The following is a 72,089-nucleotide window of genomic DNA, read 5'->3' on the forward strand; positions in this document are numbered from 1 at the left end:
AACCGTAAAGATCCAAATTTATTCTTAGCATGCACCGAGTGAGTGAGTATTTGTTTATAGTCTACATGTATAAGAATATCTAGAACTTGCCCGGTGTGATTACAAAGTGAAATAAAGGGTGTTGGGTATAGGAAGTGATTTAGCCATTTCCTTGTTACTCAAATTGCAAAGACTTTATTTACCTGCCCTTATGCATATCCCTAGATAGTCCCATTGAGCCAATAGCCTGATTTTTTAGTAGCCTCATATGCAGCATAAATCCTTTCTTTGATAGACCATGATTCGATCCATAATTCCTAAGCGCTTTAGTATAGATGATTTAATGGGTAGGGAGAGAGAAATTAAAGTAGGAGAAAGGTGAAAGTAAAGCCTAAAAATAAATAGTTATTTGTTTAATTGTGATGGTAAGGAGAGATAGAAAATTTGAAAGAAAATTCAGTTTTTATAGCCTAGTTTTTGTTACAATAAACCTATTTTGGCTCTGGTCTGCCTCGGAAATTGTGCACCTCACCAAGGAAAATAGCGTAGGTAGAGAGTGGGTATGATAGGGATGCGCAATAGTAAATGGGTATGAACAAGAGATGAAAAGTGAATTGTGATGAAAAAGAAGTGTATACTCCTACCATAGTTTGTGGAATGGCTTAATGAGATTAGGGATGAAATGATTGATGTTTGGTGGTAATAAAGTGGAAGTTGGGTTGAGATAGTGTGATTTTTATTGTCGGTTGACATGTATTAAAGTGCTTAGGGAGATTAGTCACTATTTCCTAAATAGTTCCTACCTCTCCCTTAGCCCGCATTACAACCATAAAAGACCTAATTGATCCTACATCACAACATTCGACTATTAGTGGAGTATTACACTAAGGGCAAGCTTATGGTTTGTTATCTATTATGTATGAATTCTTTGTTGAGAGCAAGTGATTGAATTTTGATATTACCCTCATGATAAATATTGAAAAATAATGAGTGATAAGGGAAAAACTTTCTTGTTGTAAGGGTGCATGCAGATGAAAGTCCGAATTACTATTATGTTGCTTGATTGCATGCTTTGATTAAGTTTTCCAATGAATTGAATGTCACTGCAGGGATAATGTAGTGTGAAATAAAGCGTTCATGTACCCAATGCTAACATGACTCTTAGGTTATGATTAGAAGGTTTGGTGATTGTGCTGCTTGAAGTTGTTTGAGGACGAACAAGGTTTTAAGTGTGGGGTGGTGATCTTGCGTGTATTTATATGTCCAATCACCAATACTCACCCATATTATAACTTGTTCTGAGAGTTAAATTATACTATTTTGATATTATTTAAGCTTTAATTGCATTTCATAACTAATGGATATGATAAGTGTGTGCAGGATTGAATTTTGATGAAATCGACTGTGATTGGACACATTAAGGAGGTATGACGACGAGAGGCGCAATAAAGGCATTGGAACATAGATTGGGAAGAAAGTAAGGAAGAGAAAATCTCCAGGATTACATTTTAGGAAGCCATCACGTCGCGATGACATGATAATTACCAATGTTTGTGTTTTGAATCCTATCATATTGCGGTAAAAGTATAATCAGGAAATGTCACTATCCAGTATCTCACCACAATACTACCACATCACGATGAGGGTGAAATCCATATGTGTCACAAAATAGTGACCCATCATGATTGCTACGCGTCAGGATGAAAATAGCAATGAGGATGATGTTACGACGAGGTGGTAGAAAAAAGTGGGTTTTCCAGCCCAGCTATAAAAGGAAAAATTCACTACAATTAGGGACACTTTTTGGTAAGTATAGTAGCGGCGGAAAAGCACAAAGTTCTCTCTTTTAGGGTTCTTAGACATTATTTTCAACTTCTTTACTTCAAGATTCATTCTTGGTATGATTAATTGCTTATTTTGGATATTGAATTCAAACATGAGTGGCCAAATACCCTTGTTCTGGGATTGAGGTTAGAACATGATTACTCTTTGATATTCCTTATAGAAGTTTCTTTTTGGATTATCACCTGGGTTGTTCTTAATATCTTGAGCTTACTATTCTAATGCTTGACCGCCATTAGAATAAATTTATATTTCTATGTGAATTTAGGAGAAGAATCGTAGATTAGAATAAGGAAATTAAGGAGTAAGATTCTTATCCTTTTATAAAATAAGGGGTTTGAATTAGCATCTAGGATAGGGATATACCTAAAAGTCTTGTTTGGTTCAATTGCAAGAAGATTACTTAAGGAATCTAGAAGAAATATTGCATCTCCACGGGAGTTGTAGCTACAATATTCAGTAGATAAAAGGTTTTAGATTGGGATATCAAGATCGTTTCCTAAACCTTGCTAACCATCAACCCGATAACCAATTAGACTACTATAAGAAAAGAGATTTGTATGATTGTTCAAGAAACCTCAACCCTGGAATTCTTAAAATAACTGTTTACAACCGTTGCCTGCTTTGCTCTAGTCATAAAATTTTATTGCTTGTTTATTAATTTACATTTGTATTCTCAATTTTAAAATCATCTTGATACTATACAACACCTAATACTCATTGTTTGAAACTAAAAGTTGGTTAAATTTCTAGTTATTTAGTCCTAGTGGGAACGATATCTGATTGTCTAAATCACTATATTACTTGAACGATCACGTGCACTTGTATGTGCATTTGAGTTACAGCAGTCATTAATGAAGACTATGATGAACATGTCCAAGTACTACTTGAACACGCGGTTCATCAAGTCCTTGAAGGCTACTGGAGCATTGGTAATACCAAATGATATGACTTGAAATTCAAAGTGGCCATACGGAGTTCTGAAAGCTGTTTTTGGAATGTCACTTTTTCTAACTGTAAGTCGATGCTAGCCTGATCTGAGGTCTATCTATCTTAGAGAAGTAACTGGTACCCTAAAGTTGGTCAAACAATTCATCTATTCTGACGTTAGTCTACACATATCCTAAGAGAACCGTTTTTCTTGCGCATGAATAGAAATTGTGCCCCCCTTAGGAAAATACCGGGTTTGATGAATCCCTTATCTAGTAGATCATTTAACTGTTCTTTTAACTCTTTTAGTTCTGAAGGTGCCATTATGTATGGAGGAATAAATATAGGCTGAGTATATTGAAAAAGGTTTATTCCAAAGTCAATTTCCTGCTCAGGAGGGACTCTAGAAAGATCTTCGAGAAACACATCTGGGAATTCATATGCTTCTGATACTGACTTAAGATTAGGGGTTTCAGAACTAGAGTTTTGGAATCGAATGAGATGATAGATACACCCCTTAAATATCATTTTTATTGCCCTAAGGTAAGAAACAAGCTCACCCCTAAGTGCTGAAGTACTACCCTTCCACTCAAGGACAGGTTCATTAAAAAATTGAAAATGGACAATTCTATTTCTGCAGTCAGCTGACTCATAAGTCAATAGCTATATAAGGAGTTATAAAGTACTAAGAAGCTCTTGGATCTATCAAAGCATAAACGTGCAAATGATAAACTTGTAATGTATCAGTGACCACATCAGGAGAACTTTTCTGATCCTATCGGGACTGAAGTGCATAAAGCCTATTCGGGTACTGCCCACTGGTAGCACTAGAAACTATACCTTTCTGATTCGGACGACCGGACTAAGATGTAGGACCATTAGGCTGACTCTCCGAACTTAACTAAGGACACTCTGTGACCTTGTGGCATGGCTTGCCATATCTGAATCATACAATATTGCCAGCCCTGCAGATACCCTGGTGGTTCTGCCATACTTTTGGCAAAGGGGATTCGTTCGAGCATTTCTAACACTACTCTTGGGTTAGGGCCTGGTGTCCTATCTTTATTGCCGTGTGTGAATTTCAACACTAAGGCATTGGCTGAGGACGGAGCTGGATCAAAAGATTTTGCGCAGAACTGAGAATGATTTCCACCCCCTGACTTTGGTTGAGCAAACTTGAAGCTACCTATTCTAGCTCTCTTATTCTCCCTCTACTTCTCCCTATGTTTAGCCTCCTCTATCCATTAAGCATGGAATATGAGATTGGATATATCCATATACTTAATCAGTATTGTGGTCCTACACTCCTTGACCACACTGTTAGACATACCAGACACAAACTTACTCATCTTAGATTTGCTATGCTACCACGTGAGGGGCATATCTGGCTAATTGAGTAAACTTGAGAGAATACTCTCTCACTGTCATATTGCTGTACTTCAGATTAATAAACTCCAATACCTTTGCTTCTCTCAACTCTAGTGGGAAGAACCTATCCAAAAAAGCAGTGGAAAACTCCTCCCATTCTACGGGCCCTGCATCAATGGCCCTCTTTTCCTTCCACTGCTTGAACCATGAGTGAGCCACATCCTGCAACAGATATGGGCCAACTCAACACTCTCACTAGCTGTCACCCCTATAATATCTGTGACTTTCTTCACCTAATCAAGGAATTTCTGTGGGTCCTCATATGACTTAGACTCGGTAAAAGTTGGAGGGTTCATTTGGGTAAAGTATCAAATTCTGGCTGTAGTAGTATTAGCCACTGGGTTGGCCTAAACAGTAGCTAGACGTTCATTTTAAGCTGTAATGGAATTGGCTAGGGTAGTGAAAGCGGCTATGAATTTAGCATAGGAGACATGCTAATTCAGGGGATTTGCCTGAATGGGCTGAGGTGCTGGCTGATTTCCTATTCTTCTTCCATTGTTCTTTTTAGGAGGAATATCCTATAAATGGAAGCAAGAAAAGGATTATACTGAGACTGTAACTTGATTTCATGCTCACTTGCACTATATAAACACTGAAAGAAGGGAAACGTTTCCTAAAATACCTCGTAGCCTCTTATCCATAAGTGTGGCGCACTACACACCCATGTACAAGAATCTACTAGATGCAACTTTTAGACTTCCTAGGAATCTGTTGAACCTTAGGCTCTAATACCAACTTTGTAATGCCCCGAGTCTGTACCGCAGACGCTACACGGTGCTCATAATCCTGAAGAACCATAAGCTAACCCATGATTGGTACCTACTACAATCACTGAATAATAATATTGCATAATGCAAAAATTAGGTGTAAATTTCCATAAGGTTCAAATCTGAATCATAAAATGATACGTAAATATTGAATACTAAACATCTGACAATCATATATGAAACTTGAATAACTGTCTGAAATAATCTAGTCTACAAACGCTCTAACTGAAACGTCTCAAAATATAGTTGTTGGGACAAGTCCCTAACTAACTCTAACTACTGATAATATACTGAACATGCTGAAATAACTGCTCTGTCCTCGAACTATAAGGACTCACCACTAAATCTGTTTTTGATAATCAAGGCTGCTATGTACAGTCATGAGCTTGTACATCTGAACCTATTATATAAGACATCATAGTGCAAAAGAAAGATATGCATTAGTTCTTTGAATGTACTGTTATGCTAAGTGAGATAGGCTGGTATGTATGGGTTCATATGCATGAACAATGACTGACTGAGTATATCTGACACTACTATAAATATTAAATATGCAATGATATTCTCATAACTATGTATACTAAAACTGAAATTTATGTTAACATTGGGTACTGAATTCTGATAACTGAATGAAAGGTATTTGAGTTTACTGATACTAAATTTTTGTAATACTGAGTGATTATTTCTATCAGTCCTAATTTTGTAAAACTGAATTGAGTTCTATACTGAGTTGGGTGACTACATCTGACAATCCTAATTCTGAAACTGAACTAAGGTTTATACTAAGTTTGAAATTGAAACTGTGGGAGTGTTTATCTAACTGATATACCTCGAGTATAATTGAGTTGGGGTCCAACCTGTGACCTCAATTGGAAGGGTGTTAGCACCTTGCCAAGGGATACTAACAATGGTTATAAAATAACAGAAAGCTCTATCGTCAACCCTTACTGGCAGGAAAACTTGTACGAGATGTATCAACCCTAGACTAGCAAGAAGATATCTTAACCTACGCTGGCTACGTAGTTATGTAACAGAGGGATTGGTACTAAGGTTCAAACCCTTTACTGATAAAAAATGCCCCCATCCTTGGGTTCACTCGGTGCTAACTCCTACTCCCAACTGAATAGACACTGAACTAATTTCTAGTTTATACTAAGCTTGACTGAATTGTTACTGATCGTGTTATCTATCTAAACTAAACTGAGTTCACTAAATTCTATTAACTGACTGAGTACGCTGAGTTTTGTTAACTGACTGAATACACTGAGTTCTGTAACTATCTGAGTACTACTGGATGTGACATTATTGATACTATTCTGAAACTACTATAGAGACATTTTATCAAACACTTGTAAGATGTAAGCTTGTACATATGCTAGCATGTCATAATTTCCCTATTTAATCCATAAGAACAATTTATCAAACACTTGGGGAACATAATTTATGCACATAAAGCTAAACAATATGTAGGCATCATAATTTCAAATTCCAATTCTAAAATCAAGGGCTTTTAATATGAATTCACATGATACTACACACATGATAAATAATTTCACATAAAACTTGAAATAAACCATGGATCAGAACCCCGTTAACATCATAATCAAGAATATACTCAAATGCCACATGGAATTCATGAAATCAATTAACTTATAGTTTAAAAGAATTTCTTGAACTCCAAGGGTGGAAGAAAACCCTTAGATGAACACTTCACATACCTTGATGCTTGAATTCGTGAAGACTGATGATATGTTCTTGAAGATTTGCTCTTGAAATTAAAAGCCCTAGGGTTTTTTCTTGAGTTAATTTGAGAGAATTTGAAAGAAAGTTAGCAATTTAGCCTCTAGGGTCATTTGATTTATGTTTTAAGGCTGAAAATGGATTGAATAATGATCCAAATACCCCTCTAGATGTTGGCTTTTAATGACTAAAAACATGCCCAGTGATGTGCAGACCGACATGCCACATCGATGGCATAAATGTGATGACCAAAGCATCACATAGAGTTCGTCTTGGTTCACTGGAATTGGACTAAAAGCTTGGGAAATTATCTATCAACGCTATGGGTGATGCAATTCATTGAACCATTATTTTGGTCTCCTGAACATGGTTCAAATGAGGTTCAAAAAATCCAAAACTTACCTGAAGTGACCTACTGACATTCCTGATCATGAAGAGATCTAAAAATTGATACTTTAAGGTCATCAGGGTTGTGAAATATGATCGCCAACTTACAAAAGCTAAAATGCTTCTAAGTATAAAAACTTAGCTGAAATTTCTAAGTCTTGAACCTCTTTTCAAGCTTTAACGGACTGAGTTAATCTTAGAATTTTGTGGGGTCTTACACATATACATAACATTATTCTCTAATTACCGTGGCTACACACGTTGGGGCTTGACTAGGGGTGAGATTTGGGGCCCATATAGCCTTAGGGTACTATGTTAAGACAGTTGAGCTACACAATCTAGGCTAAATTTTTAAGATTTTAAACCTTGTTCCCTATCCCGGCATGTGAAGTACATATGTATATACGTTTGATTATGTGCATTAGTTTTGAATACTTTTAAATTAATGACCATTACATTATTTTATCTTTATCCCTAGGTTACATTGTCATACCCCATAAGATTCTAAGCTCGATTCAACTTCTGGTTGCATGTTTAAGGGGTCCAAGGCTTGAAATTTTCACTAAGTGTTAAGGACTTAGTCATTTTCAAGACCCCAAGATTTTATGGATTTTACTTTTGGCCTTCTCAATCTCGAGACGTTAGTTTTTGAGTTGAAACATGTTTAGGTATGTTATTGGTATGTCTCGAAAGAGTTTTGAAATTTTCTGATGGGATACGAGGCATGTTTAAACCATGGAGGCAGTGATCCTCATGATAGGGATGCGTCACAAAGGTTATTCCACGATGATAGGGTCTGCCTATCAAAGGCTATACCTTTGCTATAGGGTCCGCGTCACATAGCTTATTACCCACAATTAGGTCTACGATATGGAGGTGTTGTATTTCCACCTGCATGATAAAGGGGCCAAAGCATAATTTGATCCTTTGTCATCAACCCAAGTCATCCAAAACATGACTTATAATAGTCAAAAGGGCATTATTTCCCCATTTTATCAAAACCACTCATGTAGAAACCCTCCTTCTTCCCAAGAATGAGTAATTCAAGCCTCCCTCCCCAAGAATCCAAGAGTTCACATTTTCAAGGTCAAGCATTCTTTAAGAATCTAACCATTGAGGTATGTGGGGTTTTCATCAATGGGTTCCTTTTACCCATTGAGTCCCAAAAATCCTCTTTTTGGTTTGAGTATGAATTTTGTATATTTACTATGATTTAATTCAGTGAAATTCATGAAATTATCCATGTTTCCTAATTAATTTTACATTCAAATAATGCTATTAACTTTTTCGAGTGAATTATGATTCTATATGATTAAGTATCCTAGGGTGTGTATGAAGCCGTGTCTAGTAGAGCCTTGCAGAATGGTACAGAGACATCTGTACTTTTCATTGAGAGGCTATCGGGCATTTAAGAAATATTTCCCTTGTTTCATGTCTCAGATCGTGCAGTAAAAGTATTCTTTAAGGAACTTATGTAAATTCTTACGTGAATCCATTCATTCTAACCCTTCCTTATTCTTCAGGCAAAATAAATAGCAAAATTTAAATCCTTATAGATAGAGTTTTCTTAGACAGTTCCTACAGACTGTTACAAGACTCCACACAGGCTCAAACGTATCCCATCAGTGCTTTTAAGTTTTGACATTTAAAATATTTCATTTATGTTTATGAAAATCATACACTAAGCCAAAGCCATATGTGCTCTCAGATCCCTTCTCAGAATCCTATGACAGCATACGATCTAAAGTTAGAAGCATGAACCCAGAAGTTTTAACAACAGTAAATTAGGGATAGTGTTTATCTGGATTTAGTAGATTATGTATTCATAGGGCTAGTTGTATGACAAGTGGACCAGTAGGGTTGAAGCAATGTATGCAAGAATTTACATTGATTGATTCAAAATTAAGTATGATGGTTTGGGTATGATCTAGAGGTGTTCATAAGGTGATATGGGATTGTATTATTTCTATGATTTTAATATGTGTGCTTAGATAGTATCTTTGAGTTTCTAAGTACGAATAAGGCTTGTAATGTAGTACATTTTGTTCTTACCAACTAAGTTATGGGCTATAGAAAGCTAAGAGTTCTATCTCAAAAGGAAGTATTAGCTGTGGGTTTTACATTTTAAGGTGTAGTCCTTTTGGGTGAGTTTATCATTGATGTGTATTATTATATACCGGACTCTATAGTAAAATGGTTGCTTTTCAGTTTAGAGTTTATTATGGAGGTCCACCGACTTATAATAATGGTTTAAAGCTAAGGGGGAGATGATAGAACAAGGAACCTAGTCAGGCTCTCAAATTTTAGTAGTGATGCCAGTGTGTTGTAGAACATCAGTTGGGGAGGAAGATACTCGGCACATTCTTATCTTAGTGAAAAATTTTGTACTTCAGTCATTATGCCATCTACTCATGCCTTAGACATCATCTCCATGATCATAGTTCGTGTTCATGCATATCATAGAGAATCATGTGTGCTTTCTATTTCTAGTATAAAGAGTTCCAGCTCACTCAACAGAATGAATCATACTCCATGAATTTATGAACTCCAAACTCTGATCATGTAACTCATGAATCATGTACTCATGCTTTACAGAATGTTCAGTTCTAGGTACTCATGGTACGCCTTTAATAATAGTGAAATATAGATTATGTCATGTATGTCTTTAGATTAGACCTCTTTGATGAATCCATGATATTGATATTCAATTCCTCAAGCCTTTGTTAAGTGTCAAAGTTATACATAATATTCTTGTATGCTTTAGGATCTCATGTTCTAACCTTTCAATAATCTCTCCTTATGAAATAATAGCGGTGATGAGTAATCACTGAGATGGGAGAGAGTAAATATTCCTTGTTAAATAAAATACTATAGTATGATTGTTTTATCTAAGATTATAAGTGTGAAGGAAGATTCGGACAAAGCTTTTGGTATATGTTATGGTTAGTTAAGAATTCTGGTTGTGTCTTCTTAAGAATAGTGAAAGAAATTTGTTATTGATAGAGGTTTAGAGAATATGACAAAAATACTTTTATGAGTGATTGCCTAAAAGTTCATATGTGGTTATAAAGATAGGATTGAATGTCATGTTAGTATATAATTGAATAGGTACACTATGTGCTAGTGAATTCCTACTAAGAGGTTAAATTTAGTTATTGAAGTGGTAAAAAGAATTGCTCTTGAGATGAGAAGTATTGAAAATGCATGGGATATTGAATTCATGGTTCAGACTAACATTATGGTGTTATGTGCAGTACCTTGTGATTTTTAGTTAGGCTTGAACATCGTGGGAGTATGTATCTCAACTCACTCTTTGGATGGAGTAGTTATATGTACCCATGCGAGTATTTAAGGAGCGAGGCTAAGTTTGAATTGGGTAGTTGCATTGCCTAAGACCTAGTAATTTTATCCCAGCTTATGTTTCATAGGCCTATGTTCTATGTTACAGAGTTATAGCTATATTGAGATTCCTTACTTAGATATCTTATTCAGATCATGCCCAATATTCTTTGCTAACTAATGTTATAAGAACGTGTTGCAAAGAGTGTTGAAGAAACACTTCAGTTGAGTATAAGCTTTTAGTATATTTCAGTCCATATAGGTAGGAATCTAGATTAGCAATCAGACAGATAAGCTCCTATGATTTTCCATCTTTCCATCTAGTTTTACTATTTGAAGTTTCAAGAATATGGCTATTCCATGAGGTAATTTGTTCGCATAAAAGTAAGTTACGAATTCAATTCAGTCCAAGCATCATGTTTTAGATTCAGCTATTTAGTCATGACTCAGTACATAAGTGTTCAGTGTATGATCTCAATTTTCCAAATATTCTAGCTCAGACATTATGATACCCGTTGTATGACCTTGGTCTCATTATCATATGATTCGTGCTTACGTAATGTACTTGGCGATACCATGTAGTCTTTTTCTTTTGATTCCAATACGTGTTTTGTTGAGAAATAATTCCTAATGAGTTGTTACGTACTTTATTCCCTCCTTAGTAATTTTTGGAATTTTATTGCATCAATTATCATTTCCTAGTTCTATATGTATGATTGTATCATGAACATTTTGAGTAAGTTCAAAACTCTCAAAATGAACAACTCATTACAGTAAATAGAGTCAATTCAGCTCAGAAATCCGCTTCATGATGGATATTTTAATGTTTCAGCTTATCAATATTCAGTATAGACTCTCAGTATCCTTAGTATCTTTGCTTAACTAGTTTCATTCGAGGACGTATAGTCCCAAAGGGGAGATATTGTAATGCCCATAAGATTCTAAGCTTGATTCAGCTCTTGGTTGCATGTTTAAGGGATCCTAGGCTTGACATTTTCACTAAGTGTTGAGGACTTAGTAATTTTCAAGACCCCAAGATTTTACAAATTTTAGTTTTGGCCTTCCTGAACCCGAGATGTTGGTTTTTAAGTTAAAACATGTTTTGGGATGTTAAAGGTATGTTTAAAAAAAGTTTTGGAGTTTTCAAATGAGATTTGGGGCATGTTTGGACCACGAACACGGACGCTATTCCCTGACAATAGGGTCTGCATTGTAGAAGCTATTCACCCGTAATAGGGTCCGTGCTGCATATCTTATTACCCATGATTAGGTCTATGATGTGGAGGCATTGTATTTCTAGCTTTATGATTAATGGGGCCAAGTGTTAATTTAATCCTTTCCCCTCAACCTCAATCATCCAAAACATGACTTATAACACTGAAAAGGGCATTATTTGCCCATTATAATCAAAACCACTCACGAAGAAACCCTCTTAATTCCCAAGAACAAGCAATTAAAGCCTCCCCCCAAGAATCCAAGAGTTCAAGTTTTCAAGTACAAGAATTTTTCAAGAATCTAACCATTGAGTTATGTGGGGTAATCATCAATGGGTTCCTTCTTCCCATTGAGTCCCAAAAATCCTCTGTTTTGTTTGAGCATAAATTTTTATTCTTTACTATAATTTAATTAAGTGAAATTCATGAAATTATGCGTGTATCCTCATTAATTTTACTTTCAAATCATGCTATTACATTTTTCATGTGAATTATGATTCTATATGATTCAAACTCAAAACTTACGTGTCATGTTTGGTCAATACCAAGTCAAGTTATCAAATTCATGTAATTAGTCATGTAAACATGATCTCCTCTCAAGTTTAACTTATTTCCATGTTAAAATTCATGAGGTTAGTAGTTATTCAAGCGTATTATGTTCTAGGTTCCCCAAATTATGATTTATTACCAATGTTTTAGATGATGTTATTATATTTTAAACTATCATCTAGTGCTGGTGGGTTATGGACACCCGATACCTATGTGTTTACTCATGTTTCAGACCTTTCAATTAATAAGTCAGTTAAACCATGAGTCTTATCATTATACTCAGTCGTTGAGCACTATCAGTTGTTATGTTTAGATAAACTTAAGTCAACACCAGTGTCAGTTTAGTTAGGAGTAGGAATTAGCACTGAGAAAATCTAGGGATGGGGGCTCACCTGATAGTAAAGGGTGTGACCCTTAGTAGCAATCCCTAAGTTCTAGGTTTGAAAGTTTTCCTACTAGTTATGGGATGATATATTCTTATAGGAGCACCTGACCATAGAGGGTGACTTCCTAGTCCTTCGAAACATCAGATCAGCCTTGTGATCCATATCGTTTGATAGTGTTAGTACCCATGGCAAGGTACTGACACTCTTTCAACTGGGATTACAGGTTGGGCCCCGATTAACTCAGATCGCTCACAGTTTTAGTCTAGTTATTCAGACTAAGTATAATTAAGTTTTACATGATTAGTACTCAAATATTAGTTAATCAGTATACAAATATAAGATAATTAGTATACAGATACCAGTTAATCAGTATTCAGTTATCAGTTATTTAATACACATATATCAGTTAATCAATATTCAGATGTTATCTATTCAGTATTTAGTTATCAGTTACTCAGTACTCATATATCAGTTAGTTTGTATTTAGATATTAGCTACTCAGTATACATACATTAGTTATCCATTTATGTAGATTTTAGTCATTCAGTCACACAGGCATCAGTCATTCAGTTATTCAGACCAGCTCAGTACTTTTTATGTTTGGTTTTGTATGTCTATTCATTCATCCTTAGTATATTTGTATATTTAGATCCTCGAGTTATGTCGATTTACATTTTAGTTCATATATGCATAATTTTATGTTAGTTTCCATCACACAGTTTTAGACCCAGTATCTGTACATGATCTTAAATATAGTTTTACAGCATGTTCAACTTTTCATGAGAAATTCATATAGTATTTATGTTTCTATCACTTCCCAACTTACAAAATTATTTTGATCTCATGATTTATAAATCTCATTATGAGTTACAGTTTTCATGTATAGCTAGGTTCTAAATGCATGTTTCAATAAATAACTTATGTCCTTAGTTTTGAAGCATGTTTTAGGCATTTTCAAGCTTTAGTACATGTCTCTATATATTTAGTACATTCCAAAGTACTAACCAAATATACGCATTTGTGGCTATATTCCTTCATAATATAGGTAGTAGATGTAGTCTATATACTAGGGTTAGACATTTCTCCACTTTAAACCGGTAGGTGATAAGCCCTCTTGTTTTGGGGACTCCAGTCAATTGCAGTTAATGTGTTGTATTTTAATTAACCATATGTATTGATTAGTGTTGGTTGGAGGCATGTACTAACTATCTATAGTCAGTATAATAAAGGCTTCATAGATAGTCAGTCAGAGTCATGTTATGTAATTCTAGTTTTCTATTCAATTTTATCTTGTTGTAAACTTGGCCAGTAAAATAATTAATCAGATTTTCTCATGATTATGTTACCACTCAGCAAATTTAGCTCGTATATACTTTATAAATTAGTTGCTCAAAAAATATGCCAGTACATGGGTAAGCTTGGGATCACTTGTGGTTCTAAGAACCATGTTAAGACTAAGGGGTAGCCTCAGACCGTGACATACATTCTAGCATTAACCCCGCTAACCATCTTTGGATTTTGTATCCCCACGCAATGCATGGTTTTACCGTACTTCCATATATCTTGCTCTTTGACTTAGATTCAGGATCAGCTTGCGAGTCAAATTGAAGTTGTGAGCTTTCATAGTTTGGAAGACCCCATTCATGATTATGGTTTCCTTTATATTTTAACTATTCCTTTAGATTTTGTGTTTTGGCTATTGTGGGAGGCATATTCGAACGCTTTATTAATATTCAAATTTGGTTCTAGTTAGAAGGCTTTGCTTGGACTACTATTATTATTGGGCGGTGTTGGTTAGTCAATCATTTGGCCGATCAAGATGGCTGGTCATGAACCTGAAATAAAATTTTCTTAAGATATTGCACGTTATCTAGTTATATGTTTGGAATTTATCCAACTTTGGGGTGTGTTATTTTTGGGTTAGTTAGGTACTGGGAGTGATCTCCGGTCCTTGTGGGACTTGAGATACCCGTCACAGCCAGGCCCTAGTTTAGGTTATGAAAAAAATGGTATCAAAGAGTAGGTTTAGTGTCCTTGGTTGTCCAACAAATTTGTGTCAAGTAAAGTCTTTAATATTTGTGTATAGTGTGCCACATATATAAGGGAGGGACTATTAGGTATTTAGGAATGTTTCTCTTTATCGTTGTTCTATTTCGAGTTATAGAGTGTGAAGTCTTGATCTCACTAATTCCCATTTGTTTATCTTTCAGATCATGCCTCCAAAAAGATTTGATGTCCATGGGAAAACTTCGGTCCAATTAGAGGACAATGTAGATGAAGCTCGTCCTACTCCAGAAGTTTAGACCTGGTCTAGGGTCGCTGCTTTTGATTGCCCTGATGGAGCTCTACTGATTTCCCCTGTTCCTCTTTAGGCACCTCAAGATGATGTGTCTAATTTTATATTTTGTCAATCGATTCACTTACATACCCAGTTGGTGGCCTCTAGAATTGAGTGAGTTGCTTCTGTTACTTCATCTTTCGAGGCCGCTAGAGTTGGACAATTTATGAGATTGAGTCCTCTTGTTTTTACTGGTTCTAAATTTAAAGATGATCCTTAATATTTTATTGATGATTTGGAAAAGATCTTTTGTGTGATGCATGCCACTAGAGTGGAGGTTGTGGAGTTTGCTGCCTATTAGTTAAAAGATATGGTGTATCAATGGTATGGAGAATGGGACCAGTCTAGGGGCGATAATACTGAATCCAATTTATGGGATGATTTTTCTAATGCTTTTCTGGACCATTTCTTTTCTTAAGAATTGAGGAAGGTAAAGACGGAAGAATTTTTAACCTAAAGTAAGGCAAGATGTCAGTCAAAGAGTATGCCTTGAAGTTTCATCAATTATCTCAGTATGCTCTAGAGTTGGTATTTAGCATGAGGACTAGAATAAGACAGGTCACTTCTGGGTTGTCCCGAGATTTGATTTTGGAAAGCAATGCTGCCTTGTTAAACAAGGATATGAATATTTCTCGATTTATGGTCTATCTACAACAAGTTGAAGAAGAGAAAAAGAAGCAGACTGAGTTTAGGGAAAGGTAAAGTAAGAAGTTTTGCTATCCGAATCAGGGTAGAAGTCAGCAGCAGAGTGGTAAAGATGGGGGAAAATGGTCAAAAAAGAAATGGGGTAATTCTGGTTCCAACTCTATGGCTAGTGCTTTCTTCCCAAAGCGGTCAGGTGATCGACATATATAGAGTGGTGATATTTTTAGGGCATAGATTCAAGTATCAGGCTAGTAGGGCTCAGTCAGCTCCATTATACCTTTCTTGTGGATTTTCTGGTTAGATGCACCATGGGTTTTTTTAAGAAGAGAGGAACAAGTCCATTAAATATGGTTAGATTGGTCACCTACAAAGAGATTATCTTTCTAAGGTTGATTCTGGGAAAAACAAGATTCTTATTGATGCTTCGTCATCTCCTGCACCAAAGGGTGCTAAGTCTACTTCTGGATTCAACACTAGTTGCAACTGTCCCAATGCTCTCGTTACCGGTCAGGAGTTTGAGGCATCTCTGATTTCATTACTAGTATGTTGAAACTCTTTTCTCATGATATGTACTTTTTGCTTGATCTTGGGTCTAGTCTCTCTTATGTGACCCCATTTATGGCTGTATATTTTGTTTTTGGTCTCAAGTGTATTCTTTATCCCTTTTTTATTTCGACCTCGGTGGGAAACTTTGTGGTTACTAGGAGAGTCTATAGGGGAAGTGTGCTGTCTATTAGTGATAACAAATTTTGTTAGACCTTATAGAGTTCGACATGGTTGATTTTGATGTTATATTGGGGATGGATTGGTTGCATTCACGTTATGTTTTTTTAGATTATCGGACCCATAAAGGTCCTCTTTAACTTCCTAAATGAACCAGTTATTGAGTGAGAGGGTAGTTCCCTAGTACCTAAGGAAAGGTTTATTTCTTATCTTAGAGCCTAAAAATTAGTTTCTGAAGGGTTCCTCTATCACTTAGAGCATGTTAAGGATTCTAGATCAGAAGGTCCTTATTTCCAAACTATCCCTTTGGTTTGTAAATTTTCTAAGGTGTTCCCTAATGATCTTACTGGTATTCCTCCTAATAGGGAGATTGATTTTAGGATTGATCTTGTTTTGGACACTTGTCCTATCTCTATCCATCCGTATAGGATGGCTCCAATTGAGTGGAAGGAACTCAAGGAGCAGTTGAAAGATTTTCTAAACAAGGGTTTCATTCATCCTAGCGTGTCCCCGTGGGGTGAACCTATTTTGTTTGTGCCTAAGAAGGATGGTTCCCTTTGTATGTGTATTGATTACCAACAATTGAATAAAGTAACCATACAGAATAAGTACCCTTTTTCAAGGATTGATGACCTCTTCGATCAGCTTCAGGGTGTTAAATTCTTCTCTAAGATTGATATTCGGTATGGGTACCATCAGTTGAAAATTTGGGAGATGGATATCCCTAAGAATGCATTTCGAACCTCGTATGAACATTTTGAGTTTCTGGTGATGTCTTTTGGTTTGACCAATACCTCGACCTCATTTATGAATCTTATGAATAAAGTTTTCTATTAGTTATTGGATTTTTTATGATTGTCTTTATCTATGATATTATGGTGTACTTGAAGAGTGAGGTAAATCATGTTGATCACTTCCGTCTTATGTAGCAGACCCTAAAGGATCAATGTTTGTATGGTAAGTTCTCCATGTATGAGTTCAGGTTGAATGTTGTGACTTATCTAGGTCATGTTGATTCTAGTGAAGGGATCATGGTGGATTCGCAAAAAGTTGTAGTGGTTAGACAGTGGCCTAGGCCCATCACTCTAACCAATATTTAGAGATTCTTGGGTTTATCCAGTTATTATAAAAGGTTTCTAAAAAGCTTCTCATCGATTGCTGCCCCTTGACCAAGCTGACTTAAAGGATGATAAAGTTCTTGTGGTTTGATGCTTGTGAGGATAGTTTTGAGAAGTTGAACGATTAGTTGACTTCGGCTCTTATTTTTATCCAGCCCGAGGGTACTGATGGTTTTGTTATCTATTGTGATATATCCCGAGTGGGACTAGGTTGTGTATTAATATTGCATGGCAAGGTAGTTGCATTTGCTTCGAGATAGTTGAAAGTTCATGAGAAGAACTAACCTACTCATGATTTGGAATTGTTAGTTGTGATGTTTAAATTGAAGATATTGCAGTATTATTTGTATGGAGTTCATGTTGATATTTATTCTTATCATAAAAACTTGCAATATGTGTTCACTCAGAAAGAACTAAATCTTAGGTAAAGGAGGTGGCTTGATCTGCTGAAGGATTATGACATGAATCTTCACTACCATCCAGGTAAAGCTAATGTGGTTGCTAATGCTCTTAGCAGGTTGTCTATGGGAATCTTATCTCATGTGGATGAAAAAAATAGGATTTTGAGAAACATATTCACCATTTGGATAATCTCAGAGTTTTTCTCTTGGATTTCTAGAATAGTGGCATGTTTGTGCAAAAGGTTGGACACCATCTCTTGGTACTAAAATAAAGGAGAAGTAGGTATTGGATCTTGTCTTAATAAAGATTAAGGGATATATGGGACAACAAAAGGTTTTAGCTTTTGAGATTGGTGGTGATGGCAACTTGAGGTACCAAGTCAGAATATGTGTTGTCGATGTAGATGGGTTGTGAGAAAGGATCTTTTGAGATTGGTGGTGATGGCAACTTGAGGTACCAAGTCAGAATATGTGTTCTCGATGTAGATGGGTTATGAGAAAGGATCTTGGATGAGGCTCATGTGTCGCATTATTCCATTCATATTGGTTCAACAAAAATATATCGTGATCTTAATAAGGTTTATTGGTGGAATAATATGAAGCAAGATATGACCTATTTTGTGGCTAAATGCCTGGTGTGCCAACAATTGAAGGTTTAACACTTACGGCTCGGAGGGTTGTATCAAGAAATTGAGTTTCCTATGTGGAAGTGGAAAGTGATTAATATGGATTTCATTATCATTCTTCCTCGGTCTAGGAATCAATTGGATTTCATTTGGGTTATCATGGATAGGATGATTAAGTTTGCTCACTTCTTGCCAGTGAGGACTAATTATTTGGCAGAGGATTTGTAACACCTTTCCATTTTAATCTAGAAATTGAACCATCGTTCCTACCTATGTAAACTCTATTGCCATTATTTATATATGAATACATGTGTCATGATCATTAGCCTAGTATGCAGATTGCTTATGATGTGGAAAAATATTCATAGGAATCATTAGATCAAAGTTGAGCTAAGACCCTTTGATTCGGCCAAATTTTGGCATTTGATTCTACAAGGGTCATATTTGAATGTGTATAACATTTTACACATCAGGAATTTTGCATCTCAAGACCCACCAAGTTGTATATAATTGAATTAGATTTCCAACGATACAAATTTCGCCTTAATCTGATACTTGAATGAAAAGTTATGACCATGCTAAGGTTGTGCATTGGATGGCAATTGTAAATAGCCACTAAATGAGGTGTGCTATAGCAGTGCACCACACAACCTCAGGTTTGCTATTGGCGTGCGCCACATAACCGAAGCAATATGCCAAAAGTTGTTCTGTTTTGACTTATATTAAGGGTGTTGAAGTCTTTTCACAACCCTAAACCATCCCTAATCATTCTTAAACACATTAAGGGGTTTTAAAACACATTATTTACACTCTCTTAACCCTAATGGTCCAATATACGACTCAAAACCCTTCCCCTCTTCCCAAGAACAAAATTCAAGTTTTATCTCTTAAGAACTCAAAAATCTAAGTTCCAATTTCAAGCTTTCTTTAAGAAGTCATCTAATTGAGGTATGTGGGGTATTCATCAATGGGTTCCTTCTACCCATTGAGCCCAAAAATCCTCTTTTGGTTTAAAAAGTATGAATTTTATTTTATTTTATGAAATTATCCATGCAAGTTATGAATTAAAACCTATGTATTTCTTAGTCATTCGAGTTCAAGCCATGTTTACTATTTTCCCATGTAAATTTGGTTATTTCATGTTTTAAATTTCAATTAACCAAGTTATGTTCAATTTATTTTATGCTAAATCATCAAGTTATGAATTAAACCATGTAAATATGTTGTCCTCTCAAGTTTAATACATTCCCATGTTCAATTCATGATTCTCACTAATTTATTAAAATGTCTTATTTCTTGGGTCTTTCTGCCATGATTTAATACCAATGTTTTAAGTGTTGTTTATGTATTTTGTGATCATTTTGTGTTGGAGGGTTATGAACATCCGATACCTATCTAGTTATTCATGCCTTTGTCTTTAAGTTACAAGTCAGACAGATCATGATTTTTATTACTTTATTACTATAATCAGACTACCATGTTCATGTTGAAGACTCATCAGTACAGTACCATGTTATGTTAGACCAATAATAATACAAGTGTCATTCAGTTGGGAGTAGGATTTAGCACTAAGAAAACCTAGGGATGAGGGATCACCCTCCAGTTAGGACTAAGTCCTTAGTTGCAGTCCTTAAGTTCCAAAACTATGTAGCTAGCATAGGATTATGAGATGTCACCCATCAGTTTATGACTGACACTCTCTTAGGGGTCACCCTCTAGTTTAGGATTGACTCCCTAGTCCCTCGAGACATCAGCCTGGTGGATCTACATCATCATTCATGTGTTAGTACCCGTGGCAAGGTAGTGACACCTTTTCAACTAGGGTTATGAGTTTGACTCTGATTTGCTCAAATTGGGGCATGTTGGTTACGTGATAGCTCCTCTATCTCAGTTCAGTATTTAGAGTATGTCAGTTCTGGTTTGCATGACTAAGTATACAAATATCAGTTATTCAATTATACAGATTTCATTTATCCAGTCATGTAGATAACAACGATTCAGTCATTCAAATTCAAGATTATATCAGGACATGTTTATGCTTGGTCTTGCATTTTTAATTTTACATGTTCATGTTTTCATGCTCAGTATCCATACATGATCCATAGTTCAGTTTTACAGCATATTCATCTTTACATAAGATTTTCATTCATTATTCATGTTTCTACCGCTTCCCAATTTACAGAATTGTTTTCATTTATTGACTTATAAATTTGACTATGAATTACAATTTTCATGTAAATCCATGTTTTAAATGCATGTTTCAGCAAATAACTTATATCCTCACTTTTAAAGCATGTCTTAAATATTTTCATAATTTAGTGTATGTCTCTCCATATACTTAGTACATTCCAATGTACTGACCATATATATGAATTTATGGCAACATCCTTCATAATGTAGGTATTAGATGTAGCTCATACACCATGGTCAGACAGTTCTCAGTTTTCAGCCAACAGGTGATGAGTTCTTCTATTTCGAGAACTCTTGTCAGTTGTAGTTCATGTACTGTGTTGTATTTTGATTATTCATATGTAGTAATTAGTGGTAGTTATTAGCATGTCCCATCTATATACAGTCAATATAGTAGAGTCTTCATAGATAGCTAGTCAAAGTCATGATATGTAATTCAAGTTCTTTCTTCAGTTTTATCATGTTTTAAACTTTATCAATACTATATTTATTCAGAATGTCTCATGATGACATTTTCGCTCAGCATATTTAGCTTGTATTTATATTCTAAATTAGTTGCTCAAGTATCATGCCAGTACATGGGTTATCTTGGGATAACTTATGGTTCTAAGCACCGTGTTACCACCAGGAGGTAGTCTCGGGTCATGACAAGATTATGCGAAGTTCTTCCTTCAAGTGATTGTGAAGTTGCATAGAGAGCCTATTTCTATCATATTAGATTGTAGTACTCAATATTTATCACATTTTTTGAGTTAATTCTAGAAAGTTTGGGATCTAGGTAGGCCTTAGTACCACTGTCCAACCACAGTCGGATGGGAAAGCAAAAAGAACTATTCATATATTAGAAGATATTCTTCGAGCTTGCGTGATTGACTATGGTGGTAGTTAGGTTAATCCATTTTCCTATAGAGTTTGCGTATAATAATAGGAACCACTCTATTATTGGGATGTCCCCATTTAAGGCATTGTATGGTTGAAGGTATAGACTTCCTATTGGGTGGTTCGAGGTTGGTGAGGCGGAAATGTTTGGTCTTTATTTGGTTCACCAAGCCATGGAGAAGGTGAAGGTGATTTAGGATAAACTTAAGACCACCCAAATTTTCTAAGAATCCTATGCAGATGTGAGCCATAGGGAGTAAGAGTTTAGGGTTACGATTGGGTGTTCCTGAAGGTGTCTAAATGAAGGGAGTAATGTGGTTTGGGAATAAGAAGAAGTTAAGTCCACGGTATGTCCTTCCGTACTTGGTCTTGAAGAGGGTCGGTAGTATTGCATATGACTTAGTGTTGCCTCCTTGTTTGAGATCCATTTATTCGATGTTTAATGTTTTAATGTTGAGGAAGCGAGTGGTGACCCTTCGATGGTTGTTCTTTTGGAGGAGGTGGGCATTTTGGATTTCTGATCTTATGAGGAAGTCTTGGTTAAAAGTTTAGATCGGCAAGTTCGTTTTCTATGAACAAAGGACGTAGCTTAGGTAAAAGTACTATGGAGGAATTGTAAGTTTGAAGACAACAATAATAATAGAGTAAAAATCTGGCTTCATATCTGCATTAGATGCCTACAGTTTTTACCCAGCATTAGAGGTTCTCCAAAACAGACTTGCGACTTCACTGACTGTCATTGAGATTACAAGTTTGTGACCCTACCTTTTTCCAATTATGTCACGTAGCATGTTGATGAGCACACCCAACCGTCGTTTGATCAACTTCACACCCGATGTTTTAATTCTTATATTTTTTTTTATGAATGTAATGAGTCTATCTTCTCTTCTTTGTTCATATTCCAAAAAGATATCGAAACTAATGTAAGACCAAAATATTCAGAGGACTCTTCTGACAAAATAAAAAATATGTAGGCTACTTGAGAATCCAAAGAGGACATGAAGTCCGAGTACCCGCTCTTGTTTCCCAGTCTGAAAAATCACATTTAAGGTATATGTATTCCCTTACCTCTTTTTTCTCTCTCTTTGTTAAATGAAATTGTAATTTCTTTGGTATCTTTATTTTTTTGTCTTTGTTAAAGGTAACATTAGAGGTATACGAAGTCAATTCGTACTAATAAATGCCTTATCCCATTATTCGAGTATGAATGATCCAAGTGGGGGAGAATTGAAGCACCCCAAATTTTTGGCCCTTGGAAATTTCTTGAGCCTTGAGCTTACTGCGTTGGTTACAACTGGACCCCCAAAGTCGTAAAGTCTTAATGACTCATTAGGATGAGTCATAACTAAATCAGTAAGTTGGTGGCACAAGTATTCTCTGAGTACGAGTGTCTCACTAAGAGCTTTAAGGATATGTTATGAGTCTTTAGGTGAAATCATAAGGTGTCCAGTGTAAGTCCTAATTTGGGTTCTATGTCAACTATGACTGGACCCTACGAGCGGTAGAGTCCCATTACGGGTGGTGTCATCGAGTCGTAAGGATAATAGTGTAGGGTACCTTGGTGGTACTGCCTTGGTTACGACTCATAGTGACAAGTCGCAAGGAGAGGCTACGAGTCAAGGGTTGACTCGTAGTCGAAGGCGAACCTTTTTAGCTTTTAAGTTAAAGACATTCTAGATATTTTCCCGCTTACCTAAATTAAAACCTATGTCTTATAACCTCTTTAGGGTATCCTTAGCACTCAGAAACCCGTCAAAGTAACTCCTCAAATACTCTTAAATCCCCAAGGTCAAGAACACTTAGGGGTGGTTTGGTAGAGTGTATAAGAATAATGCTTCATAAGGTGTATTGGTAATACTTGCATTAGTAATGCAAGTATTAGTAATGTTGGTATTAGTTATGCAGACATTATTTCATTCACAGTGTTTGGTTTGATGTATTAAAAGTAATATATATTAATATAATTTTTATATAAAAATATTTATTTACCAAAATACCTCTTAGATTGAGAATTGTGATTGCTGGTACTGAAACCATCGAAAGAAGAAGCAACAGTTGTGGAAGTTCTTAAGTTTAATGATTTGTTAGAAATTTTTGCAGAGTAAAGGTGAAGAGAAAAGAGTAAGGGAGAAATATATAGGTGTTTGAAAGGTCTAACAGTAAGAGAAGAGTTGGAGAGGGAGAAGGAGGAGAAGGCTGCCGCCATTGACAACCACTAAAGCTCTTTCTTCGTACCCTTTCTTTCAATCTTAGTAGCAGCTACTACTGTTGAAAAATCCAAGCTTGGACAATTCTTCTTGGCTACCAATCTTCTAGCTCTCCATTTTGGGCAGAACCATAGCAGAAAAAAGGCTTAAAGGAGGGGTAAAATTGTTATTTAACAAGTTAATGCATGTATTAGTCTTTGTATTACTAATACATGGAAAATGGTGTGTATTATTAATACACACCTCAATACACAATACAATATATAATTAGTACAAGTATTATTTATGCCTAGTAAAAATATGGTACCAAACAAGGTATTACTAATGCTCATTAACTAATGCATGCATTAGTTTTACCAATATAATCTACCAAATGACTCCTTAGGGTTTACAAGAGGTTGATAAATTAGGGCTTTCAAGGGTGATTTTTCTCCGTACATCTTACTACTTTAGGCATGTTAATCTTTCATCATTGTTAATTTTGTAAAATGATCTATTTTAAAGTATTAAGCATGAGATGTTCAAGTTGGTTTTGAAATAAAGGTTGAGGTTTTTTAATGCTTATTGTTAAATAATATTTTCTAATGTTTTCATATGATTATTCATGCTTTAATTATGGTTTTGAACATGATTATTCATTCTTTAATTATGATTTTGAACTTGTAGGTGCTTGGGTATGGTGAATTTCCTAAACTTGTTATATTTGAAGTGGTTATGACCCCAACCCCATAATACAAAATTTTTTTTAATTATGAGAAAAGTGGAAATGTGTGAAATTGAACTACTCTTGGACCATTCCATGATATAAAGAGGAATTTGAAACACAATGGTCCAATTTAGTAAAAAAAAAGAGTCGGTGTTCCCCCACCTTATATTAATGAACAATGAGAGTTGTTCTCCCTAAGTTAATGAAAACTATTTTGGCATGTATTTATTACCTTGCAAGTGTAGTTGGTATGACGATACCAATAATGTATGCCTTAATGTGGAATATGGTTCAATGAGTAGGAAAGTATGATACTTGTTAATTGGGCTCTAATAAGGGTTGTGTAGTTGAGTCGTGAAATTGGAGGTCCAAGAGACCGATACTAGAAAACACATTCGCCGACGCGGGGGTCAAAGTGATTAGGGAGGTTCAAGTGCCTCTTATTATTATTTCATGATTAGGGAGGTTCGAGTCCCCTGTAAATCATTACATGATCGGGTACTTAAGTCACCTTAGTATATGTTGGGAGGTTTGAGTCCCCCATGTCCATATATATGAGATTTTTATCCAATTCCTATGTCTACACAAACTAAAGCTCAACTAGGGGGTGAGAGCTGGGGCCCATACAACCCGTGGGTACTATATTTAGACGGTTGAGCTACACAATCCAGGTTAAAGTTTTAAGTGCATATTAAGCCTTGTTCCCTATCCCTTCCTGTGAAGTATATATGTATATGCGTTTGATTATGTGCATTGGTTTTGAATACTTTTAAATTGTTGATCATGACATTATGCTATCCTTATTCCTGAGTTACATGCTCGCGCTCACCCTGCTAACCGTCTTCGGACTCTGTATCCCTACACTATGTAGGGTTTGACTATACTTACACATCTTTTGCTCAGTGACTTGGATTCAGGATCAGCTAGCGAGTCAGATTAAAGTGGTGATCTTCCATATTTTGAAAGACCCCATTTCATGATTATGGTTTTCTTTATATTTTGATTATTTCTTTGGATTTGTTTTTTTGACTATTGTCGGGGGAATGTCCCGATACTTTATTGATATTTAGATTTGGTTCTGGTTATAAAACTTTGTTGGGACCACTATGGTTATTGGGCGATGTCGGTCGGTCGATCGTTTGGCCAGTCGACGGTGCTTGGTTATGAACCTGCAATAAAATTATCTCAATCTTTACACTATTATGTTATATGTTCGGAATTCATCTGACTTTGGGGTGCATTGTGTTTGGGTTGGTTAGGTGCAGGGAGTTATCTTCGGTCCACGTGGGACTTGAGATACCCGTCACAGTTAGGCCCTGATTTGGGGCGTGACACATTGTTATGAGGTAGGAGTTTAAAAAAGGTAATAAAGATATAATGTACGTGCAATTTTTGTTGATTCGTGATAAAGAATGTGACATCATACCATCTTCAAATATAGATTATTGAAAATTTTAATCTTTACATTGATAGTTAAAGAAATGCAAATATATATGTGATAAATTGTAATATAACAATTTGTTAGCCATATATAATTGAGATTGTGAAAAGGGGCGGGGATAGAACTGGTGGGCGCTGAGATAAAACGACATAGAATGGGATGAGTTAAAGTTAACTGGGATAACAAGGTGGGTCGAGTCGAACCAAGCCGGGTTATCTAGGGTAGTCCAACAATCCCGTCCCATCCCATGGGGTAAGTGGGATAAATGGGATGAATAATAATTTTTTTTTAAATAATTTAAAAGTGTAAGTTCTGATTTTAAATTACTTTAAAATTTAAATGCTTTAAAATTAGACTTAAAAGTTTTGTAATTTAAAAGTTAGTATGTAGTAATTAAAAAATGAAATAAATAAAAAGACTTGTATTTAAAAATTAAAAATTAAAAGTTTGAATTTCAAACTTGAAATTTAAATTCAATTAAACTCTAAATAATATTAAACTTCAAATGTCAAGTAAAAGTTTGAAATTTCAAACATAAAGTATAAAATAAAATAATTTGAAGTTCTTTATTAACATTTTTGAATTTATAGGTTTGTTACAATTTTTCAAAATTAAATTTAATATTAAGTTTGTAAGTTGTAAACTTGTAATTAAAAATAATTAAAAACAAACAAACAAAAATATACTAGCATTAACGAAATTTAGCTTTATTCAAATAAAATTTAATGATACAAATTTGTACTACAAATATTAGTAGAGCGCCTAATCCACGCAACACCTTCTGGGAAAGGTTTTGTTTCATCAAAACGTCAAATCTAGTACTAATAGTTGTATAGTACTATGAAGTTTCTTGGAAAGGTTTTGTTTCATCAAAACGTCAAATCTAGTACTAATAGTTGTATAGTACTATGAAGTTTCTTCTAACTATTCTAATGTTGAGGCGCTGTTCTTCGAAATTGGTAAAACATACTTGACGCTCTTGAACTTTCATGCCATCATCACTATTACACCCAATTATTGAATCTATATAAGCTTCACGTTGGGAACTTAACTTTTGGTAGCCCATGATTTCTCATCTTGATGTTGATCCAATCTCTAAACAACAACGATATCTTCAAGCTGTCTTCTGCTAATAAATATCTGTGGTCTCCGACTTAAAATTTTGCCACGTTGAACCTACTGATGATGCTTGAATAGTTATAATTTCTCGAACCATCCTGCTAAGTCTTGAACATGCTTTGCCACATACAGACCCTCCACTAATTCAACAACTATGGATTACCTTCATAATCCGTAAAATTTTACAATCACTGAGTAAGTTATTCATCAAATCACATCTATTAGAAGAATTAAGACCAAGTTTTTCTTTTATCATGATGCTATGGGGACCATTTCGAGGCTTACAAGATTGTGGAGCTTAAACATTATTTTTAAGCAGCCACACTTGTCATACATTAATCTATCATGCACTTTAATGCTACTTTGCCAAGTTTCCAAACTTGGAACTTCATCTTCCTCAATTTCAAAATTTTTATAAATGCATTGAACCAAAGCTTTGGCACCATGTTCTTTATATTCATAGTTAAAAAGAATTGAAGTTAAATAGATTTGGAGAATAGAAAATTTAATTTTTCAATCATATCTTCAATAGCAGGTGTAAAATTTTCAATTTTTTATATTTAATAAACTAGGATGAAATAGCACATAAATGTAACAGCACATCACCAACAGAAAGAACAAAATATTCCAGGATTTTTTTTAATGTCATACAATAATTTAAAAAAATTGATAAGTTCATTCGCTTGCTACCAGTCCCCACCACAACTTTTACAAGCTGGGTCAGCATTACAATACATTGATATAGACTTCTACCATATCATATAAAGAATCCAATCTAGTTTAACCTTGTTTTGGAACTTATCTAAATGAAAGATCACATATTCTACAAATTATATGAAGAATCCAAAACAAGCATCTTCAACTTTTGAACTACCAGGATCAAATAATGCCACGCCACACCATCATTTAAAACCAAATTAAGGGTCTGTTTGCAAAGCCACAATGGAAATTGAATTGGTGTAATTTGGCGTAATTACGCTATTTTACAACTTGGTTGGCCAGGTAATTACTTATTCAACAGGTAACTGAGTGTAATTGGTTACATTCTTCAATTCTCAGGGGTTAATTGTGAATTGCTATTAATTACATGGTGTAATTACAAGTTGGTTACTTTTTTCCCTTTTCTTTCTATTTTAATATTTTTGCGTTAATTTATTTTTATTTTTATTATTTTAATTTTTTTCCAAATAATATTAATATATATATATATATATATTCTTATTTTTATTATTTATATTTCATTTCCTTCTTATTTCCAACCTTTACTTCATGTGGTTCCATGCGATTGTTCATACTATCTATCTGTTTTTATTTTGTGTTCATCTTTTTTTCATTTAACATAATTTTGTTAATATTCTAATTTTTAAATTAAAGTAGAATTCATTGTTAAATAAGGTCATAAATGAGCTTCGAAACTAGGATTCACTAAAGAGCTAATTCCTTGTCTATATAGGGTATTTTATAATAATTTTTTTGACAAACTGATGCGCAAGGATCCCAAAACAAAATTATTTTATGGACAAGAACTCCTGGATACTATCAGAAAAACAATTCTCATAAATGGGCTTCGGAACTAGGATTCACTTGTTTCAGTATTCCGCTAGTAATACGCGCGGCCATCCAAACCTATAAGTAAATATCGAAAAACCAACCGAAATATATAGGAATTTCATATAGCCTATTGACTATATGGAATATTGAATCTTTTTACCCAGGCAAAAAGACTGTCAGAATTTAATACCTACTTGAGTTGAGCCCATGTGCCTAGCGATTCTAACCGTGAAGAGAGATGCTCTTTTTTTTCATCTTTTAATGGGCTTAAGAGTCACGGCTTGCTAGACGTAGTCACTAAGACTAAGCCAACAAATACAGTACTAACTTCGATTGTACCACCATCTCGGAACCAAGTCAACAAATTATAGAGAAATTACTTTATATTTTGATATAGTCTAGATCTTTCATGCCTACTATACAAGAGAAGTTAGATCTTTAGCACATATATGAAATTACTTAGCAGGACAGAGTCCCGGCCAGAGAGGGAGAAAAAGTAATATATATACTTACATTAAAAGAACTAGTAAATACCTTTAGTGCCCGGATGCAAGGCCGGAGTAATATTAAACAACAAGCTTTTATTAAAACTTGGACAAAAATTTACAAGAGAGAAGGGAGGGTACTTCAAGATAAAGAGAGAAATGAAAAAGGAAAATTGAAAACTTCTACCTTTCCTAACAAATAAAGGCACCTATTTATAGGAAGAAAAGAAATCTACAACTAGTACTAAGAGCCCCACATTCGGGTCCTATGTACAGTGGATCTACTGTGTATAAATATTAATAAGGATCCCACATCCGAGTCCCTTGCACAATAAATATACTTTGTGTATTATACTATACTGTATTTTTTCCTTTTAATTGTCTAAGGAATTTTTCAGTTCTTGCTATGGCGTCATTAGATAGTGGTTTATCCATGGCGATAGGCTGAGAATCCTAAAATTCTTCGTCGACAATATCATCACTCGTTATGGTCTTCATGGAAGTATCTGACTTATCATGGCTATCAACTATTTTCATCAGATTTCAAAAAACTTCTTCCAAATATTTTTCAATCATTTCGATCCTATCTCCATCATGGAAAGAGATCCTTCTAGAAATATATTTTAATGATTTATCCTTGATAATATCCTTTCGAGGGGCTATAGAATAATCTTGAATTATTTTTCTTATAGTATTTAGGAGTTCTTATCCGTACAATATTTTTGATTTGGGATCCTTGCACATCAGTTTGTCCAAAAAATTATTATAAAATACCTTATATAGACAAGGGATTTGCTCTTTAGTGAATCCTAGTTCCGAAGCCTATTTATGAATTCAGAAAATAGAAAATTCAATAAAGAAGTACATTTGGTAATTTTTTTTTCAAATTACAGATATGATCTGCATGATATAATTCTTTCAAATGTGGGGATACTTTGGTTCATTCTTTGTATAACTTGAGAAATAGATCAGGCAATATCTGGACGGTCGGACCATGATAAGCCCACCAATTTATGAACCAGTTAGGAATAGGTTCTATAAATATTTTTGCGCATACATTTATAAACCAAGTATGCTTTTGAGCAAAATCTATTTTTCTGTCATTATGGTCATCCCCCAATCTTCGATAGATATAATCTTTTTAATAATAATTTTTAAGAATTTATAAACATTCTCTTCTAAGTTATATCCAAAAAAGTGCTCGAATTCTGCACTACCGATGGAAATAAGAAGTCTCATACTAAAAATAGATTTTGTATGACTCACTCAAAAAATTTAGATTGTCAATCAAATATTTGTGGAGTATCTTCCATGGTTTATTTTGCCTCTGAATCTCAGAATTTTCGACAAGAAATATAATTTCTTTGTTTTCAATTTGTTCATAGGACTTGATATCATCATTGTCTTTTTCGTTTGCAATCAAAGCAAATGTATCACCCTTTTGAGCTGCCAGATAGGCTTGTAATTGCTCGTTTAATGGACTATCTTCAATAATATCGTCCAGATAAATCAACTGAGTTGATGATGAAGATTCTCCTTTCTACAGCACCTTAGAGTTTATCAAACTCCTATGTCCCATTTGTATAATTGGGGAATTAGAGGAGGATCCTTATAATGATCCTGAATATGATCTAATTATTGGGGTTGATCTTCCCCTTATGCTAGAGGTTGATATTCCTACTGATCTACCCTATCATTTTCTTCTGGCTATCTACCATGGTGGGTCAGTAGCTGTAATACCTCGCGATTTTCCTAGCTTAAACTCATCCAAAAAAATGTTAAGGATTAGATTTTAGAATAAATAAAGTTTAATTTAAGTGGAATTCTTTAGATTTGAACTTTCCATGATGTAAGAAATTGAATAAGCTTTCCAACGATATAAGATTTGCCTAAATCCGATAACCGAATAAGAAGTTATGGCTACTTTAAGTCTCAGTTATAAAACACCATCATTTGGACCCTACCGCATCTCTGAGCAGTGTTAATACCTAATTGTCATTTTCCATTAGCCCTCCGCAATATTGGCGCATCGTAGAGGGGGCTAATTTCCTATTGGTCAATTTCTAGAGGTCCAGCGCAATAACGGCGCATCGCATCATGTGCCAAAATAGCATTCCAAAGGGGCACTGCGATGACCCCACATCAAGGAGTCTGCCCAATTCCCAATTGGCATTTTCTAGTGGTTTGGCGTGATTGTTGTGCGTCACACCAAGGACAAAAATTAGGGCCCCAGTTTATTTTTCCAATTTTATTTAGGAGTTAAAGGGGGTATTTTGGACTTTTCCCAAACCCCCAATCCATCCAAACATGAGATTAAAGACTTTTTAGAAGCATTATATGATAAGTTTCAACAAAATTACTCTCATCCAAATCCCTAGGCTTCAACATTCATTTCCAAGAAACTCAAGATTCCACCATTCTTTCTCCAAATTGATTCAAGATTTAAGATCCCTAGACCAAAAGCTTCAAGAATCTTCACTCAAGAGTGTTAATAGAGTATCAAAAAGCAAGCTTGTGCATCTATTTCATCATCTAAGGTATGTGGGGTTTCAACAAGGACAATCCTTTCGTTCTTGTACCGAAAACTGGTTTTAAATTATCAATTTCTGCATTTTAAGTGATCTCTTATGAAAATGAAGTTAGGGTTTATACCCAATTTATATTGTTTGAAGATTATGAGATTTCAATTGATTGAATGTTGAATTACATGTCTAATTTCATATATTTATGCATGTAATACGAATTTACAGATTTTTCCCAATTGAGTTTATGCATGATATTGAGATTCTTGATTTTACTATCTTGATATTTTTGATGATATTCAAGAAACATATTAAGCATGATGATTTACTATGAATTTAAATGAGTTTGAAGCATGAGTTATTAGGCCCGAATCTGAGTATTGATATTTCAAGAACTTGTGCTTTTAAGCACCCTAAGATTAGCATGTTTTTAGTTATATAAATAGTATTTGATCTTCGGATCCTCAGTTTAGCTATGGAATCCACTTTTTTAGAATTTACTACAGTTTACAGAAATAGATTATTGATTTAAGTACAGTTTATATTAGACAAATGCATAATTGGTTTTAGATAAACCCTTATGCTAGCTTTTAAAAGTGGATTTCCAACAAAGTGAGCATATATATTATAATGGAGTAGTATTTATCACCGAACGGGAAGTGTGGGTTTAGCGCATCATAGTATTCTAGAACTACGTAGCAAATATAGGTTTAGATTCAGATTTATTCCCATCAGATATGGTGACAAATTTAGCTCGTGATCGATCACATAGGTAGATTATACTCCCTGGCAAGAGTATGTCACCTCTCCCTAATGTGAGTTTTCTTCCTTTGAAGGAAGAGACGTTGGACTTCATGATAGTTCACATGATTTATGTCTCTTAAGAGAACCTCCCTTAAGATGGAATATTTTCCCCAAAAGCTTTGAAAGATTTCCCTTACAAAATAGTTTTGGAAAGAATTTCCCTTCAGATAAAACGACAGAGTATTTTCTGTATAGACTTGTAGATTTTACTTAGCCTATATGATTTGAGACTGAGAACAAAATACAGATTTCAGAACTAAGTGTAATGACTCACATAATTTAGACTATATGCCTTGTAATTCATGATATTGATTTTCACACTTCAGATTTACTCAAGCTTATGTGAGTCATTTACACTTAGCATGTATGATTTTATAAACTATGATGATATTGTTTATTTACTGCATGCACCCCCATATACTCAGTGCATCCTCAAGGTACTGGTCCACATATATGTCTATATACTACATTATCTCATATTGTAGGTACAGGTGCTCAGTCTCAGCAGTATGATTGATTTTCGAGCATCTTATCTACATACCCTAGTTGATGAGTCCTTATAGTTTTGTGTGCTTAGTTATTCAGATTTCCAAGTTACTAGTAGATATGTATTTACTCATTTCATAAAGTTGAGTTAGCTGGGGCCTGTCCCAATGTCTCTCTTGATTCAGATTGTAGAGGCTTGTCGAACTTTTAGATTCAGATTTAGACCTTTAAGTTAGTATTCAGGTTTTCAACATTTGTTTTACCAAATTGATGAGATTAGTACTTTCAGATATATTTAGATAGTTTTATGCTTTTCATCATGATTTATACTTATATTTCCCTATGTTATAATTCAGATATGTTAGAAGGCAGCTAGGGTTAGCTCACGACTACTTATAGTTCGGAGCATCATTTGGCATCCCGGGAACTAGATTTCAAGGCGTTACATAATTGGTATAAAATCCTAAGGTTTAGAGAGTCCTAGGGAGTTAGACAAGCCACATTACATAGAGTGTTGATCATCGGTGTGAAGCGTGCCACATCTATAAGCAAGAGGCTATGGAGCGTTTTAGGAAAATCCTTTTTTTCTTTCACAATCCATCGTGCTTGCAGCTATCTCTATCTTCTATTAGCTCGTGCTCTTTTATGACAGAATATGCCTCCTCGTAGAGCTAATTCCTATAGAAATGATAACCAACCACCTCAGCCCGCAGATCCTCTGAATGAGAATGTGTCATAGGCAGAGTTTCGGGCAGTATTTCAGGTGCTAGCCCAAGCTGTGAAGGCTAATGTTCAAGGTAATCTTCAGGCTGCAGTCCTGCCTCAGCAAGATGGGGGTTTAGATGCAGCCAGGATTTGAGATTTCATGAGAATAAACCCGCCAGAATTCTTTGGGTCAAAATCCAGTGAGGACCCACTGATATATCTTGATGAGGTGAAGAGGAGAGTGTATAATTGGCATCCTATAGGCTGAAGGATGTTGCTTATGATTGGGTGGTGATATGGAAGAAAATTAGAGGGGATAATGCAGCTCCTATGACTTGGCAGATGCTTAAGGATACATTTCTAGATAAATTCTTCCCACTTAAGATACGGAAAGCTAAGATAGAAGAGTTCATCAACCTGAGGCAGGGCTCCATGACAGTGAAGGAGTATTGCCTCAAGTTGAACCTGTTGTCTAAGTATGCCCCTGATTAAATGGCGGACCCTAGGTCAAGCATGAGTAAGTTTGTGACCGGTGTGTCCGAGTTGGTGGTTAAGGAGTGTAGAACTGCTATGCTTAACAGAGACATGGACCTTTCTAGATTGATGATGTATGCTCAGCAGATTGAGGCAGAACCATGATCTGGAATTAGCTGTTGTGGTATTTTCTTTGAAAATATGGAGACATTATCTATATGGTGTGCATGTAGATGTGTTCACAGACCACAAAAGCTTGCAATATGTATTTACTCAGAGGGAGTTGAATCTCCATCAGAGAAGGTGGTTAGAGTTGTTGAAGGACTATGACATAAGTGTGTTGTACAATCTAGGCAAGGCCAATATAGTGGCAGACGCCCTTAGTAGATTGTCTATAGGCAGTATTACTCATGTGAAGAATGATAAGACATAATTAACTCAAGAAGTTCATCATTTTGCTAGGTTGGGTGTTAGGTTGGTTGATTCAGCTGAAGGTAATGTTTAGGTTCAGAGTGGTTTCGAATCTTTCTTAGTTTCGAAAGTAAAGGAAAAGCAATATATGGATTCTAGTTTGGGCAAACTGAAGGAGTTAGTTAAAAACCCAAAGCTAGAGGTTTTCTCCCAAAGGGTAGATGGTGTGTTGAGATACCAAAGTAGATTATGTGTGCCTTGTGTTAATAATTTGAGGCACATAATTATGGCATAAACATATGGTGCACGTTATTCTATTCATCCAGGTACTACCAAGATGTACTGCACTTGTGAGAGATCTATTGGTGGAATAGTATGAATAGAGATGTAGCAGAGTTCGTTGCTAAATATGCAAATTGTCAACAGGTTAAGGTAGAACACCAAAGACCTGGTGGTATGTTGCAAGAGTTTGGTATCCCCACTTAGAAGTGGAAAAAGGTGAATATCGACTGGTTTACCCCAATCGCATCATCATCGTGATTTGATTTGGGTTATTGTAGACAGATTGACTAAGTCAGCACATTTCTTGCCAGTTCATATGTTCTATACAATAGAAGATTACGCTAAGTTGTATATCCGAGAGTTAGTCATATTTCATGGAGTTCCCTTGTCTATCATTTGAGATAGGGGTACTGAGTTTACTTCTAGTTTTGGAGAGCTTTTTAGAAGGTTCTGGGAACCTAAGTCCATCTTAGTTCATCTTTTCACCCTCAGATAGATGGTCAGGCAGAGAGGACTATTCAGACTTTAGAAGATATATTGAGGGCATGCGCTCTTGATTTCAAGGATAGTTGGGATGAGCATTTGCAACCAATTGAGTTTGCTTAGAACAATAGTTATCATTCTAATATTCAGATGTCTCCATTTGAAGCTCTTTATGGGAGGAGATGTAGATCACCCATAGGTTGGTTTGAAGTGGTTGAGGCCACTTTGCTTGGGCCTGATTCAGTGTTTGAAGCTATGGAGAAAGTTAAGATGATTAGAGAGAGATTAAAAATATCCCAGAGTCGTCAAAAATCCTTTACAGATGTGAGATGAAGGGACCTCGAGTTTGAAGTTGGTGATTTGGTGAATCTAAAGATATTACCCATGAAAGGGGTAAAGAGATTTGGCAAGGAGGGGAAGCTTAATCCCCGATATGTTGTCCCTTATATAATTCTGAGTCTTGTTGGGAAAGTAGCTTATGAGATTGAGTTGCCCACAAACTTTTCAGTAGTTCATCCTGTATTCCATGTCTCTATGCTTAAGAAGAGTATCGATGACTCAATCCTTGTAGCTCCCTTAGAAAGCTTAGATATTTAGAACATTCTTTCTTACGAAGAGATTTTAGTTGAGATTTTAGATCATCAGATCCGTAGACTAAGGAACAAAGAAGTTCCCTTGGTCAAAGTTCTTTGGCAGAATCAGTCCATGGAGGGTGCCACTTGGGAAGCAGAAGCAGAAATGCCAACCAAGTACCCTCACTTCTTCTCCGCAACCTCAGATTTATCCAAAGGTAATATTCTTCATTAATTCAGTCCTTTTCTGATCGCTGATTCAGCTATATAGGTGTCCTCATGTAAGTTCATGCACTCTCAGATTTCTCAGAAAATCAGAATGATTTAGATTTAGATATTCAGTTCATTTCAGTTGTGCATTCTATCTTATGCTCTCAAATTCCTCAAGAATTTTAGCTTAGCTAGCCACATTCTACGAAAAATGTTCCTAGGGGGAGATATTGTAATACCCTACGATTTCCCTAGCATAAACTCATCTAAAAAAATATCAAGGATTATCTTTCAGAATAAATGATGTTTAATTTAAGTGGAATTCTTTATATTTGAACTTTCTATGGCGTAAGAAATTGAATAAGCTTTCCAACGATATAAGATTCGCCTAAATCCGATAAACAGGTAAGAAATTATGGCTATTTTAAGTCCCAGTCGTCAAACACCATCGTTTGGACCCTTAGCGTGTCGCGGAGCAGTGTTAATTCCTAATTGTCATTTTAAGTGGCCCTTCGCGATATTGGAGCAACGCGGAGAGGGCCAATTTCCCATTGGTCAATTTCCAGAGGTCCAAAGTGATAACAGCGCATCGCGCTATGTGCCTAAATCATATTCCAAAGGGGCACCACGATGACCCCGCATCGTGGAGTCTTCCCAGTTCCCAGTTCCCAGTTGGAATTTTCTAGTGGCTTGGTGTGATTTTGGTACATCGCGCCAAGGCCAAAAATCGGGGCCTCGGTTCATTTTTCCAATTTCGTTCAGGAGTTAAAGGGGGTATTTTGGACTTTTTCCAAACCCCCAGTCTGTCCAAACATGAGATTAAAGCCTTTTTAGAAGAATTATATGCTAAGTTTCATCAAAATTACTCTCATCCAAAACCCTAGGCTTCAACATTCATCTCCAAGAAACTCAAGATTCCACCATCCTTTCTCCAAATTGATTCAAGATTTAAGATTCCTAGACCAAAATCTTCAAAAATCTTCATTCAAGAGTGTGAATAGAGTCTTAAAAAGCAAGCTTGTGCATCTTGTTCATCATCTAAGGTATGTGGGGTTTCAACAAGGACAATCCTTTCATCCTTGTGCCCAAAACTTATTTTAAATTATAAATTTCTGAATTTTAAGTGATCTCTCAAGAAATTGAAGTTAGGGCTTACACCCAATTTATATTGTTTAAAGATTATGAGATTTCACGTGATTGAATGTTGAATTACATGACTAATTTCATATATTTATGCATGTAATGCAAATTTTCATATTTTTCCAATTGAGTTTAAGCATGATATTGAGATTATTGATTTTACTATCTTGATATTTTTGATGATTTTCAAGAAGCATATTAAGCATGATGATTTACTATCAATTTACATGAGTTTAAAGCATGGGTTATTAGGCCCGAATTTGAGTATTGATATTTCAAGAGCTTGTGCTTTTAAGCACCCTGAGATTATCATATTTTCAGTTATATAAATAGTATTTGATCTTTGAATCCTTAGTTTAGCTATGAAATTCACATTTCAGAATTTACTATAGTTTACAGAAACAAATTACATATTTGAGTATTGTTTATATCAGATAAATGCATAGTTGGTTTTAGATGAACCCTTATGCTAGATTTTAAAAGTGGATTACCAACAAAGTGAGCATATATATAATAAGCGAGCAGTATTTAGTACCGAGAGGGAAGTGTGAGTTTAGCGCATCCTGCTTTTCTAGAATTACGTAGCCAATGTAGGTACAGATTCAGATTTATTCCCATTAGATATGGATGACATATTTATCTTGTGATCGATCACATGGGTATGTTATACTCCCTGGAAAGAGTATGACACCTCTCCCCAATGTGAGTTTGTTCCTTAGAAGGATGAGACGTTGGATTCCATGATAGCTTACATGATTTATGTCGGTTAAGAGAACCTCCCGTAAGATGAAATGTTTTTCCCTAAAGCTTTGAAAGAACTCTCTTACAGATAAATTTTTGAAAGAATTTCCCTTCAGATAAAATGACAAAGTATTTTCTATAAAGACTTGTAGATTCCAATTAGCCTATATGATTTGAGAATGAGAACAGAATACAGATTTCAGAACTAAGTGTAATGACTCACAAGATTTAGACTATATGCCTTGTTATTCATGATATTGACTTTCAAACTTCTGATTTACTCAATCTTATGTGAGTCATTTACACTTAGCAAGCATTATTTTATAAACTATGATGATATTGTTTATTTACTGCATGCACCCCCATATACTCAGTACATCTTCAAGGTACTGATCCACATATATGTCTATATGCTACATTGTCTCATAATATAGGTACAAGTGCTCAGTTTCAGCAATGTGATTGATCTTCGAGCTTCTTATCTACATACCCTAGTTGGTGAGTCTTCATAGTTTCCAGGGCTTAGTTATTCAGATTTTTAAGTTACTAGTAGAAATGTCTTTACTCATTTTGGACAGTTGAGTCAGCTGGGGCCTGTCTCAGCGACTTTCTAGATTCAGATAGTAGAGGCTTTTCAGACTGTTAGATTCAAATTTAGACCTTTGAGTTAGTATTCAGATTTTCAACATTTGTTTTATTAGATTGATGAAATTAGTACTTTCAAATATATTCAGATAATTATCCGTATTTCATCATGATTTATACTTATATTTTCCTATGTTAAGATTCAGATATGTTAAAAGGCAGCCAGGGTTAGCTCAGGACTACTTGTAGTTCAGAGCACCGTGTGGCATCCCAAGAACTAGATTTTGGGGCATTACAGTAGCCATACTACAAAGAGGAAAATTAATTAGATATTTCCAAATCATACCAATCAATATCTTTAATTTCTTCATAATTGAAGACAAAAAATTCTTCTTCATCCATATTATGGATGATTTTACCAATTATGAGATTTTGAATGTCTCTGTATATTTGAATCACCTTTAATATAGTAATTAAAGTTTTTTCAATGAGAAATGATGTATAAAAATTCATTTTAACCGAGTTAGCATCAATTTTTATCAAAAACTTTTGATTATAAAGATCATCCTGAAATTTCAGAACACATTTAACTATGGTTAGCCTTTCATGAGCTACCGTAGCTTATTTTTCTCACTATCAGTCCATTTACTCAAATGAAATCTTATCAAGAATTTAGTTTTATTATGAGGATTCACTTGTTTCAGTATTCCACCATAATCAATATTAGATGCATTCGTCTTAATTATTTTTTGCCAGGCGGGATTGGCTAAAGTTACATAGGGTAAGATTTTAACCTTCTGTTGAATTTATTTAACAAGATTTGTATGACTATCCGTCCATGCTTCTTTATAGTCCTTTTCAGCCTATCATATAGTGGGACTAAATCACGTGATAAATTCTCGTTAAAAGGGAAAATATAATTCTAGCTTCCCAAAAATCTTTGTAATTGAGTTTTGTCAGTTATAACATCAGGAAATTTAGAAGAAAAACTAAGGGATCTTTGAATGAGATTTATCTTCCCTTGACAGATCTTATGACCTAAGAATCTAACATTTGTTTGAAACAAACTCATTTTTGGTTTAGATATCACCAAACCATTATGTATCATAATTTTCTTAAAAATATCAAGATGTTGATATATAATTCAAATATTTTAGAAAACACAACACTGTCACCAATATAAACAATGATGAAATCCATATAAAAATTAAATATATCATTCATTATCTTTTGAAATTCAGAAGGAGCATTTTTCAAGCCAAATGACATAACATTCCATTCATATTGCCCAAAAGGCACATTAAAAGTAGTTCTATACGTCTACTCTTTAAATATTTGAATCTTCCAATATTCAGATTTTAAATAAAATTTCAAAAATGTATTGGCATCATATAATCGGGATAACAAATATTTTTTATTTGGGATTGGATACCTAATCCATTTTAAATATTTGTTTAAAGTTTTGTAATTTATTACCAACCTGGGAACACCACGTTCTTTCTCTGCTGCGTTATTAACATAAAAAGCAGTACCAGACCATCGAGATTTTGAAGGCTTTATCAAACTATTTTGTAACAGATTATCAATATCTTTTTTGTAGAATTCTACTAATTTAGCATTCATCTAACAAGGTCGTGATTTGGTTGGGATTTTATCCTAAGAGAAATTTTCTTCATATGGAAGAGTAACAATATGCTCTTTGCGATTCCAAAAAGCACTAGGGTGATTGCCACAAATATCAACAACCATTTGTTTGGAAATTAATTTAATTTTTCTCTGTATCTTATTATATTTCATAGTATCACAAATATTCATGCTAAGTAATTCAAGCTGGAAAAAATTAAGATATTTTTGCTTCATATCTGTCAAAGCATTAATATCTCTGCTTATAGGGTCTGTAACAAAAGAATAAGATATCTCTTAATTTTTGTAAGCAACAGTAAATTCTGTTGCATCAAGATGAGTATAAAGATAAATAGTATTTATATAAGGAGTTTCAAGTATAATTGGAGGGTATAACTATTTTTTTTTTACCAAAAAAAAGAAATGTGGTATGCATACTTTATTCTGGCAAATATAAGTGTTTGGCAATTTATACTCTATATCAAGAGCATGTCCAGATGTAGATTTAACTACATGAGTGGTTTTGTAAAAATATTTTGTAGGAATTAATCCTTATTGAATGCAGCTAACATCAGCTCCACTATTAATCATAGCAATATTAGTTACTGAAAAATGACTATCAATCAAAATAGTACATTTGACATACCATTTATGAGAAGCAACAATTTGTATCATTCCCAAAAAATAATTATTTTTTAAATCAAGAGAATTTTGAATATCAACCGTATCACTTTCTTCAAAAAAAATTTTCTTTCCCTTTGGAAATCTGTGGGGGAGAAATATCTTTCTCAATTTGCGAAATTCTGTGATCACAAATCATTTGATTTTCTTAAGAGATTTAATATTTTTTTACTAAGTTTTCAACTTCAAATATTAAATCATCAAAAGAAGTATCTTTACCAGGTTCATAACTCATAGCAAGACGTTTATTAACTTCTGCTATAGAATAAGGCATAAAATAATTGCTATCAATAGTTTTAGGAGTAAAGGTATTGCTATCAGCATTTTTAGAAGTACTAGATTTTGAACTAGTAGACAAATTAATAATTTTTTTTCATCGTTTCTCATCCGAAACTTCTTTCAAAAGTTCTAACACATTATTCAAAGTAATGATCTGAATATTTAAATCTTCAAACTGGGAGTGCAAATTATAAAATGCGTTATCACAAGTGCAAGTATCACCTTGGCAATCAAAACAAGCATTAGCATTATCACTATTAAATAAATCAGTCAACGCAATATCATTTTCTATTTCAGATTCAGCATTATAATCAGATTCCGACCTTGAGGTGTATATCAAACCATAAACTTGATCATGCACATCAACAATAAGACCTAAAGATTTAAGCTTTTGAAGCTTAAAATTTGAGGCAATATGCTCAAAGTTACCACATCTGTAACACTTAATATTAGTAAGATCTCGCTTAGACCTATTTTTGGCAAATCTAGTAGATTTCCTATTGGATTTTCTAGTTTCATGTTCTTCCTTGGATCTATATCTAGATTTCCTTTTCCGATAAGGCTGCTCACCTTTGGAATATATATGCACTTTCTTCCTAAAAGTGGAGGCTGGTTTGGGTATGCCAGACTGGGTACAAAAATCTCCTATTTGAGATTTTTCTCAAAGCTTATCAAGCTTAAGTTGTCTAGACAATTTTAACTTATTACACAGGTTTAATCCTTCTTTTGTGTAGGTTGATATCAAATGACCATATGTATAGTTTTTCCAAGGAATTTCACCATAGGATCCTCTAAGAGTTTTTCTAATCTTTTCAGTGAATAATGGAGGAAGTTCGTCTATAAACTTGGCCTTCCAATGATCACATCTATTTTCAGGTAATCCATAACCCTACGTAGAAAGGTGTCTTTATACCACCTAAATTCTCCTAGGGTCTTACATCTAAGACCATTTTAGAGGGTACGAATATTTTCATATTGGTTGGTAAATATACCATTGAAATATTCTAAAATTGTAAGAACTAGCGTATAAACAATATCTTCCTTATTTACAACTAGGGCTCCTCTTAGATTATTAGTTCCACGAGCAGTAGCTACAACATTAAAAATTGACTCTTTTTATTCCTGAGTCATAAAATTGTCCCACTAGCCACGAAGTTGACAAGTAAAACCAATAACTATAATTTTACAGATAAACTTATCTGTTCTATTATTGGTATTGTCAGTGGCTTTGCACACCATTGAATACATCATAATGCGGTGTATGAGAGTTGTTAATTGCCTCTCTGTTAAGCCATCGAGATTCTATTCATAAATATCATCTCCGCTTTAAGATGTATTAGTCTGATTCCAATCCCTTTTCTCTATCAGAACATCTTGAGGAGTGGGTCACAGATGGTAATAAGTTTGCATGAGGGGTAAATCAGCATATTTGGGATTTTTACCCGGTTGCTTTTTCATTATTCCTCTGTGCTTATTAGTCTCTTATTTGGTCTTATTTTTTAAATGAAGAGAGGACTCAAAGCTATCAACAAAGGCATTAGAGAAATCAATAGGTCTAATATTTAAACCAGAAAGCTTTTTATCAAGAAGTTGTTCTAAATCATGCAAAGACAATTTAAGTTGAAATCCCTCAATATCTGGGGACCTTTGAATACTAGTTTTAGTCATCGAATATTTTGTATTACTTTTGAAAGAAGAAGCAACATCAGTAGAATTTGGACTAACACTCAGTTTTTTTTATCAAATCAATTAACTCATCGAGCTTTTTATCAAGAGAAGAAATATGTTCTCCTAAGACTTTCACATATAATCTCAAATAATTATTTTGAGAAATCAAATTATTAGTTTCTGCAATAGTTACCTTAGAAACGTCATTATTAATGCATTTTTGAAATGCAGAAAAAGTAATACCCGTATTATTTGGCAATATAAAAGGACCTTGGGAAGGGTACACAGTTGTAACAATGTTACCACTGTTATCTTGATATGATCTTTCAAGCACTTTAACATTCAATGACAAGTATGTGGTTATAAACTAAGGCACAAAATACATAATTTGATTATGCAATGCACACGTTTCATAGAATTCTTGAGAAATATTATTCATCTCATTAGAACTATAAGTCTCAAAAAGCCAAGTTCTAAACTGGTTTCATTTTTTATCAAAAAATTCTTTTTTAATATAATTTCTTGCCTAGTATCTAGGACTAAAATTAATTTAGTGTGGAATCATTAAATATCATTCGGATCAAAGGTCATTTCAGAAGCAGTAGGAATATCTCTATCAGAGATATTGTTATTATCTCGAACAATATTTGTTTGAGGATTGACTTTTACTTTCTCCACAAATCTTGTAGAAGCTGAGTCAACTATGTGCAAAGAAGCTGCATGACTTCTAGCTGGACCATATGATAGTTCTACAGGAGAAATATGGGGCATAGAGGTAATAATTTAGGCATGAAAAATGAATGTTTGTTATAAATAGTAGATTTTTCATAGAATTGAATACAAATCCTACAATTCGAATTTTGGCCCACATGCGATAATTCACTATTAGTTAAATCATCAGTGACTTGATTCGAAGATATAACAGAATTTAAGGTCCAAGTAATGGGAAATTCAATCTCATCCCATTTAATAGGTCTCCTTGTGGTGACCTTAGACCTTGCAAAATTAGTCTCGACTAATATAGTCTGATCCGATGTAGCGTATAATCTACATCGAGGATTTAAAGTAGTTAATAATCTGCCTTTATATGTCTAATGTAAATTTTTAATTTTAGATAATTAACTTTTATTTTAAATAGTTAATATAACCATATAATTATATTTGTGCAACCAAACAATACACCTGTAACTGCGCTGTAATTACATTGTTGTAAACAAATATGTCATCGTAAATACTAAGTTGTATAATTACTATCCTAGTAATTTCACCAACTTCAATTACTAGATATCTTTTCAAACATACCCTAAATATATGTACAACACATTTAATATGAAAAGAATCATTTTAATTTGACAAATTTTATTTTCAAACAAATTAATAACATTTAAATTAGCATAAGCATTATCTAAAGTCACACTCATCACTTTGTCACAAAGCCCATAAAATTCTAAAATTTCTACTATAGTACTTGTGATATAAGAACCAGTTCTCTCTGCTCACAAAATCTTATAACCTAGATACTTTTGTGCATGTTCCAATTATGATCAACTCACACTACAAAAAATGAGTCAAATTTTGGGGGTTAATTTTAAGATTTACGGGGGCTTAATACCCCCACAAATTGCAATTCCGACGGTTTTCAAAACCCCCAAAATATGAGCTATCACAAACAATTTGCAGCAGTTTTTTTTGATCGCTATAATTAATTTGTAGCGGTTATTTTACGTCGATTTGCGGCAGTTTAAAATCTTTGCAATATTATTTTTTAATTTAGTGGGGTCCATCAATTTCAATAACAAATTACAAATTCTAATTTTTGCTCAAATTTAATTATTCCTTTAGGCATAACCTGCAATCCAATATTTATTCAATTCATATATCATTAACACAACATGACTAATTAAACATTGCAATTTGCAAGAATATCAAAAATACATTCATTAAACTTCAAAATTAAATTTTCAACATTAGCATCTTCAAACTCCAAATTTTCAACATTAACTCGTATCTTAAAACCCCAAAATTTAATTTAAACACAAAACCTTTAATATTCTAAGATTCGTTCCAACCATACAATTGTATCATCATAATTGAATATTCAAGACAATTTGCCACAAAATCATTGATTGTTGGTTCACTATCCACACGTGGCCTCCTTGCATCCATGGGCGAAATGGGTCCACTAGCCGCATCACTTGGTTGCATAAAAATGCAAAGTATAAAAACCAAACAGATAAACTTGTAGTCCTTATTTCCGTACAACTAAAAAACACCATGATAAATATAAATAGATCAATCAACAACTACTCCATGCTACAGTGTCAAACTACTCAATAAGTTGATCAAACTAGCAACCTGAGTACTATTCAACATACCAGTAATATCAAACTAGGAACCTGAGTACCATTCAACATGCAGGTTTTTAGTTAATGGCAGAGCTATTTAGTCCGTTTTAATACTGCCATTCCAAGATTTCATATCAAGAACCAGATTCCCAAAACTTCTACCTCTACCAGGAAAAATAAACTCCTATACATACGTACATGGGAACTTTGTCACAGCTTCACTAAATTTATCAACTTTGTCCATCGAGGTTAGGTCAGACACGCGATACCTGCTACCTCTCACCAATAATAGGTACCAAGAAACCTATTTCCACCAAAGCTAAACAAGATTAAATAAAATAACCTAATTATCAGTTCATCACATAGAATGTCAGAAACAAAGAGAGGTTAATCTTGAGATCTGCTCTCATTGATTGAAAGCTTGGAAGGTGGTATATAGCTGCCACTAATATATAGGCAATATGCCTGCAAAATGAAATTTCTCTTGTTAGCTTGATATTACTCACAAATAAGTTATTAAAACATAAACAAAAATAAATGACTTACCAGCGGCTGAAATTTAAGTAACTTGGTTTAATTGTTTTCCCAATAAATGAAGATAAAAAAAGTAAAAAAAAAACTTGAGCAAACAGGGATATATAGACCACCATTTGGTATCAAACTTCTAAATTAATGAGTGCATGTTATTTGATGACATTAAAAATAAGCATCCCACAACCACAACAATCACAAAATGGCATGAATGCTTGTGTGGGTAAGGATATGAGTGAAAGATTGTCCTAACTGTCTCTATTTTCAGAGTATCTAGAATACCACTCGGCTGCTTATCGATACCCATTAAGCAGCCTTGGCTTCATGCCACTTGACTTGATAAAAGTTCTTGCTGATAAATACTAGCTCCCAAGAACCAACTGTAAAACATAGAACTATATTTAAATGTTGGATTTAAATCCAAATAACTATGACTAAAGCATGTATTGAGCTTATAATTTTGATATGTGTATTTCAAATTAGTTAATAATGAGAAATAAAATCCAGGAGAGAGGGGGGGAGGATTATCTACCACAAAATGCTATCCCAACTCAATCAAGATAATAAAAATCATCAAAATTGAGACTAGTAATAAGAATCCTATATATGTCTAGCTCTACCATGTCCATGTTATTCCCATACTGGTAACTAACTTATTTGTCAACTCATATAAAGGATTCTCTAAAAATAAAAGTATTCTAAAAACTCACTGTTATCCCCAACTGAACCTAAATGTAAATGTAACAACAAAAATTAACTAACAAGTTTTCCCAAATACAAATTCTTCTAAGAGGATTAAAAGACTCTATGAACTTAGAAAGAAGCTAATCCATAAATAATAACCCTAACCCTTCCTCAAGAAGATGATTTGCTGCACTACCAAAGATCATATTTTTTAATAACTATAGTGTGTCGTCTATCTTGTATGCACTCTGACTAATTCAACAGAAAACCTGCTATCTCCCACTAGCTACCGATAAAGTTATCCACCAAAAGTTGAACATATGAAAATAAACCACTTCTTGCCTCTACCTAAAATTGAAATTGAGACCTCATGGGTCTCAACCACTTCCTTAACCACTAGGCAACACCAATGGGTGTGCCAAATACCACGCTTTAATAATAATCGTAGTGTACTGGCTAGCTTGTTAGCATTTCAATAAATTCCCCCAAATACCGGCTACATCGCAAGCTACCGACAACCTCACCCAAGATACTTACAACAATCCCTCTTTCAGACAACCCTAGAATCCATATTCCCTACCACATCGTCCTCAAGCGTCAATTCACTGAACTTAGAAAAAAACTACTCCGTGAACCATAACTATAACCCTTCCCCAAAAAGAAATTACAGCACTACTACAGATCACTTCTTTAAAAATAAACTTAGTGTCCCATCTAGCTTGCTTGAATTTTGACTAATTCCACCAAATACCTGCTAGATCCTAGCTATCAATAACTCTATCAATCGAAGTTTGGACAGATGAGAAAACAAATCTCCTAGTATTGTTTCCTCCACTGGAAATTGGAACCCAGACCTTATGGTCCTCAACCCACTTCTTTGACCACTAGGAAACACCATCGCCCATTGGGTAAACCAAAGATCACAATAATTGAACTAGTCTTAAAGATAACCCACTGATAATTTATAAGAAAATTTAGCACCCATACTAAAGATTCACATTTTACTGCAAAAAAAGAATTAGGAGCAGATCCAACCCCAATTTTCACAAAAAGCCACACCTAAATCAAATTAAGATATTATTAATCCAAAACTAACTAGGGTTCTCTGCAAAAAATTCTGAGTTTATACACTTAAAGGTTCCAACTTGTGAAAAAAAAAATAGCAATCAAACAATAAACATCAATGCAATTGCTTAAAACTAAGAAATATTCAGAATTCTACAAACAGAAATAACAAGAAAATGGTACCTTAATCAAGAAAAGGAAAAATGGACATAGAAAGATAGACTCCATGAACTTAGAAAGAAACTACTACAAAAATCATAACCCTAACTCTGCCCCCCCCCAAAAAAAAACATGATTTGATGCAATACAAAAGGGAGTCAATATTGTCAATTGGTTTGGGAATTTTGGAAAAAAAAAAATGAGAAAGAGGGTTCAATTTGGGGGTTTGGGAGTCGATGCTAAAGTTGTCAACACTATTTTTTGGCCAAGAGGAAAAATATTTGGGAATGTTTTTGTCAATTAAAAAAAGAGGAAAAAATAAGTGCTATTTTTTATTGATAGCGGGGGTTAAAACCCCCAAAAATTTATAAATTTTAGCGACAGATTTTTAATCCCCGCATTTCATATAAATTTACAGGGGTTAAAAGACCCCCCACAAATAAACTCCCTCAATTTGACCTATTTTTTATAGTGCCAATATACAATAACAGTTGAATAATTATAACTATTAACACTATAATCCATATCAGAAGTAGTAGAAACTCTAGCATCTAATGAGTTAAAATAGCAATGAAGATATTGATAATGTTTTTCTTGAAATTCAAAAATACCTCTTTTTACCACATTTCTTGAAAAACCTTAAAAAGAAGGATCATATGTTTCCTGAATATAAGTAATAAGATTGAGATGCAAAGGAAAAATAAAAGGCAAACCATAAACGACAATCAATTTAGCATTATTTTCACAATCTCTTTCTACACTATTGGTGCATTATGTAACATGGCCAATTGGGTTTAGGATTTAGTTGGCTTCGAACCACGTTGGACCCTTCCCCTATGCAGCACGAGCATTAATAGAAGAGCTAGGATTTATGACCTTTTTAGCATTTAAATGGTCAATACCAACACATTATATGAAATGTCTGTTTATTAACCCGCCCTTCCTACCAGATTCATGCACCCATATTTTTTTTATATTTACAACAAATAGAATGTATTTGTTCAACATTTTGATGTATAAATTTCCATGCAACAGATGTTCTTGGATGTTGAACTTTAGTCTTAACTTTTTGGTGTGTGGGAGGGGGGTGGGAGGGGAGTTGAGGTCCACACTGAGATGCATCGGTAGCCTAACTAGCAGGTGTAGGTGTATTGTCCAAATTTATTTCTACATCTACTTTTAATTCTTCATCTAAATATTCATAAAAATTACCATATTGTCTTCCAAAAGACGCATGACATACATGAGTAGTTGAATTAATTTCTATGACACCAAGAGGGGAAAATGAAGTTTCATCATCATGCGTAAATTCAATTATATTAATTCTAACGCTAGCCATTGATTTAAAAGAACTAGCACCTTTATTCTATTTACCAGAAAATTTCAAGAAATTAGAAACTTTTCCACAAAAGTTTTTTGTTTTTTAGAATCTCCCCCCCCCCCCCAAATACATATAATAATTAACTAAAAAGTGTGACAAGCTGTCGCGATCTAAAAGTTGAGGTCATATTGGCATATGCCTCAACCCAACCTTAGTAGATAAGACAACTACCCAAAGGAAAGAAGAGTTCAATATATTAATAAAATAAGGCAAGATGAGACTTGTAGAATGAAGTCAGGTCAACGCTTAAGTAAATTTTAGAGGAATTTTGAACAAAATACATAAAATCTCTAAAATCTAGTGCTATACATGAAGAGCATCTAGTAAATACATTTAAAATAATGATCACTCAAAAAATAAATAAGGACATCAAAATACATAGGAGGAGGTTTGAAGCTGACTTTGAAATCCTAGAGCAGGCCAGTACCTTAAAGTCACCAACCCAACAATACAAAAATCAGCCTCTGCGTGTCAGCAATGACATGAATTTGTGAATTTTTTTTAATGTGTTTTGACTAGTTTCCTTCTTCGTAGTTGCTATGTTGACTTTGGCGTTTGGGGATGGTTTGTACAATTTCTAATGCAATCGAGAATGATTTGGGTGAGTTTATGTGAAACACGCTGGTTTTTGGACCTTGGAAAATATTCTAGAATTCTGGTCTCTAGACCTAATACGACTTATAGGTATGACCCATATGTTCCAGTATGAATGGTAAAGTCCAGTCGTATGCTGACTAGTGTTGGTTGGTGAGATGGATTTTGGTCACTGGAATGTGTACGACTTGGTGGTATTAGTCGTATAGTCGGATACAGATCATTTGGTTTCTTTACTTAACTTTAGACTTGGTAAATTAAGTTGGATCTAATTATGGGTGACTCACCAGGAGCCATAAGCCAGGGTATGAGTCATACCCAGGACTCGTATAGTAGACAATGTTCAAACCTTTAGTGATTCTATCTTGCCAAAGATATAGTCGAAGGGTAAGGATCGTATACTGTCAATATGGCTTGGTTATGATGAGTTGTACACTGGACAATGTTGGGTCCAAGGGTTTAGGATTAGGACATGAGTGATGGGTACCACTCGTATGGAAGGGTATGACTCGTGAGGGTCAGTCATACCCTTGTGATGAGATTTTATACAACTTAAGTGCGGGCATTTTGGATATTTTTCCACTTATCCTAATAAGGTCACATAACTTCTTACTCTCTTGAGGGGTTATTTACCCTATTAGTCTATTCATTAACACTTAGAAACTCTTCCTAAACACTCTAGAATTCTCTCAAAAGCTTTTGGGCAAGAAAGCTAGGGTTTCAACTAGAGGACCAATTTAGGGATCTTATTGGTGGTTTCTCTTCGTATTCTTTGTTAATTAAGGCATGTTCTCTTCCCTCATTACTAGTCCAACTAAAGGAAAGGTTTTATACAATGTTTTTATAATTTGAATATTGTATTATTTTGGGTTTTCAACTATGATTTGGGGGTTTTAGTTATAAATGCTTGGTTATGGTTTTCCCATGTTTTAATTATGATTTTATATGCATTAATGGTGTTTTTTGATAATTGGTAGCATGAGAATTGTTTTTTGGTAATGAACTTTTGTTTTGGAAACACTATGCCCCCAATGTGTTTGATAAAATGCCTTTAACAATGTTTGCATTATAATATTAGTTTTTTTAATGAAACTTTTGCATGGTTTAAACTTGATAATGGAACCCTAAATGGTATGAATGGTTTAAATGGTTTTAAATAGATTGGAAAGGCCTTGTTGTCCATGGTTTTGGTTAATTGGAAATCATGAAGGGTATATGGAATCCCTTAAACCTATATATGGCAGGCTATGGACAAAAATTGTAAGTTGTTATTGGTATGATGATACCATTTTTAATGACCTTGGTTAATGTATTGATTGGTTTCTTGGTAATGGTTTTAATTGGACAATAATAGTGTGGTGTGTAGTGAATCCATGGATTGTGGAGGTCCCGAGGGGACTAAAATTGGAAACTCATATTTGCCGATATGAGGTTGGTCCTTGTGACTGTGTGAATGATTTCACACTTTATATTTAGGAGATGTACTAGTCATCCCAAGTTTTTATTCCCTGATTGTGCGGCTTCATATACTAGGGCCCTTTTAGCAGGGGAACTGAACCCACATAGCCCATGGGTGGTTTAGGATGGTAGAGCTATACAACTCGGCTAAAGGCTTTAATGGCCTGCTAAACTCGGTCCCCTTTCGCATCATGGTTATATATATATATATATATGGTTGTATGCAAATCGAGGGTTTTAACTTGGTTTTATAAATGGTATTATTTTATCCTTATCCTGAGTTTATGCTAGCAATCATTCATAACCCATTTTCGAGTGGTTGTATACCCATGCTATGTAGGAACTAACCATTCTACTCCTTCTACATAGTAATTGACTCGGGGACAACTGTTTGATTGAAGTGGTGAGCTTACATCTTTTTGCAAGGATCTATTTCATGTTTTAGATATTCTTAGTAATTCTAATTTATTTTTGGATATTAGTTTTGGCTATGGTTGGGGACATGTCCCAATCAGATATTTTTACTCTTTTAGTTAAAGGCTTTGTGGTACTGCTATGGATTAAAATAGGCGGGATCAGTATTGGTGTTGGCCTTAATATTGGCTTTGGAATTGAGTTTGACATCATTGGACATAATTTCTCACTATTCCATCATACTTTATTTTGGGATTAATCATATTATTATTTGGAACTTATTTGTTATGGCCTGGTTTATGGCCCTTGTTTTGGTATCGGTTTGGTTTGGTATGGTTGGTACAATTTGGTACGACGAGATGACTTGGTAGGGCTGGTGTTGGAATAGACCTATCCTAAAGTCAGTCCTTGTCCAATTATGATATCTTGTTATACGTTTGGTGCTCAGCAGACTCTAGGTATGATAATGGTGGTGGGGTTGGGTAATAGAGGGTGGTCCTCGGTCCTGGTTAGACTTGGGATGCCCATTACGATAAGTCCCCTGGTCGAGTCGTGTCAAGTTGGCATCAGAGCTTTAGGTTCATGGTCTATTGTGATTCCACAAAGTCGTGTCAAGTAGAGTCTCTTTTTGGGGTGTGTAGCGCACCATACTCATAAGAGAAAGACATTTAGGAATGTTTCACTTTCTTGGTATTCTATTTTCAAGCTTGGAGACTAAGTCTCGAAATTCTTCTTTAATCCTTAGTTTTTCATTTTTTGAATCATGCCTTAAAAATATGGAACACAAAAAAACTCTTCAGTCCCATCTAGGGACAATGTTGATAGGGTACATCCTATGTCTGGAGTTTGTCTTCGATATCAGGGTCCAAGCCTCGATAGTTCTGGAGTTCCTTCGGTTACTGCTAGCCCTCCTCAAGGTGAGGTGACTTATGCAGAATTTCACCAGTCTATTCATACTATAGCTAAATTGGTTGTTGCTAAGGCTGCACAGGATGCGTCTGGTGGGTTGTCTGTTGAGTCTATAAGGGTTGGTTAGTTTATGAAATTGAATTCTCCTGCATTTATCGATGTAAAGGTAGATGAGGATCCTCAGGTTTTCTTAGATAAGATGGAAACGATATTTAGGAGGATGAAGGCTACTATTATGGAAGGTGTAAATTTAACAGCTTATCAGCTAAAGGATAATGCGTACCAATGGTATGAAGAGTGGGATAAGGATAGTGGTGATGTGGAGAAGTCATCCTTATGGGATGCTTTTGTTATACCCCATATTTCGATCTAGAATAAAATCTGTCATTTCTATGCATAAATGATCCAAGTTATAAATCCTATGCAAATTTGGAATGTAAATCAATTATGTAGTGTGTGAACCTATTTAAGCATGAATTGAGATCATAAAGGTCCCCTAACTCAAGGATGAGTTGAAAGCTTTTCTATCATTCTAGTTTGAGTGAGCGTTGAAACTTGGGTCAACTTTAATCGACCATAACTCTTTGTATATAATGAATTAGAGGGCCTACTATATATAGCTCTTCAAATTATCTTTCCAACGATACCAATTTCACCTAAATTCGAAACCCGAGAAAAATGTTATGGTCATTTTAGTGACTGAGATGGTAGAATCATGCGATAAGCTTGCGATGCATGCCCTATCGCACGCACAAAAATTTCAAGTTCTGTTTCCACACTTTTAAGAGCAAAATAGGTACCTTTCATCCCTTATCCAGCTATAACATGGGATTAAACTCCCAAAACACGAAAATATGATTCTTTTCTGTCAAATTCATCAAGAACTCACCCTAGGGTTTCAAACTAAAAACCCAAATATCTTAAGATTTAACCTTGGGTTTTCCTTAATTCTTCAAGACTCGGAATCTCCATTGCGAAGGCTACAAGAGGCACCCATCAATCGTACATATAGCATCCCAAAAGCTAGAGTTCATTCAAAAGCTTTTAATTTAAGGTACACGGGGTTTTCCTAAAATCTCATAGGTATGGAAATCTTGTTTTTAAGAAAGGGTTTTTCAGATTTATGACTATATTCATGCTTTAGAAGCATTGATAATATTGTTTTGGCTTTTAGGCTTTCCCCCAAATTTATTTGAAATTATAAATATATTGTAAGCATGTATTTTAAGGTTGATGATTGAATTGAGAGCATGATTCATGAAAAATTCCTCTCTTGTGATGATTTTCAATTACTTATGATATACTATGAATTCGTTTAAATGTATCTTGAAAAGCATGTTATGAAATGTCTTGAATAATATTATATTTGGATTATGATTTTGATTTCAAAATAGAGAGGGCTATTTATATTTATGAATGTTGAACATAATTATATAATGAGAAGGGTTGCATGGTTTGTTAAAGATTACATGACCACCACTTGTTTATTAAAAGGATTAAAATTTTTGCATAGTTTTGACTTATGTTTTTGAAACATGAATTTCCTTTGTTAAATTGCATGTTTGGGTTGTTTGAACTATGTTTTAACGAAAAAATCATGTATGATGCATTATGGCTCAGAAATAGGACTTGCAAGTCTTGGTGTGATTACACCAATCCAAATAATGCCATGGTAATTCAGAATAGAATAGAATGAATATTTGAAGTCAGATTTTTCAGATGTTGAAACTAGAATAATGCATGATTTAGAAGAGAATAAAATTGGGCATAAAGAGAGCTTAGGTAGTTCTTCAAAGAAGGCATGAGTTCAGACAATTCATTGCCCAAAAATGTGATTTACTGATCCGGGTATATTATTTTACTCTATCCTAGTGTCCTGTGGCGTATCAGACTCAGACACTCCAACCCTTGCGGCACACTTGGGTTGGGGGCTTCTCCACCGATTCAATGGCGGATTCCCTATAGCCCATGGAATATCTGACTTTTAGGGGAGTGCCACCTAATTCAGAAGTAATACAAAGATCAGAAACTGCTTTTGACAGAAAGGTTTTTATGTTTTTTCAAGAATGCCCATGTGTTTTGAAAATTATATATTTCATGATATTTATGAATTGCTCTCAACTATTTTATCTATATAAAAGCTTTATTTTGGATTGCTCTGCGTACCAGTATATCTGTATTGACGCCCCTTCCTCCAGGTTTTGAGGCATAGTCTAGGGGTCCTAATATGCAGTAGATTTCATCAAACAGGAGTGAAAAGCACCAGTTGGTGAGCCTTCTATGTTTGAGAAGGCCTAGTTTCTTTCAGACAGTTGTTATTTATTATAGTTTTGGTCTACTGGGGGCCTTGTCCCAATTTTCAGACTGTTGTTGTTTGATTATGTAGTAGAGATTTCACAGATAGTTTTCAGACGATGTTTAGTTCATATTGGATTTTATTCCTCATTGTTAAACTAAATTTAGTGCAGCAGATTTTATTTTTGCATTTCCTATTTATATATAAATGGTGTATATGATTATAAGTTAGAAGGGCTCTCGGGCCTTCATGGTTTGGGATGTCTGTCTTGGCCAGGGCCCTGATTTAGGTCATGACAAACTTGGTATCAGAGCACGGTTCTTGGTCCCAGGGTATCTGCAAAATTGTGTCAGGTAGAGTCTTATTTATAGATGTGTAGCACACCATACTTATAAGCAGGAGGCTACTAGGCGTTTAGGAATGTTTCCTTTTCTTTACGTTCTAGTTCGTTCTATTGAGCTAGAATATTCCTTCTCCATACTCTAATTCATGTTATGGTGTCATCCATATGAAAGTAAAGTTATCCTAATTCTTTCCTTACTTTGATATTCTTAGATATGTCTCGTTATTGGGATGATTCAAGTGCAGAAGTTTAGAGTCTAAATGGTATGGTCCTATTGAGCCGTATAAGAGTTTAATATTTTTGCAAGGATTTGAGAAGAGTCCATTAGTGCTTTAGAGTGTACTGATTTTTGTGTGAACTTTGATTCTGATAAAATCATGCTTTCGGCTTGCGGTACTAAGAGTATTCAATCTCTTTTCAAAAATTTATGTTGCAGATGTCATGCTTCAGGGGGAATGAGTTGTAGCAGAATGTTGGAATTGTATTTTCACCCGATTAGTAGTATAAGTTAAAGTATCTGTGTCATGACCTATTGGTACTGAGATTAGACCAAGATGTTGGTGATATGAAGTCACAAAGTTAGAAGTCAGAGTGATGGTGACTTTTGTATAAATAAATATTTTAGTTGAATAACCAATCTTTGAGGATGATTTACCATTTTATAGTGATAGACTAATGTGCTAGCTAGTAGCATGTGTGGATTGTATGGTAGTCTGTGGGGAAAGGTTTGACTCAGATTTTTATTTATACAGAGTAAGATGTGTATCCTTAGATCATTGAATATTATGTGTCAATTTTCTATCTCTTATAATATGTAATCTTATTATCATAGTATTTTTGAACAAAAAATCAAAGTCTAGTGAAGCCGTGTGGGGCTCTTTCGATTCACTAGCATAGTTGCTTTGTTATTCATTTCATTTTCTTGTTCAAAACACAAAAATCAAAGTCTAGTAAAGTCGTGTGAGGCCTATTTCAATTAACTAGCAACTTGTTGTTCTGGTGTTGGTTGAATATATGTATAGTCAAATCTTTTTGCATGAGATTGAGTTTCTAATAAAGTGATACGCCCTTGTGTGTTAGTTTAGTAGAAGGTAGAGAAGGAGTTATTAGTTAAGGTGAATTGTTGTTTTCTTTAAGTATGAAAATGGCTAGATGAGCCAGTAAGTTATAATTATAGACTCATGGTTGCTTGTGAAATTTGAGGGTAGTCTAAATGCACGCTTGGGTAAGTAAGTGTGATATGAGAAAACCGTATAAGTAGATAAGATTGTATGGGGTTATAATATAAGATTAAGGTTGACCATGTCTATTATGTGACTTTACCCCCCTTAACCTTCTTTTCGTTGGTATTTATAAACTAGTACTACTTGTGAGAAGGTATGTAGTAGATTTTTGGGGTATTTGGATAGAATTTCCCAATTTGATGGAATAGTATATTATTTTGCCTTCATCATTGGTGGTAGATGATTGATGCTAGACTATTGGCTTGAATTTAATGTATGATGTGGATGTAAGAATAGTGGCTTAAGATTAATGATGGATGTTCTGTGAGAATTGTGTGTCAGGTTGGTTTATAAATCATGCTTATAACTAGACATTAAGTTTGAACAGTTGATGTCCATAAAGGTGGATGTGATGATTTCTTGATTAATGATACTAGTTATGTGGATGTGATCTAATAGGCTTGAATAGTGTATGCAATAGATTAAGTTTATTTGATTAGTAACAAAGTGTGATGTTCTATGTATGAGGTAGAAGTATGCCCAAGGTGATATAGAGTTGTGGCATTTTCTAAGAGTATTACATGTTGCGTGTTGCTAGTGGACATAGTAGTACCGTTGAGTTGCTAGGTGGAGAAAGACTAGTAGTATGATTCATCAAAAGCTTGGTGATATCCAAGGTTAAGTGTTATAATCTAAGTTTGAATTTTTGAAGGTTGAACCAATAGAAATAAAAGTTGAAGCACTATAGGGTGTGTACTCTGACTATGGAAATACTCATGAGGATTCGAAGTTAGTAAGTGTTCAAGTAATATGTGATTGATTATTGGGGCTATAGAAATATAGTGTGTGTCTCAGAAGGTAGGATTAGCAGTGGGTTTTCTCCTTCCAGGAATAGCCATTTGGGTTAAGTTCTATTAATTACGTGTATTATCGTATTCCAGACCCCAGAGTGCAGTGAGTGTAGTTCAATTTAGATTCTAGTAAGGTATCTCTCAAACTTAAGATGATGACTTAAAGCTAAAGGGGAGATGATAGAACAAGTAACTAAGTCAGGCTCTCAGATTCTAGTAGTGATGTTAGTATGATATAGAACATCAGAAAGTGAGGGTGAGACTTAACCCATTCTTATCTCTGTATTTTCAGTGATCCCAATACTTACTCATGCCTTACGTTTTAGTTCCATGATCATAGTTTATGTTTATGTATGCGATAGAGAATCACGTGCTTTTCTAGTTCTAAAATAAGGAGTTCCAGTTCATTCAGTAGTCAGAATCACATTCCATATGTTATGAACTTTAAATTGAGGTCATGCAGCTTATGACTCATGTACTCATGCTTTATAGTGTGCTCAGTTCCCATAATTTATGCTATACTCTTTATGATTGACGTGATTCAGCTTATAGTCATGTATGCCCCAATTCAGATCACTTTGATGAGTCCCTGATGTTGATTTGCTATTCTTCTACCTCAGTTAAGTGTCAAGTCTCATGTAATATCCTCCCATGCTTCAAGGTCTTACGTTCTAACCTTTTAGTGACTTCTCTTTATATGATGATAGTGGTGATGAGTAAATATTTCTTGTTAATGGAAGATCATAGTATGCTTGTTTTAGATAAGGCCATAAGTGTGAAGTAAGATCTAGGGCCAAGTCTTTGATATAAGTGATGGTTAGTGGAAATTTGTGTGTGTATGTTCTTGGGATGACGCATGGGAGTTATATTGATAGTGGATTAGAGAATATGTGAAGTATGTCCTTATGGGTGTTTGCCTTGGAGTTCATATGTGGTTATAAAGATAGGATTGAATGACATGTTGATATTTTAGTGGAGGAACGCAATATGCACTAGTGAATCCATAGTAAGAGATCAGAGTTAGTCATTGAAGTGGTAAGGCACGATATGCTTAGGGTGTGATCTATAAAAAAATATATAGAAGATTGAATCATATGGTTTAGACTAGTATCATGGTATGGCATGTTGTATTTTTTGATTTGAAGTTAGGCTTGATCATGGTGAGAGGACTTATGTTACTTTAGGCATTAGTAGAAAGATTTATCAATTCCCATATAAGAATTCTAAGTTGAATCAAATGAGTATGGTATTTAAAGGGAAAAATATAGTTAAGGGAGTATTCGAGAAGTACGCTAAGCTTAAAAGTAAGAAGTTGCATTGCCTAAGGCCTGGTAATTCTATCCTAGTTTATGAGTTATATGTCTATATTCCATACTATAGAGTAGTGTCACTGTTGTGATTCCTTAGTTGGGTGTCTTGTGTAACTCCTGCCCAAGATTCTTTGCTCCCGAATGCTACTAGAAATTCTTTAGAAAGAGTGTTGAAGAGATACTCCAGTTAAGTATAAGTTTCTAGTATAATTCAGACAGTATAACCAGCAGTTCAGTTTAATAGTCAGCCATACAAGTTACTGTTATTTCCATCTTTTTATCCAGTCCTGTTATCCAAAGTCCCATGTGTATGACCATCCCAAGAGATAATCTATTCCATCCATGTAAATTACGAATTCAGTTCAGTCTGAACATCATGTTTCAGATTCAGCTATTTAGTCATGACTCAGTTCATAAGAGTTCAGCGCATAGTCTCAAATCTCTCTAGGCATTTTAGCTCAGACAGTGTAATACCTTTGTACGATCTAAATCTTGTTGTCTTAAGACTTTTACTTACATAAGTTATCACTTCTCAATTCGATACGTATGATTGGATCATGAAAACCTCAAGGGAATCCTAAATTCTCAAGCATAAATCAGCTCCTTAAAGCAAGTAAGGGAAAGTCATCTTAGAATTCAGTTTCATAATGGAAAACTAAATGTTTAAGATCAGTATAATCTTTCTTAGAAGACATATCATGTCCACATTATTCCATACCTTTAAGACTTCAACATTTCTACCCATTATTCGAGGATGAATGATTCCAAAGGGGAGATAATGTAATGCCCCGTATTTTGGGTTAGAATTAAAAACATCGTTTCTATGCATAAATGATCCAAAAGCCATAAATCCTATGCAAATTTGGCATATAAATAAATTATGTAGCGTGTGAACCTATTTAAGCATGAATTGAGATCATAGAGGTCCCCTAACTCAAGGATGAGTTTAAAACTTTCCTATCATTCGAGTTTGAGTGAGCGTCGAAACTTGGGTAAAATTCAATCAATCATAATTCTTTGTATATAATGAATTAGAGGTCCTAATATATATCAAATCAAATTTCTTCGAATTAGATTTCCAACGATACCAATTTCGCCTAAATCCGATACCCGAGCAAAATGTTATGGCCATTTTAGTGACTAAGACAGTAGTATCATATGATAAGCGTGCGACGCACACCCTATCGCACGCACAAAAATTTCAGGTTTTGTTTCCGCATTTTTAAGGGAAAAATAGGTATCTTTCATCCCTTATCCAGCTATAACACGGGATTAAATTCCCAAAACACGAAAATGTGATTTTTTTTCTCTCAAATTCATCAAGAACTCACCCTAGGGTTTCAAACTAAAAACCCAAATATCTCAAGATTTAATCGTGGGTTTTTCTTAATTCTTCAAGATTTGGAATCCCCATTGCGCGGGCTACGAGTGGTACCCATCAATCGTATGTAGAGCATCCCAAAAGCTAGAGTTCATTCAAAAGCTTCTAATTTAAGGTACTCAGGGTTTTCCTAAAATCTCATGGGTATGGAAATGTTGATTTTAAGAAAGGGTTTTTAGATTTATGAATATATTCATGCTTTAGAAGCATTGATGATATTGTTTTGTCCTTTAAGTTTTCCTCCAAATTGATTTGAAGTTACATATATTGTAAGAATGTGTTTTAAGGTTGATGATTGAATTGACAGAATGATTCATGAAAAATCTCTCTCTTGTGATGATTTTCATTTACTTATGATATACTATGAAATCGTTTGAATGCATCTTGAAAAACATGTTATGAAATGTCTTGAATAATATTATATTTAGATTATGATTTTGATTTCAAAAGAGAAAGGGTTGTTTATATTGATAAATGTTGAACATAATTATATAATGAGTAGGGTTGCATGGTTTGTTAAAGATTACATGACCACCACTTGTTTATTGAAAGGAGGGAAATTTGCATAGTTTTGACTTATATTTTTGAAACATAAATTCCCTTTGTTAAATTGTATGTTTGGGTGGTCTGAACTATGTTTTAATGAAAGAATCATACATGATGCATTATGGCTCAGAAATAGGACTTGCAAGTCTTGGTGTGACGACACCAATCCAGATAATTCCATGGTAATTCAGAATAGAATAAAATGCATGTTTGAAGTCAGATTTTTCAAATGTTGTAGCTAAAATAATGCATGATTTAGAACAGGACAAAATTGGGCATAAAAAGAGCTTAGGTGGTTCCCCAAAGAAGGAATGAGTTCAGACAACTCATTACCCAAAACCGTGATTTGCCGATCCGGTTATATTATTATATGATGGCCTAGTATCTTGTGGCGTATCAGATTCAGACACTCTAACCCTTGCGGCACACTTGGGTTGGGGGATTCCCCGCCGAGTCAATGGCAGATTCCATATAGCCCGTTGAATATCAAACTTGTAAGGGAGTGCCACCTAACTCTGAAGTAATACAAAGATCAGAAACTGCTTTTGATAGAAAGGTTTTTATGTTTTTCAAGAATGCCCATGTGTTTTAAAAATTATATCTTTCATGATGTTTATGACTAGATCTCAACTATTTTATTTATATAAAAGTTTTAGTTTAGATTACTCTGCGTACCAGAACATTTGTATTGACTCCCCTCCCTCAGGGTTTTGAGGCACAGTCTAGGAGTCCTGGTAAGCAGTATATTTCATCACACAGAAGTGAAGAGCACCAGTTGGTGAGCCTTTTATATTTCAAAAGACCTATTTTCTTTCAGATAATTATTATTTATTATAGTTTTTTTGTACTGGGGTCCTTGTCCTACTTTTCATACAATTGTTATTTAATCATGTAGTAGAGATTTTGCAGACAGTTTTGAGACGGTGTTTAGTTGATATTGGATTTTATTCCTCATTGTTAAACTAAATTTAGATTATGACTATGTTTCCATAGAAAATTTTATTTTCGTATTTCCTATTTACATATGAATGGTGTATATGATTACAAGTTAGAAGGGCTCTCAGGCCTTTATGGTTTGGGATTTCCGTCATGGCCAGGGCCATAGTTTGGGTCGTGACTTTTTTTTTGAAGCTTTTTGGATTTTTTCATTCCCTGAGAGACGAGGGAAGAAAATATGAAGAAGTTTGTGAATCTTAAGCAAGAGAGAATGTCTGTCAAGGAATAATCCTTGACATTTAACCAGTTGTCAAGGTATGCTCCTTATTTTATGGCTGACATGAGAGCGGGAATAACAAAGTTCTCTTTTGGGTTGAATCAAGATTTAATCTTGGAAAGTAAGACTGCCTTGTTGATTAAAGATATGGACATTTCTACGTTGACTGTTCATATGCAGGAGGTAGAGAATGAGAAAAGAAAACATGTGAAGTTCAAATATTGGTAGGGTAAGAGGACTAGGTTTTATAATTAAGGAGGTGCTCAGTCTCAGGGTAGTCGGGATGGTGACTAATAGAAGAAAAATGAGTGGGGGAGTTATGTTTCCTTCTTTATTGCTAATGCTTCTTACCCTAAGTATTCAATTGACAAGCGTCAACAAAGTGGTGATAATTTTTGGGCACAAGCTGCCTAATCTCAGGAGAGTACAGGTCAGTCAGTTTATTTATGCCCTTCTTATCGGTGTTGTGGTCCTCCTCATCGAGGTTATTGCGATAAAGGTAAGGACAAATGTTTCAAGTGTGGCCAGGTAGGCCATCGACTCAGGGATTGTATGGTTAATAAGGTTGATGCGGGAGCAAAGAAGGTACAATGACTTCATCTTCTACTCCTAGACTCAGTTGTACCATATCTACTTCTGTTACTGCACCTGGTTCTTGTGTTGGCCGAAACAAGTTGTATGCTTTGGCATTCAAATAAGAATCTGAGGCATCGCCTAATGTAATTACTGGTACATTACAACTCTTTTCTCATGACATATTTTTTTGGCATGATCTAGGGTCCACTCTTCCTTATGTGACCCCATTTGTGGCTGTATGTATTGGTTTTGATCCTAAGGTTATTTTGGATCCTTTTTTTATTTTTGCCTAGTAGGTGACTCAGTTATTGCTAAGAGAGTCTATAGAGAGTGTGGGGTATCTGTTTGAGCAAGCTAGACTTTGGTATATTTATTTGAACTTGATATGGTAGATTTTGATGTCATTCTGGGGATGGATTGGTTACACTCTTGTTATGCTTCCTTAGATTGTCGGACCCATAAGGTTGCCTTTAGGTTCCTGGTGAGTTAGTTGTAGTGTGAGAGGATGGTTCCCTAGCTCCTAGAGGGAGGTTTATTTCTTATCTTAGAGCTCAGAGGTTAATCGCTAAAGGTTATCTTTATCAGTTGGTCCTGATTAAAGATTCTAAGTCAGAGGGTGCATCTTCTCATTTGATTTTGATAGTAAATGAATTTCCTGAGGTCTTTTTGAATGATCTTATTGATGTTCCTCCGAATAAGGAAATAGATTTTGGTATTGATTCGGTTTAGGACACTCGTCCAATATCTATTTCTTCTTATAGAATGGCTCCGATCGAGTTGAAGAAACTCAAGGAGATATTAAGAATCTTTTGGATAAGGGTTTTATTCATCCAATTGTATCCCCGTGGGGTGCATCAGTGGTTTTTGTGCGCAAGAAGGATGGATCCCTTCAGATGTATATTGACTACAGGCAATTAAATAAGGTGACGGTCAAGAACAAGTATCCTTTCCCAAGGATAGATGATTTGTTTGATTAGTTGCAAGATGCCAAGTTCTTTTCTAAGATCGATCTTTGGTTTGGTTATCATCAGCTAAACATTAGGGATGTGGATATCCCTAAGATGACTTTTCATACTCTGTATGGCCACTTTGAGTTTTTGTTAATGTCACTTTGATTGACTAATGCCCCAGTGACATTTATGGACTTGATGAACAAATTTTTTAGGTAGTTCTTGGATCTCTTTGTTATTATGTTTATTAATGATATTCTGTTTTATTCCAAAAGTGAGGTGGATCATGCTAATCACCTTCATATTGTACTGCAGACCTTGAAGGAACAACAGTTGTATGCCAAGTTCTCTAAGTTTGAATTTTGGTTGAACGCTGTGACTTTCTTTGGTCATATTATTTTTTTTGAGGGGATCATAGTGGATCCACAAAAGGTAGCTGTGGTTAAAAGGTTTCCTTGACCCATAACTCCAACTGACATTCATAGATTTTTGGGCTTGGCTGGGTATTATAGGTGATTTGTGCAAGGCTTTTTATCAATAGCTTCTCCTTTGACAAAGTTGACTTAGAAGAAGGTTAAGTTTTTTTGGTCAGATGCTTGTGAGGTGAGTTTTTAGGAGTTGAAAGATAAGTTGACTTTCGCTCCAATTTTTACTTTTCGAAAAAGCAATAATGTTTTCAGGGTTAATTGTGATGCATCTCGGGTAGGTCATAGTTTTGTGTTGATGCATCATGGAAAGGTGATTGCCTGTGCATCCAAGCAGTTGAAGTTACATGAGAGAAACTATTCTACTTATGATTTGGAGATGTTGGTGGTTACGTTTGCTTAGAAAATATGGCAGCATTATTTGTATGGTGTACACGTGAAAATCTTTTCTAATCATAAGAGTCTACAATATGTGTTCACTCAGAAGGAGCTTAATCTCAGGTAGAGGAGATGGTTGGAGCTTCTCAAGGACTATGATATGAGTGTTCATAATTACCCAGGTAAGGTTAATGTGGTTGTTGATGCTGTTAAAAGGTTGTCTATAGGGAGTTTAGCTTATGTAGAGAAAGAAAAGCAGGAATTGGTGAAGGATATTCGCCGCTTGGCTAATCTTGGAGTTCTCCATTTGGACTCCAAGGATAGAGGGGTAATGGTACAGGAAATGGTTTGATCATCTCTTAGTGCTGAGATAAAGGAGAAGCAAGTGCTAGATCCTATGTTGATGAAAATTAAGGGTGATGTTGGTTGGCTAAAGATGATGGTGTTTGAGATCAATAGTGATGCTACTTTATGCTACCAAGAAAGGTTGTGTGTTCCTGATGTTGATGATTTATGGCAAAGCATTTTGGATGACGCACATGAGTCATGCTATGTTGTTAATCTCGATTCCATGAAAATGTATCATGATCTCAAGGAGATGTATTGATGAAATGGAATAAAAAGGGACATGGGTGATTTTGTGGCCAAGTACTTGGTGTGTCTACAAGTTAAAGTTGAGCACATAAAACTTGGTGGGTTATATCAAGAGATTGTTTTGCTCGAATAGAAATAGAAGGTAATTAATATGGATTTTGTTACTGGTCTTCCTCGATCTCGAAATTAATATGATTTGATTTGGGTCATCGTGAATAGGATGACAAAGTCTGCTCAATTTTTGCCAGTGAGATCTACCTTTTTGGTTCAAAATTATGTGAAGTTATATCTTCAATAGATTGTGAAGCTGCATAGAGTACCTATATAAATTATTTTTGATCTTGGCACGCAGTGTAAGTGTCACATCTGGTGGTCTTTTTAGAAAGGGTTGGGTATAATGGTGAGTCTGAGTACTGCTTTTCATCCGCAGACGGATGGACAAACAGAGAGAACTATTCAGACATTGGAGGATATGCTTCAGTCTTGTAATATTGACTATGGTGGAAATTGGGTTGAGTATCTACATTTGGTAGAGTTTGTTTACATCAATAACTATAATTCTAGTATTGGTGTGACTCCTTTTGAGGCATTTTCTGGTAGGAAGTATAGATCTTCTATTGGTTAGTTTGAGCTTGGTGAGGCAAATGTAATTTGTTGCGACTTGGTTTACCAGGCTATGAAGAAGGTGAAGGTGATTTGGGATAGGCTTAAGGCTGCCCAAAGTCGCCAAAAGTCCTATGTTGATGTTATGCGTAGATTTGGAGTTTGAGGTTGGGGATAAAATTTTCCTTAAGGTATCTCCCATGAATGGAGTAGTGCAATTTGTTAAGAAAGAGAAGCTCAGTCCCTGATATATTGGTCCTTATGAGATTCTGCGGAGGGTTGATAATATTGCTTACGAGTTGGAGTTACCTTCTAGATCTAGTTTGGTTCATCAAGTATTTCATGTCTCCATATTGAGGAAGTATCTTGGTGATCATTCTTTGATTGTTCCATTGAAGGGGTTTGGTATCTCATTTTCAAACTTTGTTAAAGATTGGGAATATTTTTGATAACGTAAATGACTCGTGTATATGTTTACCCCTACCTTGTCCGTCATTTGGGGACTAATGTTCCTAGTAGGGGAGACTGAAACACCCTGGTTTCTGTATCTTAGAAAATTTCCTTGAATTCTTGTCTCTTGACCCAATACGACTCATGGGTATGAGCCATATGTTGGGGTACGAATGGTATGGTCTAGTCGGCTGACCAATGTTTATTGGTGGAATGGATTTTGGTCACTGGAATGGGTACGACTTGGTGGCCCGAGTCGTATAGTAGGATACAAATTATTTGGTTTCTTTACTTGACCTTAGACTTGGTAACTTAAGTTGGATCTGAGTACGAGTGGCTTATCTGGAGCCATAAGCCAAGGTATGAGTTGTTCCGAGGACTCATATGGTGAACAGTGTTCAAACCTTCTGTGATTCTATCTTGCCAGGGATATGGGTGAAGGGTACAAATCATATGTTGTTAATATGACTTGGGTAGGATGAGTCATAGACTGGACAATATTGAGTCCAAAGGTTAAGTCTAAGGATATGAGTAATGGGTACCAGTAGCGTCGGAGGGTATGACTCATGAGGGTCAGTCGTACCTTGTGACAAGATATTTTACAACTTAAGTTGGGGGTATTTTTGACATTTCTCCACCTACCCTAATAAGGTCACATGACTTCTAACTCTCTTGGGAGGTTATTTACCTCATTATTCTATTCATTAACACTTAGAAACTCTTTCTAAACACTCTATAATTCTCTTAATAACTTTTGGGCAAGAAAGCTAGGGTTTCAACTACAAGACTAATTTAGGGATCTTGTTGGTTGTTTCTTTTCGTTTACTTTGTCAATTAAGGAATGTTATCTTTCCTCATTGTTATTTCCAACTAAAGGCATGGTTTTATATAATGTTTTTATAATTTGAATGTTATATGATTTTTGATTTTCAACTATGATTTGGGGATTTTAGTTATAAATGCTTGGTTACGGTTTTTCCTTGTTTTAATTATGCCTTTATATGCATAAATGGTGGTTTTGGATAATTGGTTTTATGGGAATGGTTCTTTCATAATTAACTTTGGTTTTGGAAATGCTATGCCCCTAATGTATTTCATAAAATGCCTTTAACAATATTTTCATTATAATATTGGTTTTTCATTGGGACTTATGCATGGTTTAAACTTGGTAATGGAACCCCATATAGTATAAATGGTTTAAATGGTTTTAAATGGATTGAAAAGGCCTTGGTGGCAATGGTTTTGTTAATTAGAAGTCATGAAGGGTTCATGGAATACCTGACACCTATATATGGTTGGCTGTGGACAAAACTTGCAAGTTATTGTTGGCATGACGATACCACTATTAATGGCCTTGGTCAATAAATGGTTAATGGATTGGTTAGTTTCTTTTAAATGGTTTTAATTGGGAAATAATGGCGGGGTGTGTAGAAAAACTGTGGAAGGTAGAGGTTCCGAGGGGACCAAAACTGGAAACTCATATTTGCTAATGTGAGGTTGGTCTTCGTGACTGTGTGCATGATGTCATACTTAATTATTGGGGGATATACTATTCATCCCAAGTATTTATTCCCTGGTTATGTGGCTTCACACACTGGGGCCCTTTCATTAGGGGGTGCTGAATCCATATGCCCATGGGTGGTTTAAGACACAGAGCTATACAACCCAAGTAAAGGTTTAATGGTATGCTAAACCCGGCCACCTTTCCCGACATGGTTATATATATATGTATGGTTGTATGCATATGAATGGTTTTACTTGGTTTTATAAATGACATTATTTTATCCTTATCTTAAGTTCATGCTAGCGATCACTCACTAACTCTTCTTCGGGAAGCTGTATACCCACGCTATGTAGCACCGACCATTATACTCCTCCTATATAGTGATTGACTCAGGGATAGCTATTGGATTGAAGTGGTGAGATTCTATCTTAACGGAAGGCTCTATTTCGTGTTATGGATATTCTTAGAAAGTTAGATTTATTTATGGATGTTGGTGTTGGCTATGATTAGGGGCATGTCCCAATCGGATATTCTTACTCTTTTGGTTAGAGGCTTTGTGGTACTTCTATGGGTTGGAATGAGTGGGATCGGTATTGGTGTTTGCCTTAATATTGACATTAGAATTGGGAATGACATCATTGGACATAATTTCTCAATATTCCATCATATTTAATTTTAGTATAAATCATATTATGTTTTGGAACTTATTTGGTTAATGCCTGGTTTATGGCCCATGTTTCAAAATTGGTTTGGTTCGGTATGGTTTATACAGTTTGGTGTGACAGGATGTCTTAGTAGGGTTGGTCTAGGAATAGGCCTATCCCAAATTCAGTCCTTGTCCAGTTACGCTATCTTGTTATATGTTCGGTACTCAGCCGACTCAAGGTATGCTAATGGTGGTTGGGTAATAGGGGGTAGTCCTCGGCTTGGTTGGACTTGGGATACCCATTATGAAATACCCTAATTTCTGGACCTTAAAAATTTCTTAGAATTCTGATCTTTGGACTTAATATGACTCATGGGTATGAGCTGTATGTTGGGGTTCGGGTGGTATGATCCAGTCGTATACTGACCAGTGTTGGTTGGTGGGATGGATTTTGGTTATTGGAATGGATAAGACTTAGGGATACGAGTCATATTGGTGGTTATAGATAATTTGGTTCATTAACTTAATCTTAGATTTGGTTACTTAGGTTGGATCTAAGTACGAGTGGCTCAATATGAGCGGTAACCCATGGTACGAATCGTTCCAGGGACTCATATGGTAGACAGTTTTAAATCCTCTGGGTATTTATTTTTCCAGGGATACGGGTCATAGATACATATCATATGATATGGTTACAACTTGGTTGGATGAGTCATATACTTGACAGTGTTTGGTCCAAAGATGGAGGTTCATGATACGAGTGATGGATACCGATCATATCGGAGGGTACGACTCTTGTGGGTCAGTTGTATCCCTGTGACTGGATTTTTTTTGTAACTTAAGTGGGGGTATTCTGGACATTTTCCCACATATCCTAATAGTTTCCCACGACTTCTAACCGACTTGGGAGGTTATTTACCCTATTATTCTATTCATTAACGCTTAGAAACTTGTAATACCCTGAAAATCCATACCAAAATTAGATCCATGCTTCAAGATCATGGAAAATAAATGATGGTACTTTGGGAGTTTTAAGAGTGAGTAGATGTATATCAAGGCCTCATATAACTTCTAGCTTTTATACAAATCAAAATACCTCTTACCGATTGTGTTCTTGGGAAGAATGTTGCTATAGTTATTTCAAATGAGCATTTCTTTATTACTGCTAAGAGTTTATTAGCTCATTACCCATAAACTGATAGATAATTGAATTAGCATTCCATGATACCAATTTTTTCTTAACTCGATATCAGGGTAAAATGGTATGCCTGAAAGGTGTCTGTCTGCCAAGGTGCGACGACCAAGGTGACGGACCGTCAAGCTCATGATGGCCCATCAAGACAAGCTGTTAACCTTTGGTAGAGAGGTCATTTTATGGCTATATACCGATGGTTTGAGTGACAGTTAGTCACCAGAATGACGGTCTATCACCCAGACCATCAATCAGACCCGTTCAATGACGTAATGACGATTTTTGGGTCTTTTCCACCCTTTTAACCGCTAATTCCATCAAATTAAACAAAATAACTCCTTATTCATCCTAAACATCAAAATTAGGGTTTCTATCAAGATCATTCCCCAAGAACAAGATTCAAGCCCTTTCTTCAAGAAAACTCAATAATCTAATTGGTGATTTAGTATCAACATCATTCTACTACTACATGTTTAAAACTATTCCCATGCTTAAACCATGCATTGCAAGTGTTTGATGAAATGCCTCAAAGAATAAGTTATGACTATTGACTACATGTCATGTCCTCAAAGATTTAGTATGATTTTGTTGTTATTGACATCGAGTCCTGATGGTTATGAATACCCAAAAACATAGCTGTTTACTTAGTCTCAGTATCTTCAAAATGGTTTCAGATATGTAATGAGCATTATGAATTCAGTCAGTTATGATAATCAATAAAACTTACATTAGTTCAGTATTCTGAGTCAGTTTAGTTGGGAGAAGGATTTAGTACCGAGCGAATGTAGGGACAATGTCTTCCCGCTTAGTCAGGCAGAGTCATTAGTAGCAGTCCTTGTATTCTAGAACTATGTAGCCACCACAAGATATGAGGAGTCACCCATCAGTTAGGCTTGATTTTCTCTCTGGGGTCACTGGTCAGTTAGGGTTGATACTTTGGTCCTTCGGGATATTAGTTTAGTGGATCCACACAGCCATTGTTAGTACTCGTTGGATAGTATTGACACCCTTCCAACTGGGGTCACAGGTTGGACCGCAATCATCTCAAGATCTGGGCATGTCGGTTAGATGATATTCCCACAGTCTCAAACTAGTATTCAGTACAAAGTTTAGTTTCAGGTTTACTTGAAATAGTATACAGTTATCAGTTATTCTATTATCAGTATGTTAGTATTTCAGTTTACAGACTATTTCAGAATCATATTATATGCTTGGTCATGCATTATCAGATTTCTTAGTTTTCATGCATTTTTACTCTGTTACCTCATGCTATTAGTTTATTAAGTTATTTTACATGCACATGAACCCATGCATATTAGCCTAACCTCATCTAGCATGCTTGTACATTCAAAGTACTGATCACATACTTATTTCTTGTGCTATAATGTTTAATATTGTAGGATAGAACACACATATTCCTGATCGTACTTAGACATTCCAGCGTATCAGCAAAAATAACAATGGTGGGTCCTCATCTATTGAAGACATGGTTGTTATTTTAGTTTATTTCAGTATTTTATTTCATTTGGATAGTTAGAGTGAGTTGGGGCCTATCCCATCAACGCTCTTTCAGACAGTTTTAGAGCCTTTCAGACATTTTAGACAATCAGTCAGTTATTGGTCTTTTCAGTCATATTTTCAATAATTTCACATATGTTTCAAACTTTTGGGTTTTTAGTTGTATTAATTTAAGATTTAAAACCTTAAGGCGTATTCAGTTACTCTGCACATGTGTATTTTGCTATTATTTTTAGTGCTCACAGCAGGTATCTGTTCATAGGTTAGCTTGTGGTCTTTCGGGACCGTAAGCAATGTGTGGTGTCTAGGGTATATATCTGGGGCATTACGAAACTCTTCCTAAACACTCCATAATTCTCTCAAGGGCTTTTGGGTAAGGGGAGCTAAGGTTTCCTCATTGTTTATTATACTTAAAGGCATGGTTTATATGAATATTTTCATGGTTTTACTATTACATAATTTTCAATTTCAAATATAATTTGGGGGTTTTGATGTTAATTGGTTAGTCATGGTTCACATGGATTTAATTATACTTTTTATGCATTAATGGTGGTTTTTAATAATTGGATTTCATGGGAATTGGTTTTGGTCATATTATGCCCCCAATATGTTTGACAAAATATTTATAAAGATATGCTCATTGAATTAACTTCTTTTAATAGAACTCTTGCATGTTTTAAACTCGGTAAATAAATTATGCATGGTTTAAAGGTTTGGAAAGGTTAAAGGCCAAATGGGTTATGCTTGAGGGGAACATGGAAGTCTTCCAAGTGATTAAATATGGTAAATGGAAGGGCACTTGAAAATCCCCTTCAACCTAAAAATTGTAGGCTATAGATGATAATTGCAAGTAAGGTTGGTATGAAGATACCAATTTCATTGGCCTTGGTTAATAAATTAATAATGGTTTGGTTATTTGGAAATTGGTTTTAATTGGGTAATAATGGCGAGATATGTAGCAAAGATATGGAAGGTGGAGGTCTCGGGGGGACCAAAACTTAAAACTCATATTTGTCGATATGAGGTTGGTCTTTGTGACTGTGTGCATGATGTCGCACCATTTTTAGGGGATGTAATAGTCATCCCATGCGATATTTCCCTTTTCATGAGGCTACTCGCACTGGGGCCCTTTCAGCAGGGGGAGCTGAACCCATATAGCTCGTGGGTGGTTTAGGACGACAAAGCTACAGAGCCTAGGTAAAGGTTTTAAAGGCATGCTAAACCTGGTCCCTTTTCCCGGCATGGTGTTATATATATATATACATATATATATGTCTGTATGGATATGTGCATAAGGATGGTTTCACTTGGTTTTATAAGTGAAATTATTTTATCCTTACTGTACGATCATGCTAGCAGTTACTTGCTAGCCCCATCTACTAGCGGCTATATACCCATGCTATACAGGAATCGACTGTTCTCCTCCTCCTACATAGTGATTGATTCGGGGACATCATTTGGACTGAAGTGGTGAGCTTCCATCCTTTCAAAAGGCTCTACTTTGTGTTATGGTTATTTCTAAACATTTTTGTTTTATTTTGGATATTGGTTTTCGCTATGGCTGGGGGCATGTCCGAACTGGATTTCATTATTATTTTGGTTAGAGGCTTTGTGGTACTACTACGGGTTAGAATAAATAGGATCGGTGTTAGTGTCAGCCTTGGCATTAGAATAAGCTAAAAGGCTGACATCATTGGATGATATTGTTGGTTGTTCCATCCTATTTTATTTTGGGATTGATTATAACTTGTTTTGAATCATCCTTAATTATGGCCTGGTTTATGGCCCTTGTTTTGGTATAGTTAGGTATGGTTGGATTATTGCTATAGGATGATTGGACTCCGTTGGGTCAGTCACGATTATGATCTATTCCCAAATACTTTATATGAGTTGT

This window comes from Capsicum annuum, chromosome 11 (assembly GCF_002878395.1).
Source record: "Capsicum annuum cultivar UCD-10X-F1 chromosome 11, UCD10Xv1.1, whole genome shotgun sequence".
Taxonomy (NCBI): domain Eukaryota; kingdom Viridiplantae; phylum Streptophyta; class Magnoliopsida; order Solanales; family Solanaceae; genus Capsicum; species Capsicum annuum.